We start from the raw sequence: 72,089 nt of genomic DNA on the forward strand, positions 1-72,089 counted from the left end.
TCTATTAAAGAAAAATAATGGAAACAATGTAATTACTAATAACAGTGATGTAAAAGCCAAAACATGAACATATGCCAAAAACAATTGGGAAAAAATGAACAGTAAATTCTGTCAGTAAAACTGTTCTGGTTTTCCACAATAAAGCAAACTATAAAGCAACTCCATAAAGCTGCTAATGTAATGTGAATCAAGGCCTCCAGAACCAAGGTCATGCAAAAAACCAGAACTTTCTTAAGCCAAGAAAACAAAGTGAGGAAACAATTCATGCTATACGGTATATACTATCTTATGCATTAAATAATTGTGGCCAAGATGAAGTAAGAAAGGATTTAAACCAGCATACCGGATTTGAATGGGACAGAGCACTCACAGTATGCAAAAAAAAGGCTGTTTAAGGGAAGGATAATTTAAAGGTTATTTCAACAAAAGCAAATTAACTGCACGGAGTTCAATATCAGCTTCAGCATTACAACCCACCCTAAATATTAATGCAGAGAGCAAACAGCTGGTATTTTTTCCACATCTACAGCATGTGATGCTGGATCACAGAGAGTTTAGAAGAATCATTTAAAATGAGTTACTAAGCCCACTCTGAAAGAAAAATATTTATTGTTGCTTATAGGCTTTCTTTTGGAAGGAGGGTGGTTCTGCTGACTTGCAAGAACAACCTTTAATGTGGTATTTTACATCCGAGTCCCCATAGCTATCAAAAATCCTTCATTTACCATAAAATACTGACTTTAACTGCAGCGATTTAAACACCTCTACACAAAAAATTGAAATTGCTATAACAGTGCTCCCAGAAGCCAGGACATGTGCTCTGGATAGGTGTGTATGCACAGTGCTGAGTGGGCCAAGAGAATAAATCACACACTACAGGCATCACTGCAAAACGCTGTGCCCTGCATAGTGTGCTGAATGACCAGGGGGATGTGCCAGCTCTGACAGCCGGGAATGAACATGGCAGTGCCAAAGTGACCTGCCTGCACTGCAAGGGGTCACCCAGCTGGATTCATGCCCATATCCAAATCTGGAGACAGCTCCCTCTGCAGCCTCCAAGACATTCTTAGGGGTGTTTTTCTGCCTTGTAATTCAGAGGCCAAAGCCAGGCAAGAAGAAGACAGACTCTGCTCATGGCTCATGGGAGATGGTGGCACTGGCACTTTCTCTGCACAGGTTCCCTTTACTCTGCCTTCCTAGAAGACTCCAAGTTCCTGCTTTTAACCGTATGAATTTACTGCCTGTGGGAAGCACTAGAGCAATACACTCCATACCTGAACTGCTCTTTCTGTAAGCTTGTGCAAGCTGCAGGTGGCACACTGTATCAGTGGAGAAAGCTTCCCACTGCTTTGATGAAAACTTTCCTACCTATTTGGGTACCACTCCTTACATTGCTTTAACCTCTCTAGAGCTTGCAAGAGAAGGGGCAAACACATTCTATCAGCTCTCTTAGTAACTTAGATCACTGCAGAATATGTTCGTATTTAAGATATGTATTATATGCTAAAATACCCAATGCCCAACATACTTATAGAAGCTGGCACTATTGTAACAGGCAGCCAAGGAGAAGTCTACTGAAAGTGTAGGCCACACCAGTTTATAACAATTTACATCCCTTTAGCATTTGCTTTAAATTGAACCCCCTTTTCATTGATTTAAACAGTTCAAGCAGAAGAGTTCATCACGTGTCTGTATTTTACATTGTTGCACAGAGCAGCTAAAATTATTTCAGTAAACAAAATAATTTCATTTTCCTGTATATCATCATTACATTAGTTTGAAAGCTCAATATGTTTTTCAAAGCAAAAGAAATGCCAGGAATGACACACAGAGGCTTAATCTTCCAAACCTGCGGCTGTCAAAGGAAACATAATTTTTTGGCTTTTACACAATTTATCCTGCTGCACACTTAAATTTCAACACCTGTTAACTACTTCTGTGTATGTGCTGAAATATTTGCATGAAGAAGCTAAATATGTGCAGAAAGAAACACATCATTAGCTTCCACATGCACATTACTGAAAATTGGAACAAAATGCCCCAAGGAAATGATCTCATGGATTTACAGTTCAAGTGGTCAAACAGCAATGGCTAAAGAGTATCGTTTAACCATTCAACAACATACTGTGCTTGCTGTTTGCTTTAAGCTTTTCTGTATGGACTCCGACATATGTATGGGTGTATGCTGCTTCTGGGCAGAATGTGAATTAGATCAGATAAATATATATCAGCTCAACAGGGTGCCCCAAAACACTCACCAACCAAGCCATCCATTGCTGCATTTGCCATCTTAAGCAAATTCAATTTCTTTCTTTGTGATAAAATAAGCCAGTTCAAAGTAGATAACATCTCACAATAAGGAGTCCCAAAGCTGTAATTTAACACAAACCTAGCAATTCTATTATACAACACATCCAGTTCATTAAAAAACAACAAGCCAGCTTGTGCATGATCTGTATCACCACAAATCAAATATCAGCAAACTCAGCTGCTGGGAAGTGTATGGTCCAGTTGAAAGAAAGAAAAAATATAAGCAAGGTAAATACCTCGGAAGATAACTAATTTAGATTAAATGTTCAGATAAAATTACATTTAAGAGCCATTAATACTGAGATTAAACCCATTCTCAACCAGTAGACTTAAAAAAGACTTTTACCCTATATAAATTATAGCATATTCATAGTAAATATATTTAAGGTATTATTCAAAATGTCCTTGAGTTTATTCAGCCAAATGGCTCATAGTATCAGAGGTCTGGTTAATAAGTATTCATTTATTTACTGGAAATCTGTATAAAAGACAATAGAAATCCATTTACAAGATCCATTTGAAATAATTTGGACTTGGTCCTTCATTTTATGAGCTCTTGGACACCTGGCAACTCTCATTATCTTTAATGAGAAGCTTCCAAACCTCTTTAAAATATGAACACTGGGCACAATAGGACCCCAGCTGAAGCACCTTATATATTTTAATATTCACACCACTACAATGCTGTGTTGCATTACACTTGCTTCACTTTGTTCAATGGAAAGAATCTGTCAGATTTAATGCTAATGAAATATTTTCTAAATTCCTCTGTGCTCAAGAAAAAGCAAGAGATGTGGCCGATACATACCATTCAAGTGGTCAGTTCGACTTTTAAAGCAACGATATGTAACTGTTTCTTAGAGGTTTGCCATTTTAATTGCTCTCTCTAATCTAATTTTCCATCTAATAGACCATTCAGAATGCTTTACAAATGTGTGTACATATTACTGCAGCAACTTGCTTATGGCCCTACTGCTCACCTACTGAATTACTCACAATGTGTTTACTGTCACAATACCTGCATGTTCGCAGGACAAGACCTGGGGAACAGAGTAGTGGCATGTTGTTAGGAGATTTTTGCCTCTTTTGTACAGTTGGCCCTAATGGCCATTCTATTATCTGCTAAAAAAAAAAAAAAAAAGCAATAGCTGGGTTATTTTTGTTTTCACATATATGAAACAGAGGTTCCAATTTGGTTCTCCAAATGCTACAAGGCTGTGTCTTTTCATGGGACCAGGACATCACAATGTGGAAAGCATGACTAGAACAAATCACAGCCACTGACAGAAAAGACCAAATCTACCAAGCAATGAATCTTGGCCTTAATTGCACCATCAAGCAAAAGGACAGTTCTTGCAATATCAGGGCTACATTACACCAGCATAATAGGGAAGCGAAGGGGACATTATAATCACCATAACAAATTGCTGACACACCAAACAGAGCAAATCTGTGCTTAATACAAGTTTACTTCAGCCCTTTAAGAAAATCTACTTTATATTGCCTTATCATGATCCTAGAATGGCTGAAGGGGAAACAGTGCTCCCATTGGGTAGACACACAGATCAGGATGTGTGTGAGAATCCAGGTACCTGGTGTGACTTTTGCTGTTGTGTGCCTCAAAGTTTGGAGAGCAAAGCAGGCCAGAGTTATGTGCCTTGCTCACAGTAGTGGTTATTGATACACAGCTGGAAGAAGAAAGCTGAGCACTGTTTTCTGTGCTTCTGGTGGTCACTATTCTTGGGATTTGCCTGTTTCTTATATTTGGAAGAGTCCTCACAGAGTCTTGCATGGGCATATGCGTACTCTGGATGCCTGAATACAATACTCATTTCTATACAAATAATGGCAGCACTAGCAAGAAAGGCATAAGGTTAATTAACATCTAAGTGATCTGGAGGTACTATGACTTTGGCAAAGACTGATAAATGTCTCTGCCATGACACTGCTTCCAGAGACATCCTGGCTTCAGGAGCAGCAACTCATTTTGCATGAGGAAGAGGATTTGCACCATGCATCTTCCTCCACACAGGTATCTGGCTCTCGCTCACTGCAGAAAGGATAATATAAAGCTATGAGGAAGTCTTAGTGGGTATCCCCTACATCCTGGCTCACAAATCCCGCCATAGACCATAACAGTTATCAAAGTCATGGGAGATTTATGTCAAGTGATTTCCAAGTAGCTAAAGATTAGCCACCCTGCTGCAGACATTATAAAATCAATGACTGCTCATCAGGCAATTTCCATAGTGACTTCCGTGGTGTTCTTAAAACTGAGATCACTAGGCAAGAGGTGACTTTAAAGATTTGTTCTCTTTTTATGAAAAATTCTGAAGATTGAGTTCAGAGTTACCTGCACACAAGAACTGACCCAGAAGAGAGGGAGCATTAAGAGCAAAAGTGTTTGATGAAGGTGAAAATTAAGACACATTTTTTTGAGATACTCTCTCTCAGTTCTGGAAGCCTTAGTGCACTGACTGTCCATATCCTGTTTCACAAGCGACCAGGGCACACAAAGAGATTTTTTTTAATCTATGTACAATTTCTGCTACCTGAGCTTGAACAAGTCCCTCTAGGTGTTAAAGGTCTAGTGACAGAATGTTATCTTGCCTATATAAAGCATAGAGAGAAATAATTTTAGTATAGACTAAAAATATCTAGAGAATGGAAATGTTGGGTATTTCCTCCTACATAAATTTTGGGAAAAAAAAAAAAGCAAACCCAAAACCATATACAAGAAATGAAAATTTTAAAATTTCATTTTGAGACCACCAAAAGGTCACCTTGTTTGAGTGTTTCCATATATTTTCAAGAGCCTTCAGAAACCCCAGCAGTGAACTAGAAATATGAAGCTTCCCAAAATACTCTGGGGTCAGGGAACATATTAAGTCCTGGGTCAGTCCCCAGTGCCCCAGTAGGAGAAATTTGCTTGACAGGTTTCCAACAATGTCAAGAAGCCAGGAAGCCTGTGTGCGGTGCCAGTCCAACAGGGAGGATGGATTAGGAGCAGTCTCTGTTATATTTTCAGTTGGGATGTTTTAATTCTATGGCAAATGAATTTTCTCTGGGAAAATGACTGTGACCACATTCCTGCTCTCATCTGAAATGCTTCCTTGAACAGGATGGACAGTGAGCAAAATCCTGGAGGCTTGGTTCACTCAGGCTGATAAGGACAGAAGGGATGGGCTTCCACGGATCAGAAAAAATAACAAAATACACTGAAATATGTCAACTACCAGGCACCGAGGAAACACAGACACCTTCCCCTTTCGGAGAGTGTGGGGTGCCAGCGTAGCTACTAAATTAGGTTTCAAAGATGTGAGCAGTGTTTAACAGCCACCGCCTGCTGCCTCATGTTATTTTGTGCACAAGGCTTCACATAATGTTGCACCCTGCAGAACTGCTGACTGGATTTTGGGATGTTTGGCTTGCAGCAAAGGGAACTTGTGGATTAATATCGTATTATCATAAATCCATACATAATTCAGCAATTGGTTTTGACCAGGGTCCCAAGCCTGATGCAGTACACAAGATCTTTCTTTGGCCAAAACAATTACAGACTTCCAAGTAAGCTTCCAGTTGCTGTAGGGGGGGAAGAGAAGTGTGACAAAAACCTGGTCTGTATAAAATGGACTTCTACTGCCAATTGACATTGCTTGTCTCCATAAATAGTGGTTAAGAGGAGCTGAACAAAGGTGCTGATCAATATGTCATAAATACAGTACATACAAACACTTTTCATATGTCGTTTAGTTAGAAAGTATTGCAAAGTGTAATTTCCAATTCACAGAGGACTTCTGTTTATCAGATCTTCAGGTCAGCAAGCAGTAATTTTGCAAGATTTCAGCATCATTGCATCTATCAGCTGTTGTAACAAACCCAGAGCAATCTTGAAACTCAGTTAATCTTTGTAACCACTTATTTCACAAGTTTAAGTTTTACGCTTACAGATCTTCTTATCAACTATATAGCATTCCAGCTTAACATGGTCCATATCTTGAACGCCACCACTTCAGCTGAATTTGACATAGGCATGTAATATAAGATGTGAATACCATGTACCATGGCAGTTACTATGCATACAGCAATTGGTAGTTTTAAGTTTGCTGCTAAAGAAATAAAGGGAGACAATTTTGTGCTGACATTCATTCTAGGTGTTACGTTGTGGTGATTTACAAAAACCCAGAACTGTGGATTTGCACAGATACCAGTTATACTGCTCCGTGATTACATTTCTTTTCTGGAAAACTATAAGTTACTGCTCCCTTAGGAAAGCTAAAAAATGATGTAACCAAGAAGTACATAGTTGTGTATTTGCCTCCCCTGAGAGAGGACACAGAAGCAAGGCAAGCCTTTGGATACAAAACATACCAAATGCCACTCTCAACAGAATTTGACAGCACTGTTCCTTCAGCAGAAATTATGCTGGAAATGAAATGAGAAATTACTACTTTTCCAGTTTCTCTACACTGAGAAGTGATACGCTTCTCAGATAAAGCAGCAGCCCTCATCTCTGACTCTATGTTACAACAGTCACCAATGAAATATAATTGCTGGCAAGAGAGAAATAAAAAATGAAGCAGTGGATTAAGCATGAGACAGGGAACCAAATGCAAGCAGTCTTTTCACATGAATTAGCTTGTTTTTCTGAGCTAACTTACCACAATTAATACTACATACATCAACAACTTAAAATATAAAGAGAAGGCAAATCTTTTTGGTAGGCTACTGCTACTGACTTTAATTGGAGCCAGGCATGTAGTATCAGTATCAGGCTCAGACACTCTAATCCAAGTAAACTTTAAGTTCCTCATATTCATTATGCTTTAAATACCTTTTATTTATTTTTTTTTCCCATAACTTCTGTTTCTCAATAAGGTTGGAGCATTAAAATGCCACACTCAGGTATTTTACAATGTCACTGTGAATTCCCAACATATGCTTAGTCCTGTTTCCTGACGAACTCTCTGCTTTCTCATTTTTAAGACACCAACAACTTACAAATTCTGGTAGATGGTATGGCTGAGGGCAGATCATGAGGGCAGATCAGGACAGCTTTTTCTCTCCTCACCTATGCAGGGCTGTATTTCCATCTGCACTATGCAGTCACATGAGGTTGACAGGAAAATTCCAGAAGTGGTTTAAAATGGTAAAAGCAAATGGTATGCCTCTCTGTACAGCCTTCCTCCATCAACCAAATTAGTGAATCTTGTACGCGCAGATTCTGATCACCTTAACTGTACTGCTGAAGATTTCCCATGCTGTACACCACATCTGTTTCCTCAGTTACAGAATGCTCTAAGAGTATGTGGAAAAGCATTTCTCACGTAGAGAAGCACTTTCTTTTTATCTTTCATTTTTTATACGTTTTGCTTTCAAAAGTAACTCTTCAGCTTCCATGTGATCTTTGCTATGACTTGATTCCCTGTGCAGCTGAAAAATAAGACTACAATCCTGTGTATACCTACATTTGTAACCGGATTTAGTACTAGATCCTAGCTTTTGTTATTCTTTGGAGCCCTAGGAGCAGGAGGTGACATTGCTCAGAACAAAACTATGGATTCTGAACTCACAGAAAGTGAAAGTCCTGTTCTTTAATTAAATTTTTAGACCCAATCTCTGAAAATTAAATGCCAACTGGAAACTGGCCAGAATACAAAGACTAGATAGCACTGTCCATCTCAAGCCACTTCTCTCAGCATCTCACACTACCCTGTATAATTAGCAAGTCAATTAAACTCTACCTTGTAGGTGGTTTGTGGATGGTTTAGGATAGGCCTGCTTGGAAGACAGTAGTTTGCAATTGACATTTTAATTCCAAAATATTTTTAGCCCATCTTTTACCTGAAAGTTTACATATTAAACCCAGTCAAAAATGCACATTGTCCTTTAAAAATGAAACAATATAAGTCACTCTCCTCCTTTTATCTATTCAGTGCAATGGTACTGCTAGAGAGAGATGTAATTAATGAAGACAGCCAAAGGTGTTCAGTCTTTCCTCTTCACAATATAATAACAATTATATTAATGTAGTGGTTTTGTTAAATGAAAATCGAGCCAACCTGGGCCTGTAAATGTTACTTCACAGGGAAAGAAATCCTTATTATCAGTCCCTAGCTGCTGCTGCAATTCTTTCAGAGAATTTTTATTGCTGCAATACATATTCTCTGCCTGCTACTAGATTTCCGTCTTGTTTATGGAATTTAAATGGTGAATTAGACTAAATTCTTCACCCTGCCTCTTTCCAGAAGCAGATCCTAGACAGATGACTTGATGGAAATAAAACCAAATAGAAATAAAAGCCCTAACAGTTTCATATTAAAATTCACTAAACAGCCACATTCATATCAGATACCAAATTCTCTGCTGACCTCTGCTGAAGCTGTTGTGGGAGCAAGAGCAAAGAAATGTGGTCAGGCAGCTGCAAGTATGACGTTACCCTGGGTCCCAAACTCAGAGCCTTTAAGCTGTAAGAATGAAGCACAAGCACTGTAGTTCTGCAAACTTCAGAGTACCTGGGTGAAGATAGTCCTCAGCTGTCTTGAAGGATGATCCCTGAAGTCTTAGTTACACCCAGGTAACTGTGGTCTGCATTCCCCCCAACCACCACCCTCAACAACTGGCCCCTGGCACTGAGGGACAGACATACAGTGGCCACTGCTGTCTGCTGTGAGGAGGACGAGGGAGCAAGTTGGCTGAACTGGCTGCCTTGGGAGCTGGAGGCAGGGGGGAGATAACGACTTTTCCAGCACCTGCTTGCTATCTGCAGTAATGAGTAGGGTTCCTGCTGAAATTATGATCTGGAGGGCAGGAAATCCCTACCCTTTACAACGCTTTGTCATAGGGAGGCAATATGGACTCTGAAGAGCTGATGCTGTCATATTGGCCTTGTTCTCAGGAAGGCAAAATCCAGTTTTGCTTCCATAGCTTTATAGACTCAAGTCCACACAGGCTTTTAAACTCACTGATGCAAAGTCTATCTTTTCCTCCCAGCATATCTCCCTTATTTGAGCAGCAGAAACTAAGCTCTTTCAGCAGCCTTGTGCCAGGCACCAAAACAGACTCAGCTTCCACCTTCTTCATAGTTTTAGGACTCCTTCAAAAGATGTGTTACAGCAACAAAAGGCAGCACAAACATATTAGGTTTTAAAGCTAGCAGAGATAAAAGTTCAAACCCCATCCAAATAATAGTATCACTGACTATCCTTAGGGTTTTCCAAACATAGTGTAACCTCACACAAACTCCAAGGCCTTGTATGAAACACAGGAAATAATACTTAGAGAAAAATCATCACTGGCTCACACAGTAAGACTACATATTATGAGTAAAAACAAGCACTGAAAGGAGCATGTTAACTACATACCAACATCTAAACCTGCAGTATCCAACAGGGGAGCATCTCTTTCTCTTTCCTTGCTCATCAGCTGACTCCCAGTGCAGGTGCACCTCCAGTGAGCCTTTCCTGTTCCTGGCCAGCTCTCATACTCCACACCCTAACAAAGCTTACATCTCACATGGTTTCAATGTATAGAGTAGCTAAAGGGCAGAACCTTAACTCTGTTTTCTCTCTTTCCAAGCAAGAAGTGCTTCTAATGAAAAAGCATTCTCAGTACAGGCCCAGTAGTAAATGGATGCACTGATTAAAATCCATGTCAAGGGGATTCAGTCCCTCTGGTCTGAAATGTCATTCCCCTCTTAAACAGTTTATTCCTACTTAAGCAAACAATTCTGAAATGCATGCAGTGACTCCTAGCGTGCCACAGGAAGAAAACAGGTAGACATTTTTATACAATGGAGCCTCCTTTCACATCCTACATCTCAGGAGGGATGGGGGCAGGGAGTTCCTGCCTTTCCCCAGGGCTTCTCTCCATCTGGAAGACCGCTTATGTAAATAAAGTCACGCTGTGGCCGTCCACTTGTTCAAATGGGAGCAGACAGCATCTTTCCCCACAGCATTTTGGACCTCAGGGCTTATGTTTAAAGCCAGAATGACTCTACTGAGTTCAGTGACGTTACACTAAGATTAAAATGGAAGAGTCAAAATCTTTGAATCCTCCAGCCTTTCTAGTGTTATTTTATTTATTCAGCTTGTCTTTCCAGAAAACATCAATTTAGATAATAGCTAGTGGGAGAAGCAATCCCCTTTAGGGATCAGCAGTGGTTGTTACATGATTTCTTAACAACTACTTTCTCAGCAGCAAACAAGTCTGCTACAGAACTAGTACTTCTGTAGCATGTGAGAATACAGCTTCCAGTACTAGTTAGAACTATTAGAGATGAGAAAAAAACCCAAAATATTCATAAAGCAAGACTAAATAATTTGTAACAAATGCGCAGTTTATTTGGCCTCTTTTTCTCTTGGTTAGATTGTGCTTTTTGGCCACAAAAGACCAGGAGACATAGTGCACTGATGGACCCCCAGTCTAAAAGATGGGCTGAGAAAAGCTCTTCATGTACAAATGTACTGCTGGTTACACTGGAATGCTTGGTATGATGAGGCTGTAGCGCTGTTTGTACCAAACATGGCTGCTGGCACACAAGTCCTAGCAATCCTTACACTTTTGCCTATCAATGGTACTGCCTTGCATGACACAACCCAGTGTCTGGATGCCAACATAGATTTTTACAATTAGAACAATTTCACAATTTCTTCCTTCTCTGAGATTTTTTTAGACTACTATTTTCTTGACAAGCCTCAATTAACATAACTTCACTACATTCCTTAAAAACAGCTAGGAAAGGAACATAGATTTTGAAATTAAAACCAAAAGAAATACTTTTATGTTATTTTCCAAGATTTAAATTTAAATGTAGAGGGCACATCTAGTGCCTTATATGACACCTGGATGCGTACAGAAACATGCTCAAATTTCAAGCAAATATGATTTGCAGTTCTAATAGTGAGGAAAAATGTCCAAACATTTTAGGGCCGCTGGAAATGATTAATAACATAAATCAGCACAATTAAATCTGATCGGACTCTTCAGCCTCCTGGTATTACATGTATACGTATACCCATGAATAAGAAGGTCAGAGTCAGATCTTGCAGCTTCTCACCACTTAGTGGTGATGAACTGCCCTGCCTATAGTACTACTGTGATGGCCGTGGTGTGGGGTGATTGAGGGCTATATATCTCCACTCACAGAGCAGATGATTCAGTGGGTGGTTTTCTATGAACTGTTCCACTCATGAAACAGAAAAACCAAAGTGAATTTAACCAGTCTTCTTTTATGATAGAATTTTCCACTTAAAAATCAGAAAAGGAATCAAACTAAACCTCTCTGAATAACATTTATTAGAAACTCTGACATTTCTCATTAGCTACTTTGTCATTAATTCACTTCATTTCTGTGGGCCTAAATTGAAGTGTCCTTTTTGACAGCAGTCAGGAAATCTAAGCAATGTGCCAGGAGCACATTTGTAGAGCAAGCTGCCCAGCCGCTTGAGGTCAGTTTTGTGGGTCTGTCTGGTTCTGCTGTTCACACAGACCCAACACTTCGACATAACTTCATTTGAAGACCAGCTCTGGCTGCTGCCCACGTTTCAGGCCACAATAGAAACATCTTAAGGAAATAATGCTTCTTGGGTTTGACTCAGCATTTTCAACAAGAACCTTCAGTTTGGGGGCTGACAAGTGCAGGTAATAAATTCATTTCCCACATTTATTAGTTCTGTTTGTTGTATGTGGTATTGATACCCTTCCTTTTTTAGGACTCTGTTTTAAATCACTGTCAAATACTTCTGAAGAGTCTTCATTGTACTTTATCTTCTGACTGCACAAGCAAAACAATTTCCTACTGATAGCTAATATAATATCAGCCAGCCTTCACTCCTCATACTGGTACTTCATATCACGATACTGGATGCAGCTGCACAGGACAGCAGGCAATGATATACTGTAACTGACAGCAAAGCAAGTGCATTTCTCAGCGCATCACAGTCATCCCTACACCAATGAATACAAAAAGCATCACTTGCAGATTATTCTCTGTCCTCCATAGGTTTTTGGCTCTGGCAGATCTTTAAGAGCAAAGGAAATTTACCCTTTACAGTTACTACTTGTCTATTTATCAATTTTCTTGTCCTAAAATCACAGTATCATTCTCAGTAGTGGAGTAGACCTACAGACTAGGACACATTGTGCTAGATGGTCTAACAAATTTTAATGTAGAGATGGCTTTTCTCCAAAAGAGCTTATAGTACAGAAGAAGGAAGCTATTTTCAACAGAAAATAAATCCAACATTGTTCAGAAAAGATGTTATATTCAATGAATGGGTTTTTCTCTTGCCCCTTTTTTTGGTTTTGTTTATGGGTTTTTTTGAGATTCACCATTTATGGACTGAGCTCTATGTATATAATCGCAGCTCTCTGAAAGTCTGTAGAGGAGACTGAGGCAGCTATATCTACATTATTCTAACTTAGCATGCACACTGTTCAATAGTGGCTGTAGCTCCTGAATCAATTGATTTTATCTCCCACTCTAAAGCATGCTTCTTACAGCTGACTGTACCAGACTTAACTCCAGTATCAAACAGTCTAAGGTAAGCACTAATATATACCAGTGGTAAAGGCATTACTCTGGTGCATCAGATCTCTCAAGCCTCATATGATTTTAGTTTACCCATCTGTAAAATGGAAATAATAGCACTTTTTTGTTTTAGTCAAATGCTGCTGAGATATTAGATGTGATGATAGGAGACAACCAATTACTCTGGTAAAAGACAGGACACATAATTACCTTGTTTAAGAATAAGGTATTTTGCCTCCAGGATATACATGAACGCAAACTACAAACTGGAAGTAATGCTTGGAATTTTCAAAATGTTAATTAGATTGCAAGAGAGAAATCATAAGAGTAAAAGCCAATACCAAGATTAACTACCCTACTCCTGCAGTTAACTCTTCTCTTCAGAAGGCAGGAAAATATGGGTAGTACTCAGCAGTAATCCAGAATTGCAGCTCACACACACCAACTTTCTAAAATGTTTTAAAAGGAAACCAAGAACTATTGGATAAAAAGAAAAATTCTGACAATAAGGAATTGATTTCATCTGGAAAATCAGTCAGCAAAGTAAAAAAGAAATAGAAAAATTAAACAATGCTTATAAAAGCTACAAGAAAAATTCAAAGCATATACAGCAGAGACATTATTCACGACTAAGACAAGATAGATGAATATGCCAACAGGGAGCATATGAAATTCCAGACACAAATGCAAACAATGCCCAGCCCTGAAGAAAAAGATCTGGGCACCCTGGTCAACAGATGGATCAAAGCCTGGAACAGACTGATCTGACCTCAGAGATGATCCCATTTTGAGCAGGAGTTTAAACTACAGACCTCCTATGGCCCCTTCCAACCTGAATTACTTGGAATTTCTTCTACGAACCACTCAAAGAAAATCTGGCTAGCAACTCATTATCTATTTATACAGTCTCCTTGGTCTAGCACAATACAATCCTACCAATAAACACTGGAAGATACTATTTAGGGAATGCTCAGAGGCTGCTGATAAGTTCAGGTCATCACATGGACTATATGCGCAATACACCTTCAAATACACATTAACTCATGCATATCACATCCATATCTACAGTATCAGAACTGTTTCAGCAGAGATCTGTGAGCAATGGCAACATAGGAGTTTATACTTATCATCAGGGACTTATGGATAAAATTGACTTTAGGAAACACTAATTTCTATCAACTAGTTCCACTGAATTGCATTTCTGGGGCATGCGCAGCCTCATAGGAAACTATACAGACAAACAGCAACAATTTCCCTGCTGCTACTCTGCTTGCAGAGGAAGTAGTTAGCATTTTAGTACTTTTCTTAGTGGGAAAGGTTGAGCTAATTTAAAGAGAGGGCAAGTTGTCACTATTCAACAGGCAGAACCTTTTTGCTGTTTGTTGTGAATATCCTGCCAACAGCACCAATTCGTTGTGAATGAGTGATTTAGGTCACTTAAAGTATCACTGTCAAAGGTATTAGCAAAAGTGGGTTTAATATGAATTTATAAAAATGTGACTGAACAAAGTTCAGTGACAAGGTACACTCTATTATTTACAAATGGTTGAAACATACAAAGGAAAATTGAGTTAGAATCGATTTAGAAAGATTCCCTCTGAGACCAAACACCCAGATGGGTAAGGGAGTTGAGTCATTAGGTTCCAAGTGGACCCCCTTGCTTTTTAAACTCCTGATGGAGCTTAGGTGCAGCTAGTTCCAGTCTTAGTCTCAGGCTTTGATAATGGTTTATGGCTGAAAGAATGAACTATTTGTAATTCATTAGTATTAATTTAGCATGCTACCAGCAATTTCCTGAAGATCTGTTGCGAGTAAGAGGTTTCTCTGCCTTAGGTAAGGAAGGATCTTTTGGTCTCAGGTAAGGACTCTCAAACCTTGAGAGGCATCCCAAGTCAAGGGGAGATTGACACCATGCAGCCACATTGCCTAGCAGGGAAAGCTCAAAAAAGGCTCACTTAGGCTGTCCTATTTATGGGGTAAAGTGGTTGGCTCATAGTCAAATTGCATATGATGGGAAAGGTATGCATGAGACTCCTTGTACCCATGACTTTCTTTGTTCCTTTATAAATAAATCTTGGAAAAATTGTGAGCTATCCATGTGTTGCCCACACGACTGAGTTCCAAGCTCATATGCATCAATGCTCACTGGTTCACTCTGCTCCTTTACAGGTTTCCTGGAGGAGCTCTTGGCCCCGCTACAGTTGAGGCCTTTAAGTCTTTTGGAGCCTGTACCAATCTACTGCTAGTTTCGTTAAAGGGGGTTGAGTGCATCCATCACACACTTGAATCTGTGCTTTCATTATCCTATTTTCAGTAAGAAAGGCCTATACCATCACAGAGGTCATCATTAAGCACCGAACTGTCGGAGACTCTATGTCGTCGCAATGCGGAGGGAACACAGCACAATCAATATGATTGATAAAAGTGATCCATTTATTCTGCTTAAGCCTAGGGTATATATAGAGCTAGATTGTTACACACACGCATTCTTGGGAAACTCCTGTGGTTACATCCCTTTTTCTAACATCCTTGTTCCTCCCTTCAGGATACTCGTTAACTACAAGGTCAGCTTATCCTTTTGCACAGCTGATGTTTTTTACCGAGCTGGGTTTCTTACTGACTTTTACAAAACTTGTCCCTGGCCAAGTTCAGCCATGGGAACATAACCCTTGCCTGCTAACCACGCTTCCACAATTCCCCCTTTTTCTTTTTCAAGCGTATTTGTTACAATTTTCATAAGGCTTTGCTGAATACATTGAATAATACAAGGCAAACAAATCAAGATAAGCAAAAGCAAGATACATACAGGCAAAAAATGACTTAAAATACTGCTTAGCCAGGATCCTAGTCCCAGTGATCTTAACCAGGAGGTGAGGTCCCATGAGTCACCTTCTTTTAATTTGTGCAAGTTGTCTTTGAGTTGTTGCAGCTCCTTGTATATAGAGCTACTATGGCCTGAGAGATTCATGCAACACGTATGGCTCTCTGGTAACAGGGGGGGCCATCCTTCACATCAAGGTCTGGCATGGCACGTGTCCCCACCGCTCCACGCCTGCTGGGTTGCAGCCAGCAGCGGAGCTAAAGGTTCTTCTTGGTGGCAAACACAGAGGCCAATCCAGTCTTGCCCTTGATTGTGGTAGCAGGCATTTGGTCAGCCTCAGTCCTTGCACCTTGTTGTCAATGCAGTTTCACCTGCTTCATTCAATAACAAGTTGTTATTATGGCAAGGCACACACACAGATTTACATTAGCAGAGTAACTATTACAGGGTGCAGCAGCATGTTGAAGATGCTGATGCCAGCAAGGGACTAGCCAAAGAAATTTCTTACCAGTGGAATTCTCCCCCCTCTTAATTTACCATTGTATTAGAATATTTCTATCTTTTGCCTTAGCATTTTCTAGCAGCTACTACAAATTTGCATACTCTGACATCTCTTTTACAAGTGACAAATGTATACAATACAAGGTGTAGTTTCTTATTAGTAACTGGCTAGTAAATACAGGTGGTTTTATACACAAAATCAAAGCCTCTAACAATAACTACTTTACAAACACACATATTCAAGCTGTTACTTTTCAGTTGCTCCCAAATGATGTTTAGCAATCATTGGTTTTTCTCTATCTCATTCTGCTTGGGGTATTCACGTTCAGCTCCTGCAGCTGAGGCATCAGGTTCCTCCATTCGTCTGTCCAGATCATGGCAAGGCTTGACAAACTTTGCAGGCATTCGCCATGGACCTGTAGGCAGGAGGACACAAATATACCCCCTCCTCCAGGTTATCAGTTCTTGAGAAGTAGATAGGTTCTGTATCTGCCACCCTGATGCTGCTTAGGTGACGGCTCGTAAGGCTTGTGGTTGCACTACCCCTCTCGCTTTTTCAGTTAGCAGTACTTGTTTCAACCGATCTATCTGTTCCTCCAAGTCTTGGACTCATCCCCAGGTTACTTTAAACATATTAAGCTTGGCTTTGCTTTATTTTGTTTTGTTTTGTTTTTTCTCTCCTCGGCTCTGGTGTCCATCCTGGTCCTTCCACCGGTGGAGCACCGGGAGCCGAATCGGAGGGCAGCTGTGTTTGAACATGGGGACTGAACTCTTATCAAATAACTCCCTTTTTTTTTTTTTTTTTTTGAAGTTGCTCACCCTGCTTTGCATGGCTACAAACGCCTGCCTGCCCGGCAGCAGCTACGGCTGCCTGCCTGCTTCAGCAGCAGCCATAAATATCTGCCACCAACCTCACTTTTGCATTAACCCTCTCTTGTCTGAAATGTTAAACTACTATCTATTAGAAACTTTTACATGAACCCAACAACAAAAAATACACAGAACACCGTCTGCCCTCAACACACACACACACACACACACACGTATGGGATCCCACAAGCACAGTCCACACAACTACAATATTTGAAGCACAAAATCCCAACAATCATTACTTCCACTACACAATCCCACATACAGAACGTGGCACAAGGACCCTGTGGAGACTAACAGGAAAACCAGCTCCAAGAAGCATCATTGCAGTGCGAGGTGGCAGGCTCAACCTTAGCAGGCATCCCCGCAGAGGCTCTGCCTCCCCCACATCGCATGAGGCTTGGGCTTTTATACTGACCAAAATGCACACTCATTCCGACACAGGTGGCCAGCCTATGTTGGAAGAAGTAGCCAGCAGTATTTATAAAGGTCTCCAAAGGTCGATAGAAACCTGGACATACTTATTTTTACCAGCTTCTAGTACATGAGTATCACAGAGAGAATGTATTAAATGAGTTGTATATAAGTCCACAGTCCATCACAGACCTTTCCACTGCAGGTCTTGATGCAGAACTTTTACTTTAACGTAAAAAAGGTTGCTCCCTTCACTTTAAGAAGGACTGAAAACATCCATAAAATGGATGTCCTAAGATCAAATTTCAATTCATTCAATCACTGACAAGGGGGGTGTCCTGGGGCAGTAATTTGTCACATCTAATACATTTATCTGCAAAACCAGTAACACTATTGGGGGGGCAGGGGGGCGGCGGGCTGCTGAACTAATTTTCTTTACAGTACACTGTTTCTTTTTAAAATGTCCCGTCCGTCCACAATTATAACATCTCATACCTTTAGTCCCCCCGCAATCACTCTAACCTTGTTGTAAAAGGGGTTTAAGAGCAGCAGAAAAGGCAGTAGCCATGTATCCAGCCTTTTCCTCTGCTGTGTTCACTTTAAATCATATCTGAAGGTGGGAAGTAAGCAACAATTGAGCTATCATATGGATATCATATGGTGCTAGGATATATGCAGAAAAAATATGTGCAATAATTGCCCGAGTATACGATGATTTTAACCCGTAGGATGTTACCGGTTGACGCACCTCCTTTACTATCTCTAAATCCAACACCTCCCACTTCTTTCCCCCCTGTGGAGTGTTAAACACTGGGAATGCCGAGGGACCCATAGCCAAAAATTCCCCCATAACAATTGCATCTTTGACCATCCCACGCCAACCTTTAGCAGAGTTATTACCGTAATCCCCTACCCCGTGCCCAACACCCCCCTCCCACTCCCCTTTCTTTACTACTGGATTGTAGGAGGGTGGGGCAGAGGGTTCGGAGGTTTCTTTTGTTTCCAATACCTTAATTTCTCCAGCAGCTGTTGCAGTTGACCGTCACTGAGGCTGGTTTGCATCTGCTGACGAGCCGAACTGTCTGAACCATCTGAGTCTGGGTTGGGATCAGGAAGGGAAGGGTACAAGTCCAGTTCTGCCAGAGACTCTGGGTCTGGTTCCAATTCTGATTCGGGGTCTTCTTCCTCTGGGTCGAAGGTGACCGCGTTTGCACTTTCTACTTGTACTTTTGGACGCGAGCGCTGTTTCGCTTTATCTTCCCCCTTATGCCGAGGAGGCTTCTGCGGTGCATAATCGAGAAGGGCAGTAAACTCTTTCCCTAAGTCTGTTTCTTTCCCTATACCTCACTTCTCTAAGAAGCACTTAAATAAATCATAGGCTGCCTGTCTTTCCATATCCATTTTTATATTCTTCACAAATTACACAGCTTTGGCTATTCTTCACAAATTACACAGCTTTACACAGCTTTACACAGTTTTACAGAGCTCTTTATATCCTTACACAGCTTTTTATATTCTTCACGAGTTACACAGCTGTGGCGCCAATGCCGCTTACCCCGCAGACAGCTAAATTAGCGGGCGGCGAAGGCAGAGGCTCCTCTACCGCTGAACCGGCTCCTCTCCTCCAGGTCCTCGAGGTGACTCGGTACTCTTGTCCAGCAAGATCAGTGCCTTTGACCCTCCAGACGCTGCTTTTCCAGTGCTTTCCTGCTCCGCTCGCGTTGACCCCAGCCTCTACTGGTACCTGGGTTTCTTTGTCTCGCCTGGGTCTAAGTCCCTGTTTGGGCGACAATTTGTCGGAGACTCTATGTCGTTGCAATGCGGAGGGAACACAGCACAATCAATATGATTGATAAAAGTGATCCGTTTATTCTGCTTAAGCCTAGGGTATATATAGAGCTAGATTGTTACACACACACATTCTTGGGAAACTCCTGTGGTTACATCCCTTTTTCTAACATCCTTGTTCCCCCCTTCAGGATACTCGTTAACTACAAGGTCAGCTTATCCTTTTGCACAGCTGGTGTTCTTTACCGAGCTGGGTTTCTTACTGACTTTTACAAAACTCGTCCCTCGCCAAGTTCAGCCATAGGAACGTAACCTTTGCCTGCTAACCACACTTCCACACCGAGCAACTATACCTTGTTCAGATATAGCACTAGATACACACAAATATCAAATGCTATTTGTATGATACCCTTCATTAGCAAAGGTTAGTTACACCTCTTGCACTTCTAAGGTTCTTGGTTCTTATCTGTAACTATGCACTAGCTTGCCCTGCTGCACATGGAAATTGCACTGATATATTTAGAACATTCTTAGACCTCTGAGAGCAGGTTTGATTTAAATTACACAGATATCACTGACTATCTCAGGAACCCTGAGATCAGAATTTGCTCTCTATCATTAATAATAAAAGGATTCAGAATGAATTTGTCATGGAATGTGAAGCAGGGCAAACTGTACTTCTTGGGATGTCATCTCTGAGTAACAGATTTACTCCAGCATATTATCTGAACAAAGGCCTCATATTGAAGGCAGTAGAAAGATGCTCAGGGGACAGTACTGGCAGATCCAAAATTACAGCACTACATACTGCATTACCTCCCCTACAGCTGTACATTTCCTGGAGCACAGCTACCAAACAAGAGGTTTGTAGAGGTTAGGCAGAAAGCTAAGTCGAGAGAGATCCTGAGATTTAGGGCTGGACTGAAGAAATGGAAGAAGCCCAAGGACTACAGTTGGATATCTCACTCATCAGCTTGATGGATCCTAAAACTAGGTAGCAGTGAGACCCCTAAATCATAGCCAGTTATCCATAGAGCAACTACCAGTAGACACTAGTACATACAAGCAGTTATAGCTAGTTGTAGTAAGGAAGCTGATGGTTGAATAAGTTGTATGTGATTGTAGTCTGAGTCAAGATGCTAGGGACAACACTTGTATCCTAGGAGGAAGAAGGCCTCTGGAGCTGGGATTGTTTGGAGGGCAAGGATCAAGCTCTCCCTCCCCTTTACTGGACGAGGCTCTGGAGGAGGAACTGGGGCACCAGGGAAGAATATCAAAAAGCTTCTCTAACTTTTGTGACCACCACCTGCCATGCCATCTGCCGCTGCAGCTAGTGCCACCTGGGCAAAGCACCGCTTGGATGGAGCACGAGGGACAGCAGCGATAAGAAGGGCAGAGATGACATCCCATCAGCCTGAAGCCACCGTGGCCTCTAGAAACTGCAGGCAGAACTTTTCCCACTCCAACCAGGTGAACCACAGCCATCAAACATGCTGCAGTCACCAGCACTTGAGTGACATCTGACAGCCCTGACATGTTATATCTCTGTGCATAATTGTATTTTTCATATGCTAGGTGAGGTGGCATGAGTTCAGATATTGACTTTGATTCTCTGGCTCTTAAAAAATATTTTCACATTTCATATAACTGTCTGCATTTCATGAATGCTTTTAATTCAATAAGAAATACCACAGATGATAAAAGTTCTCTGAACCGATTTGCATATCCTTGTTCACTTACATAAGACCTCACCAATTTCAATGCTAACTCTATGATAAAAATATATTTTAACCACAAACAAGTGTTAAACACCTGTATTTTCAAATAAGCTTAGATTACATTTCAACATTACTAAAATGAATACACTGTCCAATATCGTCTGACATGCATAGAACCAAATTCAGTCATCAGAAAGGGAAATTGATATGCCTTATGATATTGATCTGAACAAAATTTGTTTGATTTTGCAGAAGCACAGACTGGAATTATGCTACTTGCTAACTTCCTAACATTGTTTTTGAGGCTAGAAAACAGCTGTTTGTGTTGCAGCAGAAAAGACATACCTTAGATTTAACAGATTTAGCTGTGGCTAAATGCTGTTTCTGTGTATGAAGAAGGTGAAGGTGAGGTAGACAGTAAGTCTTACCACAAAATTGCTTTTAACTACCTCTGAACATCACTTCAAGATACTGGTTTGATTTACAGAACATGCAGCTTGGATGAACAGCAATAGTCTAGCTTGGTTACCATGTGTATTGTCAAGTTGAAGTGAAGTACCTTAAACGTGTACAGAAGGGAAGAGTCTCTATAAAGCCCAAGGAACTTGAGCTCCCAGGAGAAATATCCTCCAAGGCTCAAGTATAACTTGTTTCCAGGTAGCTCACTGAAAGTAACATGCTTTCTGCTCTATTACAATTTATGGACTAGTAAAGGAAGAAAATATTTTAGTTCTACATATGTCAACTGATCTGATTCATAAACAGGAACTATACACAATAAAATGCTGCAAAGGAAAAAATACAAATGGTCTAAGTGTTGAAGCAGAGCTGGTGAAAGGTCAAATTTTTAGATTAAGAAAAATTTTGGACGCTAACCTCAGTAAGAGTCAGACTCCTCTTGATAATATCAAAATATTCTTGATAAGAAGGATAAAAAAACTTACAAGAGTTAATGTGGCTTTTTGAACAGTTTTCACTCCTGGGAAAACAGGCCTAACACTTGCAGATTTGGCAGGTTACCACATGGGAAACCTGTTCATGAAACCTAAAACTTAAAAGGAACCAAGCCAAATGCCATATGGACAAACTGCCAGTTCAAATGCTTTTACAAGTCTTGGTGTCCCTTTGGAAGTCTGGGCTGAGTAAATTCTTCTGATCAAATACTGTGTCAGACATCTACAAGGTTAAGCCTTGGGAGCACTTCTCAAGTTAGAGAGGATGTCTTTGACCTTAATTTATTTATTTTTGTAGTGCGAGTTTAGTGATTACCAGAATTACATTGGACGTATTCAGCTATTAAATGTTTGCAATGCAGTAGCCTCAGGGGAAGCTAGGAAAAGGTAAGTAACATAGGCATGTGATAAAACGAAACATAGTCATCTACAAGAGCAGAAGCATGGTGACTTACGCAGCTTGATACCAAGAGGTGCTTCTGGGCAGCCTTCCAAAAGACAATATTAATTAGCAAGTATATCTAGGCCCCGATTTTACAGTCCTCCAGTAATCTTCAGACTCGCAAGAGACTGCAGCAGCCTTGGCAGCTATTACGTAAAACTCACATTTCACAAAGAAAGCTGTCCACCATGCTTCCCAGCTGAAAGGAATAGCAAAACACAAGAACTTTCTTTTCCTGTCTCATTTCATTAGTTTTGACTTTCAGTGATCACCCCTGTAAGACTTTAAACATGTGCTGAACAAGGACTGCATAGACTCTCCAGACAGCTCCAAGTGATACATATCTGGCAAAGAGTCCAGATTAGAAGGCATCACATGTATCAAAGCTTCTATATTAATAGTAATTTAGTAATAAACTGATAGTAATTTAATCTAACTGTCCATTTTCTGTCTTTTTTATCTTATTAAAAAGATCAAGTAGTGTATATATTGAAAATGCTATGTTCCATTGTGGTTCCTTTATAAACATGTTTCTCTTTCAGTGAGGTTACAGAGCACATAAAATTTTCATATAACTGAAATGAGCTGTGTAGGGTAAAAGTAAATGCCAGCAGGCATCTAAATATTGTAGCATCTGTTATATTTTACACTCTGTGATCACAAATCTTGTAAAGCTTCACTGCATTTTAGCGGTATTCTTCACAAACTATTGAAGATTGATGGCTAGTGTAATTGCCGTATCTGGTATGCTATCATTTTTAATATACTGCACTACTACAACTGCCCCTTTCTTTTGTACTATCAACCTATGTCTGTTTTCTGGTTTACGTTTCCATAAAGAGCATATTGTACCAGTACTACCATTACTACCAAGTAATATTTTTACACATTGTAGTGTTATCTTAATTTTCACTGCAATGCATTGTTACAGGTAAGTACAAACAACACGTGATAGTATACAGCAAGATAAATCATGACCTCTCCTTTTGTAAACAGCTAACTCTACATATTTCAAAGGTTGGGATGGTTGGGGTTTTTTTTTCTTTCTTGTTGGTTATTATCTGTACTTTCAAGATAAGACTAGGTCAACTAGGTAAGGCTGATGAAAATGGACTTCTGAACACATTTGCACACTACATTATCCAGAAAGAGCAGCAGTACCTGTACATATGTAAATTTCTAAGCAAATTGGAAGTTGCTAAAGTAAAAAAACACAAACTGGAGTTAGGAGGAGATCAAGAAACCTAACAAAATACAGTTACTTGCATAATGAATATCTAGTTAGAAGCACAAACAACTACCTCACCATCTTTCCATCCATCCTGTTGACTAATGATGTGCATCATTTGAAGAAGAAATTAGTTTTAAGGAGTAGCATTAGCACCTTGTTGATCAAATCAACAGAAAGCTCATCAAAGAGAAGCAGATAAAGTACAATTCCCTAGCTAGTCAACTGGAGCTCTCATTTGTTATACCCAGCCAGGTCCATTACTCCAAAGTGCATTTCAAGTATGTACAACTGCCTTTGCTTGAATTTCTAAATAAATATAAAATTTTTGCTAATGATAAGAACACTGTGTCAGTCAGAACTGTTGACTTCACAACTAAGAGAAAGCTTTTCATTTACAATAGGATGCAGTCTGCCATTGAGCTAGCAGTTCTGACTTAAAGGTATCAGAGTTTTAAACCAAGAAACATGACCTGCTCTTTGATTAGTTGTCTGCAGACACAAGGTATACAAACTTTGGTAAACACCTACTGTAATTTAAGCTAAAAGCTGGCAGTGGGAACCTGCATATGAATCTTTCTTCACACAAAAATCACAGCTGGCTACAGCCGAATTCTCCATGGGACTAATAATATCTTTGTGTGCAAGAAGATGCTCACAGAGCATTCCTGAGAGCAAAAATTTCTGTAGATCATTTAAACTCCCTCATTTTATTCTTAGAGGGCTTGTAAATGTGTATTAGCACTTATAGGTACAATATATTCAGAGGAAAGATGTCAGCCTTTGAGTAACAAGCCGAACTCTTACATCTTTAATAAATGACTCCGTGAACAGTATGGTATACAGTCACACATTTCTCATTAACTGAAAAAATGAGAATGCTTCAAAACAGCTAAAGAATTATTAAAACACTGAACATCTGCAGAGATATGGTTTAATGAACAAAGACTATTGAAGGCACTCACTGTCCTAATTTCCACTAAGTTGACAGACAATGCCCCAAAACTGCCTTTCATACCCAACATTAACGAATAAGCTAATCAGAGCAGAACAAACCATTTGTGTATGATTTTAAAATAAAGAATGGCAAGTATAGTTCTGCAACATATGTAGTGTTTTGGTTTTGTTTTTAAACAAGAGAATGTTTTGTTTTGCTAAAAATGCACACACTTATGCTGAATAGTCTGTTCAGTATAAAAATGCCCAGATTTGTCTAAAATTGCTGTACATTTTGTATGAGCTGCAATAAACTCTACAATCGTGAACTCTGGCCAAAATTCCTTTCAAAGCTCGTGAGACATAGCTTGCCAGAGCTCTGCCATTTGGCCACCTAGTTTATTTTCTATGATGAGCTTTAGTGTACCTAGCAGTCTAGCACCAATAGATGCCTTGCAAAAATGCCCTTTTAAAATGTTCCACAATACTAGTCAGTACATTTTCTGCAGTGGCTAAGCTTTACTCAATAAAAAATTCTGTGTCTGGTTAAAATGTCTACTGCATGAAACAGTAGAAATATTTTATTAGATAGGTGGCCATAATGGAATTGTAACTGAACTTTTACCCAGAACTGAATTTGTGTCCATGACACTTCATGCCTCCTGTGGTTTATAACTTGGAAAGTGATCTGAAAATACTTTTGAGGAGATATTTTGAAGTCTGTCTTCTGTGGTCATTTGTTTGAATATTGTATCCTTTCCATCTCTTTTAAAATGTCAGCTCCTTGGGGCAAAGGCTTCCACCTTATTGTTGTATGGTTCCCACGTGTATGTGTTGGGCACCAGTCAAAGCATGATTTGGGACTTCAGTGATAGAATGACTTACTACAAATCACACACTATGTTAATAGAAACAATTCTAAATTATAATAATTCTTGTAGTAATTATTTTTTTAGTAGGAGCCATCTATGAAAATATATGTAAAAGCCTGCATTTAACATTTAGTGGATTCACCATATTTTTTTATAGGCAATGAAATTACAGAAGACTGAAGATAATGAACTCAAAATTATATTGATAGCAACTGAAACATATCCAAATACATCAAAATAGAGCCTGTTAAAATAAAAAGTTAAAGCACTGGTTTTTGAACACAGAGCTTGATCATGGAGTTCACTTTATTTCTGAACCATTTCCAGGTAAGCAGTCTGTAGGATGTTTAAACCAGAGGCACCACATACCTATTCTCTCAGTGATCTGGGCTGTCCAGACAGATGACAGACAAGGTAGCATACAGGAAACATGAACAGTGATCAGTCACCTCACACAAAACCTGCTTTTTACCATAAGAAACACAGATCAAGCAGGCAGCTCTGCTCACAGAGGATAAAGCCACCATTAAGCACTGAATTAAATTACAATGGGTCACTGAATTACATGTTCGGAAATCTTGGTGGGAATCTTTTGTTTAGGTTTGGTTTTTGGTTTGGGGTTCTTTTTTTCCCTATAAGAATTCCCCAATCCAGTTCACTGTGGAGCTGCAAAAACAGCCATGCTGAACCAGGGGAAGGGCTGTATTTTTTGGCAGAACTACTTGTTTATGCCAGCTTAAGGTCCCTATGAAACTACTGCTCCAGAATAAAAAGCCATTTTTGCATTAGAAGGAAAGACAGTGAAGCGAATGGCTTCACCTCTGAAATGAATTTAAACAATGGTGTCCATCTGTGAATAGGGAGTTGAGAGGCCCAGAGGCACAAATGTGATGTCTTGTCTTATCAAGCTGTGGCACTTATGGGAGAAATTGAAAGTTTGTGTTTGCACTGCTGACTCAGTTATAAGGTATGCAGAAATGCTGATCTTTGTACTCTTTGTTTTATGCAGAGGGTATAGAAACACACTGATACTGCCGTGAAAAAGGAATCAATTGTGCAGATAAAAAGTTTATATTGTGCAACTTATGACCTGTCATTTGTCATTGTTTGAACAAACCCAAAGTCTCCTGATCAATGAGATGAAAAATGTCCCTGTGGCCACTGAATGATGGTAACCCCTCACCGTGGAGGAAGGGAGCACAAAGGAGGAACTGAACATTAACCTTGTCTTTCTGAACTGCTCCTGAGTCAATATGAGTCCAAATACCATAAAAGCATGAAGGTGGCATCTCAGTATGCCAGAGGACTGGACCTGAGACAGGAGACAGCCACCTAGGAAAACTTAGGGTCTCAGGTCAAAGATTTAAATTCTCTCTGGTCTTTCTCACCACTTCCTCTCCTATATCATAGAGTTAGTAATTTCATTAAGTTCCTTCAGAACAGAACAATGAGAATTAATGGAATTAGTGTTTGTAATGTGTTTTAACAACAAACAACTAAGTGCTCTTGCAGTTATTGATAAGCCTCAAAATCTGCACAGATGGAGATCTTGGTTCTCAAGAGCTAGAAGTGTTTTTAAAAAGACATAGGTCTTGTTAGAATATATTGGGGAAACTAAGCAGAGTGAGTAATGGTCTTACGTGCACTGCCATGTCAAGAAGACTTTATTTACATGAGCCAATCATTCTGATGACAGATACAGCAGCTGCCGTATCTAATGCGAGACTGATACAATTCTTCATGTGTGTACGAGGTGGGGGGAGGCGAGGAGTGAAAACAAAACCCAACAAACACATGGGGAGAAAAAGGAGGAGGTACCAGGAGCAGCACTATGTTAATAGTCCCATTGGGAATGGAGTGTGTCTGACCACTTGATGTCAGACTTGACCCGCATTTCAGTTAGCCTCCAGGGCAACAGAAACTTCAGCTGAATTTGATACAAACATTACTACACTTGAAAGATGTATTTTGAAAGACATTTCTTTGGAACACAAGTTGTGGAAGGTCAAATACAGGGAATAACATGAAAAGCAGTATTTAAATCTCTATCTACTCAATGGAGCTGAATAAACCTCCTCAGGGCAAGAAACTGCTCAAATCTTAATTATATTGAAATCCTAAGAGCAAAACATATCTTGAGTTTGTAGGGAGGCTTGCAAAGAGCACATCTCAGGCCTGCACCTTGCACAGCCCTCCAGAAACCAACCAGACAGAAATCTGGCACTCAGCAGCTCTCAGCCTCATGGAAATACAAAATACAGATCCACTTTCAGTTCCAAAACCCCTGACTGTCTTGATCAGTCAATATCAAAGCATTTTATTACTCTTTGCAATCTGCAGTTATGTTCTTACATTCCCTTCCACATGCAGTTGTGCAGGCAGTACTGATCCCAGGCTGCACCAACATTGCTCACCTTCCTTGTCTGAGCTAGTCACCTTCTGAGCTTCTTGCTTGAACATGCATGAGATTGTCAAGCAGTGACGTTCTTTCTGTTGTTGAAATATGGTTTAACAAAATGGAATAAAACTATCTATAAGCTTCTAATTTGGGCAACATAAGCCAATTTCTCATTACCAATAGGTACAAGCTGAGAAAGTTGGGGCTGTTCAGCCTGGAGAAGAGAAAGCTGCATGGAGACCTCATAGCAGCCTTCCAGTATCTAAAGGGGGCCTATAAGGATGCTGGGGAGGGACTCTTCATTCGGGACTGTAGTGACAGGACAAGAGGTAATGGGTTCAAACTTAAACAGGAGAAGTTTAGATTGGATATAAGGAGGAAATTCTTTCCTGTAAGGGTGGTGAGGCACTGGAATAGGTTGCCCAGGGAAGCTGTGAATCACAGAATCCCAAGGGTTGGAAGGGACCTCAAAAGATCATCTAGTACAACCCCCCTGCAAGAGCAGGGTAACCTAGAGTACATCACACAGGAACTTGTCCAGGCAGGCCTTGAGTATCTCCAACATAGGAGGCTCCACAACCCCCCTGGGCAACCTGTTCCAGTGCTCTGTCACTCTCACAGTAAAGAAGTTTCTCCTAATGTCCACATGGAACCTCCTATGCCCCAGTTTACACCCACTGCCCTTGTCCAGTGGGACATCACTAAAAAAACCTAGCTCCATCATCCTGACACTCACCCTTTATATATTTGTAAACATTGATGAGGTCACCACCCAGTCTCCTCTTCTCCAACCTAAAGAGACTCAGCTCCCTCAGCCTCTCCTCGTAAGGGAGATGTTCCACTCCCTTATTCATGTTTGTGGCTCTGCACTGGACTCTTTCAAGCAATTCCCCCCTGGCAGTGTTCAAGACCAGGTTGGATGAAGCCTTGGGTGAGATGGTTTAGTGTGTGGTGTCCCTGCCCATGGCAGGGGGGTTGGAGCTAGATGATCTTAAGGTCCTTTCCACGCCTAACTATTCTACGATTCAAGCACTTAAAAAAGCTCTACTTTATTTTCAATCAAAGCAAGTCATTAGACAGCCTTTAAACTGCTTAACAAAGTCACGTGCCTTGGTCTTACACTAGATAAAGAAATACACACAAATGCTCACCTGATGTATGGTGGTAAATATAGCTGAGGAAGTGGTGTGCCACCAGGCACTACAAATGGCAAAAGGCAAAAGTTACTCCCAGAAGACATGTACCCACAACCTAAAACCCCAGCTCAAGAGAAAATTAACCATCACAGCTTAACTTAATTGTGTGCTTTAAGCTGTACTGAATTCAATGAGACAGAAGCATTTGCTAAAAGTCACACTGGGGCTTAAATGACTGTCGAAAGAATGAACTTAAAAATATGCTGAAATAACTACCTGAATGTCTAGGTATTCACAGAGGCTTGGATATCAAGAAAATTAGAGTGGGTCATTCAAAGAACTAGAATAATAGCACAGAAAGCTCAAGCAAGAAGAAAATGGACAACTGAGTGCAAATTTAAGTTTATCCAGTTGGCTTCTAAAATAATTCATAAAGTCAGCAATCTAAGAGAACATTTATGCACTCAAGTTATGCATGAGCTTAGATTTCAGTTTAGCATTTCAGTTTAGCATTCAGTTTAGGGTTTAAACATTTAATTTTTATTGTGGTGTCAAGGTTTTAATGATCTAGACCAATAGGACCCTTAAGATCAGGATTCTAATTACTTTCTCAAACAAACAAAAAAGAACAGAAAACCAGTGTCTACTTACTTCCTGCCACTACACACGAATGTGTGATGATTCACGCATCCTGAAACAGTGATGTTATCTTTATCAGAGCATTCAAAGCACCAACATTCATTACCATAGACCCAGTGACTGAAATGACTCTTTTGAAATATGCAGTGCCATTTTCTACTTTGTATACAGATTTTCAGCAATCATAAAAGACAGACCTTCCTAGGATCCAATGAAGCAAAACAATAATCTATATTCCACGTGCAGAAGTAGAAAAAACACAATAGAAATATATACTATCAGCAGAGCATAACACAGCAAGCATTAAAAATAAAACAGGATGTGAATGATTGTTAGGTAACTAATAATAATCATCACAGGATGATTATCACTGTCTAAACAATTTGATATCAAACTAAAATGTATTAAAAATAAACATAGGAACAGGTGGCCGAGTCGTTAAAAACTGATGTGATTTTTTTTGTCATTAATTGCTACCTGTAATTTATTTTTATTCTTTTTTTTTCCCCCAAAGTATCCTTATGTCTTACTAGAAATAATGGTAGAAGGTAAATATATATATTTTACCAGCTTCCTCATGAAATTTAGCAAGACAGAAAGATTTCATATCTCCTAAAAAAAAGAGACATCTCATCGCTCTGGATTCAGATGACCACTGCAGAGAAATGGCCCACGTTACTGGAACAGAGTATCAATCAATCCTACTCCTGACTAGAATTCTACATTTTAAAGGGAGATTTAACACTCATCAAACACTTTTTAGCATCTTATCAAATGATGAGTGGAAGCAAAAGAAAGATTTTTTTTCCTAACTCCTCTGATGATCCAGGTTCTACTCTGAAGCCTGGAGATGAAAAGGATCCTTACTTGAACTGCAGGCCTCCCTAAGGTGCTTAGCCTGGTAACAGCCTTTGGAAATTTTTGATACCAACCAACTGGTGGTAACAGTGGCTACAGAAGACATGCAAATTCTTCTCATTCTCTCACAAGTTCTTTCCTTGTGTATCTGTAGTTTATCTGCTCTTGCATTAAAGTTCAGCACAATTATAGATTCTGATAGAGATTTCTTAATAATCAGCACCAAGGCCACTACACCTGGTAGAACTGAAGATGTCATTACAAATCTGTAACAAACTTCAAGCCCCCTCTTCCAGGCAAAAGGAAAAGATAACATGTTTCCTTAAGGGTTTTCCAGGCAAACCCTTCACAAAGGATTTAAGAACAGATATATTCATATATTTATATGTTTATATATTTATGTATGTATATTTTTCAAATTCAGCACACCTTCAGTTGTCTAACAAGAATTCTCACATATGCCTGAGACTTGTTGCAGGAACAAATTTGCTGCTTGCAAAAACTACAAGCCTCACTCATGATAGATTGCCTCAGGAAAGTTTGCCCAACAAAAGTAAAGGACAACCAATTGGTCAGATTTTTTTCATGGATTGGCCACAGGTTGATCTCTTTAAAAAATCCAACCTTCAAAATGCTGGTGTCCTTCATGTTTCAGTACTCTCGGGCCAAGGCTAAAAAAGCTTTTGATCTGTTATGCTACCCCTGAGTTCAAAGCTGAACTTTTCGTCTCAAATGTATATCCTCCCTTACTCTGCTCCTACTTAACTGCGGTGAAGCATAGAAAAAGACCCCATAAGTAGCTGACTTGTCTCTACTTCTAAACTAAAGCATGATGTACTTGATCTAACTGTTCCTTACCAGTGCAAGGCTTCTCTAAAAGCTGTTGGATAGCAGAACTAGTTCGTTTGGTTGCAGATGCTTGACTGTAGGTATAGATGATTTAATGTCTCCTCCTCTTGCATGATTCAGACTGATCATGCAGCTATCAGTACAGCACAGGAACTAATTAGTGATGGTTGGCTAGTTTCAAAGAGAGAGATTTGCTATTGGAAAGCTGAAGGTATATCCCTCCGCTGTGTGGGATGCCGAGCTATTTATTTTTATCACAACTGATACCTCATGTCAGTATTTTCATGCTGGATAACACAAGTTTCTCTCTTGAATGTCCAATGTGTAGATGTCAGATGCTGCATTTTGGCTACGAAAAGAAGAATTATACTTGATCTAACCCACTGCCAGATAGGTTTGGAGGAGTTTTCCATAGCAGTGGAAAATCTCAGTGTCTAAAGCCAATGAGCCGAAGTGCATGGAGCAACTGGATCAGGCAGGGCTGAAGTATATTCTCTCGTCAATCAGCTTATGACTTTTTGGTGCATGAGGCACTACTACTGCATTTCATAATTCCCTCTAGTTTTGAAATTCAGCCCTGTGCCTAAGTGGAAGCAGTATGGAACAGACCAGCAAGAGACCAGATGATAACTTGTTTCGCTTAGATTTGTTTCTCAGAATTTCTGACAACAAATGAAGTGCAGGTCTGCATGAAGGTGGCCCGAGGTCAGTGGGATGGGGAGGGTGGAGTTCTTTCAAGAATACTAATAAATGTTACTGACTGGGACAATGAATCATTTGTAGGTCGTGTGGAATCTATGAGGTTGAATTCGTAGCTCTTTAACACAGGTGGCTGAACAGATTAGAAGCAAGCTAACTCATGCCTTGAAAAGGTCAAAAATATCACAAAATTCAGTCCCTTCACAGCAAAACGTATACCACATATTCAGGCAATCCTTCCCATACTAAAAAGAGAGAAAGCTGTTGTATAGATGGGATGAATTCAATTTTGAGAGTTCTCAAATTTGGGGGAGTTCCTAACATTTTTAGAGTTTTGTGTATGCTTAAATTCTTTGTGGATTAAAACCAAAATCTGAAGCACCTTTGCTGCAAGTATGATTAGGCAGCATAAATCTAGTGTGAAAAAAAAGAGTCAGGGAGTCAGGCCCACTAGGTTCTGCTGCAGACTAGCTGAGGAGACAAATGGACCAGACTGAGCTGAGAAGGGAATGGCTGTTGTATGTTTCCTTCAGTGCAAGATCTGGGGAACTTCATATGAAAGCAGTTGGTGTCACACTGAAACAACCAAAGATGCTTCCTACAATTAAATAAAGCTGTGGACCTCCATATTAAAAGAATTATTAGGTAGATTCCTGGAGTGGGAGAGGATAGATGGACAAAATTAGTGTCTGCTGGCAGAGGAAGTTATCACTCATCACAAGCCTGCAGAATGTAGTACCACCTTACTGTCACCTAGTTGCTACATTCTTTCATTAGCATCAACTATCAGTGGTAGATAAGAAGAGAGAGTTGGATGAATACTTCCTGCTGTTGAAGACTGCTGTTCTCATAGTCATAAGTGGTTCAGTTATCAGTGATACACTACTTTCTACAGCTATCCCACAGGGACACAGTCCAACAGGTTCTGACCCTGGTGTCAGAGCCAGGAGCTGGTAACAGGGTCCATGAACAACCCCAAACAAGGCAAGCTATAAATCAGGTCCAGGGTCCATACAGGGACCAGTAAGGGTGAGAGAAGACAGGGCCAGAGATAGGACTGGAGACAAGACTACAGAAGTTCAATGTCCAAAGGGCCGAAGAAAGGCTGTAAATAGCTATAATGCACATCTGAGGCACTCATCCACGAGGCAAGCTGCCTACAGTGTGGGTCCAAGGACCATCCAGAAGGTAGGACTGGAAACAGACGCACTTGAACTATAGCAAAGGTAAGGACTGAGCTTAAATGGACCTCCTGGGTCCAGAGGCAGGGCCAGGGATGACACTGCAGGAGAGACAAGCTATTAAGGCCTACTAGTGCCTTCAGGGCCTTGGCAAGCATCCACACAAAATGGGTGGCAGTGGAAATTTCCTTTTATCTTGTCTGTGATGTTTGAGGAGTCCTGGCCAACCAAGAACAGCAAGCCTGTGTGAGCCACAGCACTGGGCGTATAACCAGTAACACTTCACATGTGCTTTCCACATATGCAACCATTCGGCTGGCTTTCTGGGCTGCGAGTGCACACTGATGGCTCATGTTCATTTTCTCATTGACCAACACCCCCAAGTCCTTCTCTGCAGGGCTGCTCTGAATCTCTTCCCTGCCCAACCTGTAGCTGTGCCTGGGATTGCTCTGACCCAGGTATAGGACCTTGCACTTGGCATGGTTAAACTTCATGAGGTTGTCATCAGCCCACCTCACAAGCATGTCAAGGTCCCTCTGGATGGCATTCCTTCCCTCCAGCGTATCAACCGAACCACACAGCTTGGTGGGGTTATATCTCCCTTTATCCAGTCACCGGGAACTTCACCTGACTGCCATCATTTTTCAAATATGATGGAAGTGGTTAACATCTATACCTTGGTACACAATTTTTTTCATGTAAAAGAACATTTAGATCTAGAACACAAGTGGAATATTAGTTACTTTTAATGGCATGAAATTTTTTATAACCTTTGACTCAGAACATCCTACTAAAAGCTTCCTTTCAAAAGCATGAAATGCCTAAAGATCTGTCTATATTATTTAAACCAGCAATTAGTACCAGATGTTACTTCACTTTATATTTAGACACCAAATTTCAATATCTTAAACAGAAAGAACACTCTTGAAGGACAGAAGGAATAATTTCCAAACATAATTACAGCATATTGTTTTGTTTCTCTCTCATTAATTTACCTGATTGCAAAGTAAAATTAAATGAAGTTATATTTAAATTTAAAATTGGACCTGTGAGTAATGTAACACTTATTATCTCAGTGCAAGGGAAAAAATAGTTTTAGTGTATATTTCACATTTCATTAAGCAGCCCATATCCTACAAAAAACTGCTAAAGGACATGGAGAATATAAAAATATCGTAATGTAAGACTACATTTCATATCACAGTTATTTCAGAAAAAAAAATGCAACAAAAAAACCCCAAACCAAAAAACCCACATAGATTTTTTTTTTATATATATATAAATCTGTGAACAAAGTGTACTTAGGAAAAAGCATTTAAGTAGTTGTCGCTAGGTATATTTGATTGATAATCACATTGAAAAGCTCACTCAACCCACCTAGCATCACAAAGGCATCAGTGCTGAGAACTGAAACTCCATGTCAAGATCCCACTCCCAAAGCGAAAGCAAGCAGCAGTAGCCTAGTCCATGTAAGCCTCAGGTACAGCAGGCAATGCCTGATTCACTGGTAGATCTTTGGGGTCACACACACACAGAGGATGTGCAACTTGCTCTTTGGAGCTAGCTCCAGACAGAATGCCTGGTAAGGAGGTAAAGGAGCTTCGCTAAAAGCGGGAGCTTAATTTGTCTGCTTGTTGGCAGCACTTGCATGGAAATATAACCACTTCAACAAACAAAAGCATCACAGTAAATGGTCCAAGTCTTGGCAGCATAAACAAAGAAGAGAAAATAGTAAGGCAGTCCTTCAGGGCTGAGTGGAAGCCAAATGCTGAAATACTGTATTTCACTAGCAAGCAGGCACTGCAAAACATTTTAGTCTCCACAGATACCAACAGTAGTAAAGGGGGCTTGGATTTGTTGGTTTGCTTTGAGGTTTTTTTATAGATATTTATGATGGTGCTTCCATGAATTAGAATATATGCGACAAATATATTTAGACACCTGTAGCTTAATTTGAAGTCACACCTTTGTGGATGTGATTAGAGTTCCCTCCTGGTAGTTGATCTGTTCCTGCTCTCCAGACATCACTGTCCAAATCCAGTCCACCAGACAAGAAAATAGACATAAAGTTTCAAAGACCCACCAAACATTTTTCTTCCATAAATAGAGATTGCAACTTTGCTTTTTTTTGATAGGATATCTTAATACCATTTTTGATCTTTAACAACCTGTCCCTGTTTTCAGAAAAAATTGTCTACTCCACTGCCAATAAAATAAATGGCAACAGGTTCCAAGTCTATGAGACTGCTGTGAAGGCTTATATGCACGCATTCCAGGTATTCCCCTGCAAATTCACTGTCACCCCAACTATCTGTGTGAAATACTGGCTGCATACAGCACAGCACAATGTTTTAATGTCTAGGGGCTGAACAGTAAATGCACATTTCACAATAATTCTAATACAAGGGCTAAAATCTGTTTCTTTAGCTGCTTCTAAACCCACAGGCTAAATAATAGTAATTCAAAGAAAACTTGACACCATCTTGAGAGGAAAAGCTGGGAAGCATTTAAGGAAGTCTGTTAGGACAATTCCTGCAGAACTTTATTCATATCTGTCCCATTGAAGTGAATAGCTTCCATCACATCAGCAAGAGTTAACAGAATTAGTGTGGGCTCTTCTCACACGAATTCACTACAGAGTAATATTTTTCATTTTCTTACAAATTTACTTTGATGGATGCAAACGAGGAGTGTGTAGAACTTTGATACCAGCTCATTAAATGAAGATCTAGAATATCTTCATGTTCTTCTGCCAGAACTCATCCTTTAGAAGATTTTCAATCTCTGTTACATACTTTATTCAAAACGTTCTTCTCTCATTTCTCCTAACATTTATGCATACTACTGGCATAGTATGTCATCACTTACGGTAGGATCTGTATGTTGCTGTGTTTATTCAGAAGTAAGTTTAGTCAGAAGGAAGGAGAGGCAACCATCCCATTTTCCCATTTGAAGGAATATAGGGAAATCTGACTGTTCTGGTTCCATGAGAAGCTCTGAGGTGGTATACATCTCTAACTCTACCACTCTCCTACACCTTTTCAGACCACCTTCCTCTGTTCACCAACAACTTCACTTAATCAGGAAAAAAATCTCAGAGCTGGGCCAGGGGAAGAGGTAGAGCAGCAGTATGGCTGGAGCTGCATTACTCTTCCCTATGGAAAGAGTGTCCATGGATACCGACTCCCTCCCCTTCTTGTTGCAGAGGATGCTCACGCTTACTGTAAATCAATAGAGAGGTAATCTGAGCAAACTGCAGGTCTAGAAACAAACAAAATCTAATACCACTAGTCAGCTGAAGGTATTTATACAAGCCTACCCGTGCAGTATTGTCTGAGGGACTAAACTGAAGAAATGATATCTACATGATCAGAAGTGCCGTATATATTTAAATCTATTCTGGTCTTCAAGTTCTGTATTCTGGACAATTTTCCCTATTCGGACTCAGATGAAAAGTTCCAACCTGATTTATTTTTAAAAGAGGAAATCCAGGTGCTCATACTGGGAACACTCATAGCTGTAATGAATTTAGAACCTGATTTTTTTTTTTAGATTTGATATATCATTGTCTCCTCTGAGAGACAGGCCAGCATTATTTTTATTTTTTCCATAACTAACTGAGAGCAAAACTCTGCTTCTGGGAAATTTCAATGTTAAGTGCTCAGCTCACAGAGATCTGTTTACATCTGTCTATTGTATGGGGGCTTCTTCATCAGTACGTAGCAAATTTAAGAACTTGGTTCATGATTTATTCCTTTAAAAAATAAGGTGAAAAATTTCAATAATCTCTTTTATGCACATTTATAGTCAGTTCCTCAAATATTTCTCATGTGAGCTGATAGAAAGTTATTTCCATTTCCATCATTTACATAAAGCTCTCTTTCCTTCTGTTTAAAAACAACAGCCCCAAGAGTAAACCCAGATCTCTTGGCTTAAGTTTGCACATAACCATAATAACTGTATTTTAGCACTGATGCAGGATCTTGCATACTTGCATAAGACTCCTCCCTTAATCTCCTTTTCCTTAGCTACAGAGGAGAAATATGTCCAAACTTTCTTCATAAATCATGTCTTGGTTACTAAATCATCTTGGATTGCCCCCTGCTGCACCTTTTCAATGTCTTCCTATAATGAAGTGTCTAAAACTGAGCTGTTTTCTAATGAGACTAGTAGCATGCCAGAATAATTTCTGCAGCTTTATACACCACAATGCCAGAGCTATATTTCAGAAACTTGTTTGCTCTTCTTCATTTTTTGTTATTGTTACCGGGAAATAGTGCTAATGGTTTACTCTATTATCTGCAGCCCCTTCAAGGTTCTTTTCTTAATATGAATTCCATGTTGTGTTCCTATTTAGACGGCAATCTTCATGCTTATTCTTTTAGTAATTGGCTGCATTACTTCACATTATGCTGCACTGAATTTTATGAACCACTTATCCACCCAAAGGCCAATATGCTTGTGCTATAAATATTACATTTCTACTCATTCCAAGCAAAGCTGCTATCACCTGTGTTTAAATCCTTAATCTATTCCACTCTCAAAACACCTCTGAGAAAGGAGAGCAGTTCCAGTTAAAAGGACTAACCGCTACTCAGTCTCTCATGAAAAAATAATACCACAGAGAATTAAAAAAAAAAAAAAAAACCAACAAAAACCAACCCACAATATCTGTGTAATTCCAACTTCTCTCTTGGAGTTATTTAACCATCAAGGGAGTTTCCTGATTTCATAGCCAACTACAATGTAAGTTACCACATTTCATAAAGTCTTGCCCTGCACCAGCATCTAACACTGTCTTCACTCAGTGCATCCTTTAAAGGGTTGTTCTTCTTGGGACTCCAGCTTCTTCAAAGAGATTTCCTAACACCCAGTCTTGGTCCCTTTTTCCTCTCCCTGGGAAATTATATCCATGACCAAAATTCAAATGATCTCTTTATATGGACTGTCATCTACATAGCACAGTTATCTGCCTGTCCAGTTTGTACTTGTCTATACCAGCCCAAAACAGTATCTTGGCCTTCCTCCCTGACATCTCCTTACAAATGTTTAGGTATTGTGTTACAATAAGGATGACTAAAATGTTGCTGTTAGCCTCCTAACTCCACCAGATGTGACCCTGCTACTCCTTGTCTTAACCTTTGTGATGTTTTTTGTCTGTCACTCAAACACTGAAAATGGGACCCTACGATGGATGTGTCCAGGTCTTGCTGATTCTTTCTATACAGGAACTGTGAAACTACCTTTTCTTTCTAAGAACATGCTAAGAATCGTACAGACTTACAGCTTTCCCAATTATCTCAATTTTTTGGGAGGGGAGGTCTTATAAGTGTAAGGTTTACCTCATTTGCATCTACACAATAAGTCTTCCTGCTTCTTGCAGTGACCCTGCTAACCCTCTCTTTTTTTTCCCTTCACAGGGCTCATTCTCGGTCACATTAAATGTAAATTACTCGTTCTCATTTTCATGCCCTTCATAGCCTACATCTCACTAGAAATTACAACTTTTGCCTTCACTATTAGCAGAGTTTCTAGATAGTCTGTTCCGTGCTGCCATCCCCACTGGGGATGGTTTTCCCCAGTCATCCACAGGGCTATCCTATTATTCTTCAAAACCACTCTTCTACTATTGTTTGGCTTGACATTGCTAATGGACAAATGTTAGGCAGCTGGTATGCTGATACTGTTTGCCGTCATGCTTATCAACTGTTTAGTAGTTTCTTTGCACTTCACCATCTGTCCATCTCCATCTGCTGTTTCCTGTCTTATACCTTGGATATAAGCTCTGGTAGCGGTGAACATCTTCTAAATTTTTTTCTTTTGTTAACAGAACAGCTAGCACATTGGGTTCTGGTCCATGACCACCATTTCCTAGGTACTGTGTAACAGATATTATTCAGTCAGCATGCCAGTGGACTATTTTCTCTGCATGGTGCAAGTAGGCAACTGATGGTGCTCATGGACATCATATCCTTTTGAATCTGTAAATAGCAATCATTCCCTTTTCCCATTTCTTCCCGTTTCTCTGCTAGTGTACAAGAAGATGAAGGGGAGAGAAGGCAAACGTAGTCAACTAATATTTATCAGTTGCCTTATCGCTTTCCTTCTGCTTTGTCAAGAATCTCTAGGAAAGTAAGCTCAGAAATTATTCTCCAGTTCCTCATGAAAAAAAAAAAAAGTGAAGATTAATTGAAACCAAGTGATGGAAATTACCTCAAAACTCATGCCTGGGAAAATATTTCAGGTATTCATGAAGGACGGGGGAGTTCTGGAAGAAATTAAATTATTAGTGATATAACAATGGTTAGAGCATCATAGCAAGAGACATACAGAGATAACAGGACAGGGAGAAGAGCAATGAAGAAGTATCGTATTCAGGATACATAACTGAAAGAAGCTGTGATATGCATGGCAAAGAAGATAGTGCCCTCATGTGCAGGTGAGAAAAGAGTCAAAAGACCACACAAAGGTATAAGAAGGCTAGGAATATGAAGGGAAGACTATGAGTCTGACTGCATGTAAAGAAACATTTTCCTTCCTCAACCTCTGAAATTCCTCCAGAACATCATTACCAGTTTTTTAATAAAAATCCCCATATTTTCTTAACCTCTATCTCATGTCAAAAATATAAAAAACCCACACTGCTTATAATGGTGAATACAGCTATTGTTGTGCTCATGCAGTGTAGAGATCCTAAGAAAGACCAAGCATCTGCTCTGAGGGACCAGGAAATCTGATCTCTTTATTTTCTCTACTTAGAGGAAGTTCAGAGACACTTCATCTGTAGGTAAGTAGCATTAAGCTAATAGTTCTTCAAAGAACTGGACAGTATTGATTGGCAGATATTTCAAAGCCATTCCTGTAAGTACTACACTCTGTTAGCAGTAGTTTCAGCCTAATGCACACTAGCACACTAGCGAAATTGTGAGGCCATGCAGCAGCAGCAGGATAGCTTCCTGTAAAGGTAGGACCAACTTTTCAGGAATCAGGGCCCAGCTTTTATTTCAGTCTGTTTCTTACAGGATCCTTTAGCAGAGGCAGTGTAGCAAATAAAAACCTTGAGAATTGTTTTGCTTTGTTGGATTCATTGTGAAAGTAGATGTCAGATCTCGTTCATAACTCAGTACAAAAACTTATCTTCATACAAAAAACAGGCTATGCTAAAAGCAGAACACAATGTTCTTAATCTCCTTTTCTTCCTCCAGTATTTCCTCTTCATTATCCTTTCATATGAAAAGAAAACTTACACAGTTTTACACAGTAGGCTGTTTGGGGCAGGCACTGCTCCTTTCTGTACTATCATACAGCACAATGGTATTTCCTCCAAACACTGGTTCCTAAGGATTTTCATTGTATCTTAAGCAGGAGACTTTGTTGACAGCATTCAGAAATATCTCCCCCATATGATAACTTGAGATATTTATATCTGAGACCAAAGCTTCTGAGACACAAGGACACTAGTACTGAAAGAACAGGACATGCGCAAACACACAAACTACAGAGTTGCTCTGTTTCTCTGCAGGGACGTTTCTTGTTTCTGCTCATATCCACAGAGCAGTGAGTATGGAAAGACACCTGAGGGGTGGGAAAAAGATCGTATTATCTCATTTTTTAAGCAATGTCCTAAGTTCCCTTTTCTCCATGTGAGGAACAACATGTACATGTAAAAAAAGTACACTGTGAGATGTGAGGGAGTTATCCCAGCATCACACTGCCGACTTACCTCCACTCTAAGTGCTGGACAAGTTCTGGTTTTCTGCTAGCTAGAGAAAAACTACCTGTTACATCAAGAATATTAGAACTTGCTACTTGTTTCAGCTCTTGATTAGGAAATTAGTGCTGCCCCCTCCCTTTTTCTTCACAAATTACAGCAATTGTACCTGTGAACAGGTGCTGTAAGAAACCAGCATCCATTAGTGTATTTTCTGCTTTCATGATTAGCTGATACAAAACTGAGATGTAATCAAGTAAGGATTCATTCGTTTGATTAGCCATTGAAATTATTCTGTGCCTAATCAGATGTCTGGCTAGTTTGTCAGCCTCCTTTATGGAGTCTTTAATGGATGGTCCAAATGCATTCACAACAGTGGATCTGATTTAAGTATATGTGTCGGTGTCCTCTGACTCATCTTTGAGAGTCAAAATAGATGAAAGAAGAGCTTTGATGTGAGCTTATTTCATTCCTAACCTAAAAAAAAAAAAAAAAAGGGCAAAAAAAAAAGCGCAGCAATTTTGAATTGTGAATTCTTGTACAACAGAACAAGACTAGAGACATTAACAGAGAGAATGATCCACTGGAACAAGTTCTCTGTGCAAGCTTAGCTATAAAAACAGATCTGCAACAAAACAGATCCAGGCTTAAAATCCCTATCCTAAGTCATTGCAGATAGGCTTCTCACTCATGGATACCAGTATTTTTGTATTGTCAAATCATATGTTACTTATTCTTGATTCCTTTTCTATGTAGTATGAAGGGTTTCCTTAAGATTGAACAATTGTAAAGAACAGGTATTTGTTTCAGGTCCTTACTAGAACTCATGATCTGACTATAAAAATAGAGAGGTAGCATATGCAGTTTGTTTTGGAAAAAGGTCGTTTCCCAGTTTGTAACTTCTCTGAGTCAGTGTGTGGTGGGTAGGTTCAAAATCAGTCAATAAGCTAGTCTGTGAAGCATATTTTCCTCTGGGGTTCTTAGAAGAGCAGAAGAAAATAAGTGAATATTGCTGCTTCAGGGATCCTTCCTCTGCAGCCTCCCTCCAGGAGAGTGGGCTACTGCAGAAGGATGCAGATCTTAGTCATCGTGGCATGTGGACTGCCTGATCTTGGGATCAAAAAGGTATTTAATTTTTGGGTCCAGGGTTAGCAGAATAAATGTGCCAAGAGGACGGTGGTGGGGTGACCCTGGGTGAATGCCAGGTGCCCACCAAAGCTGCTCTGTCATTGCCCTCCTCAGCTGGAGAGGGCAGAGAAAAAATAACAAAAGGCTGTGAGTTGAGGCAAAGACAGGGAGAGATCACTCACCAGTTACTGACATGGGCAAAACAGACTTGACTTGGGGAAATTAGTTTAACTTATTACCACTCAAAGCAGGATAATGCGAAGTAAAACATAAACCTTAAACCACCTTCCCCCCACCCCTCCCTTCTTCCTGGGCTCAACTTCACTCCTGATTTTCTCCACCTCCTCCCCCAAAGCAGTGCAGGGGGATGAAAAATGGGAGCTCCGGTCCGTTCATTACATTGTCTCTGCTGCTCCTTCCTCCTCAGGGGAGAACTCCTCAAGTCACAGCCTCCTTTGGGCGTTCCACTGCTCTGGTGTGGAGTCCTCCCCAAGCTGCAGGTGCGGATCTGCTTCACCATGGACCCCCCATGGGCTGCAGGGTACAGCCTGCCTCACCATGGGCTGCACCACAGGCTGCAGGGAAAAATCTGCTCTGGTGACTGGAGCAGCTCCTTCTGCGCTGACCTTGGTGTCTGCAGAGCTACTGCTCTCACACGTTCTCACTCTCTCCCACTGCAATTGCTGTTGTGCAGTTTTTTCTGCTTGTTAATGATGTTATCCCAGAGGCATTACCACTGTCACTGATGGGCTCAGCCTTGGTCAGCGATGGGTCTGCCTTTGAACCAGCTGGCATTGGTTCCTTCGGACACTGGGAAAGCTTCCAGCAGCCTTCACAGAAGCCACCCCTGTAGCTCCCTGCTACCAAAACCTTGCCATGCAAGCCTACAAGGACCTATCCTTCTACCGCTATTGAGACAACCCAAGTCTGTCTTACAGCAAAATCCATTTCCCCAACTTAAAGCCGTGATTTTTCTGCCCCAGGCAGCTGTCTATGCATGTGAAAAGCCAGACCTGCTCAAATCAATACTAAATTTTCCATCTGGCTAATTATTCAGGTTATTCTATGACTATTCCATGAAATAAATTTCTTGCTTACCTTGCACCCTACTCAAATGCTCTTCAGTTGTTACACTGCAACGCATGTTCAAAAGAAAACTGTTTCTGATGCAAGGTTACAGAATCAGTTTGCATCTGATTAAAATACTGAGGTCAAAAACTTGCCAAACAGGCACACGAAGTCAGCTCAAACCGCAATTTGTACTAAAAACCTATATTCAGATAAGGCAAGTCACTCTTACCCAATCCTCCAGCAAAATCCAGTGCCATGAGTGGTATTTTAGAAAGGTTTAATACAGCTCAGTTTAAATTAAGCGAGATTTAAGACTAAGGTATTTCTCAAAAAGGATCCATTATCCAGGATGGAAAAGATAAAAGTTAGGGTTAGTTTTTTTTACTTTTTTACTATTTTCAGCATAAAAATCAGTTTAGCCTTTTATCAGTATTGCAAGAACTTATCGCTGCCACATTCATTCCCACTCCACCCACTGTTCAAGGTTTCTGCCCTCTGTGGTTAGAACAGGCATATGCAAAGAGCAGGGGACTGGACCTACAGACAGATATGAGAGAATAGAAACCTGTCAGGAGCAGCTCAGCTGTCAGGGTTTCCTACCTTCATCACTTCCCTTTCTCTCCCAATTTTGTGAAATCATATGACCATCTCTAATTGAGAAGAATTTTGATTGGAGTCAAGAATGCTATCAATTTTCTCCTGTAATCAATTACTAATATAAGATAAAACAAAAGATCCTGGTTAGAATCCTAATTAACACCCTACAGTTATGTATTTGAATGCCTATTTAGCTTTTTCACTTCCGCAAGCTAAATAGCAACAAAATGGATGTAGTACTTCTGAAATGAATTAATTATCTGTTATTGACATCAAAAGTCTTATACATGACTTTAAAACCTGATTAAATTATAGCAGTGAATGATTTAGTAGTAACTGCAAACACCATTTAAAGAGTTCTACTGTATCTGACACTCAGTGTAGGTGAAGTACTACAGAAGAAGAAGAAGGAGGACTTCTGTGCTTTTCTAAAAGGAGCTGGAATTCCCTCTGTTGCTGTCAGCAACTGATCTACTGCTGCCCCAGTGAAGTGCAGGGTGAAGATTTTGGTGTAACTATGAGCATAATGGGATGAAAAGAAGTATACAATCACTACATCGGGTAAAATGAGCTAATGGGCTCACAAATGACATGTCCAGCCCAGAGGAACATCCTCTGGAAATCAAAGAGAATTCTCAACCTGAGAAGACCATAGGGGACAAAGTCCACTTGCATGACCATGATGAAAATCTGAGGAGAAAAGTGAGACATCCGAATGCAGTATCTGCTTTGGGAACTAGTTGGTGTGATTCATCTAAACTGGAATGCAGAAATACCAGAGCTTTACTGCATATGGGCCCCTTCAGTGACTCCTCTGTCCTCCTTTCAGATGTGCCAGTTATTCTGGAGTAGAAGGTTTACATGCAATCAAAACCAAGTCTTCCTCACTTCAACATCTTCCAGCTGTCGCTTGGGTACTGAGGACTATGAGGACTATCCAACTGCTCATGATCTACTTGACAATTACAGTGGTACTCTTATCATGTCCTGAAGGAGTGCAGAGACTTCAACCTGCTCCTATGCAGACTCTGACCCAGAGTCCATCAAGCCAGTAGGAGTCAAAGCAATGACTAGATGTAATAATTTTTGGAGTCACCCATAAGCTACTGATCACATGCAAAGCCATCCATCTGCTTCAGTCATTTATTTCAACAGCCTACCTTCTAATACTCCAAATCATATTACAGGATTTCTCTACCTGGAAGGAGTAAGAGGAGTATAGCTCTTCAAGTGGTATGTTGAAAACTCTAAATTATACTGAAATATTAAATGAATGAAGAGAGACTTCCAAAGAGAAAGGTGGTTGTCAAGATACTAGGAAAAAATATATTAAGAAAAAAACCAAAACAAACACCACCCCCCCCACAAAACAGCCAAAACTAAAAACCACACCACCAGAAAACCAACCAAACAAAAAAACCCCACAACCCCCAAAAGCCCCCTAAACCTGACATTAGGTCAGTGACATTTAAAAAGAAATCTACAGAAACTCAGCTTGGTTTTGCAGTCCAGGAGCTTGGAAATGACAGCTCACCAGATGTTCTGTAGCACAAACAAATGTACCCTCTGGACACAATATATATTATTGATCCTCAAATAAAAAGAGAGGAGATTGAAAACATAGATTAGAAAAAAGCTCTAAGAAAACCTCAATTTTAAGTTCTAAAATAAATCTAATTGCAGATGCATACTTGGGAAAAGTGCTTGGTATCTTCTGACACAGCACCTTCATAACTGCTGCAGTTCAACATGACATTGTAATTCACTGAGAATTCTCACAGGCTTCAGCTGATGGGGACACTAATTGGAAAATTCAATAAACAATGCAATCTATAAAGAAGTTACATATTAACATACAAAATAATGCCCTTAGGAAAAAAAAAACCAACAACCAAAAACAGCTCTTGTACAACAACAGTACAATGTAAGCCCTTTGAAAAACTTACTATCCTGCAAGGGAACTCAAGGGAATTCACATACAATGTTATGCACACGTTAATGGTTTGTGCTCTGAAACAAAATTAATTGAAGAGATTAGTCACCAACCCTCTTGGTGCCATCTCAGTAATAACTAAGAATCAACAGATAGCAAAAGGTTATGAAAACAAATTCTGAAATTATTATTACAAAATTTGGCCCAAATTATGTAATCCTAATCTAACTCATCTAATTGCAGCTGCTCACAGAATAGTGTGAGAATATATTTATGCATACTTTGCCTTCTGCTTAAAAATAAAAAACAAACCCACACTATTGGATAATCCATTTCTAACTGAATACTGCCCTCAGAAAATACACTTCTTAAATGTTAGGTGAGAAAGGATGAAAAATTTTAGTACAGGCATGTGAACTTCTGTGGTACTCAGTACTCCACTTTAACACTTTTGTAAACTGTATCCTACGTAACTGAGATAATGTGTATATTAAAAAAAGCAAAATCTATACATTTTAATCAAGCGTTAACGTGTTTCATTCAATTCTTGTCTTAACTGGATATGCATTGTCCCTTTAAAAATATCTCTGCATGTTGAAACCTGCACCAAGGATCCATTCTTAAAAACTATATTTTTTTTTCTAAAGCAAGTCTTCTGTGACAGTGGGCACCAAAGACTATAGTCTCCTGCTCAAAATTAATAGCATTCATTACTTTTCCTTGCCTCTCCATTAATGATTTCAGAGGTACTCCAACTGGAATGATATTTAAATTAAAAAATTAAAAGTCCTTATCACACATGATGTAAATTCATTATGACTTCTTAGTCACAGAACTGTTTATTTGAGAACCTTTTTAACAATATTGTTAAAATAGGCTATCAAATTGCAAATGTTAAAGCTATGAATAATTACTGTCAAGATGCACAGAGAATTGCCAATTATTATACATCTTACACCACAGAGATGTTGTGCAGTTTGCATTTAGCTCGGGAAGCACTCCCAGAACTGATGCTAACCTGAAAATTGTGAGATTTCAGACAACAGAGTAATAAATAACAAAACAGAAATTTTAAGTAATTGTATGCATAAAGTCCCACTTTTCAAACACAAATATGTCTAAAATGAATGTTTCATGTTCATAATTCAGAATCTAATTAGAAATCAGCTGACCTGAAAAAGTACCAAAAATGTAGTGATTTAGTGGGAGCTGATATTTTCCAGTATCATCAAATACCTGGCTGCTCTGTTTAGGCGCTTACCATTAGCATTTCACACTGGCCAGATCTGAAAACCCACATACATATTCTTATTTGGCATCTCTTGCTCAACTTCATTATGTTTTTATGGAACAAGATAATGTTTGCTTTTTTTTTTTTTTCTTTTTAAAAGCCTCTTTCTTTTATAGGTTCTTGGTTTGAAGGCATTTCCCGCTTCAAGAAATTTTCTTGTATTTTCTATACTGACAGCACACTGCTAAGGCTCTAGAAATCAGCTGTGTTATTAAATGATTATTTATGTATGAGGTCATGGTAATTACCATTCCTAATGCCTTGCATACCCTAATACCTTCATCTGGTAATCTTCAGCATGTCTTCTTCCAGCAAGAGTTAAGAAGCTTATGCTTGAGAATTTCAAACGACTTGGAGAATAAGACACAATCCTGTTGCATTTCCAGTCTCACTTTTAACTGGTGTGCCTTTTCAGCTTCAGTTCTTACACGTTATCATTCTTTCATCATCCAGTCTTTACAGTAAGTCCACTGGGTTCCATCAATTCTCAGACAGTCTTTCCATACTGAGTAATACACTTGTTTAAATTCCAAAAAGACTCTAGCAATCTATCATTTCCATACTCCCAGCCCTATTTGTTTATTCGTCTCAGCAAGCTCATCTGAAAAGCACAAGCATCCTCTTCTGAAGCCAGATACACTTTCTTGCAGCTTGTAAGAGCTATAAGAGTACCCAGGAGGCATATTGAATAGATTAATGTGCTTTGAATATATATACAGATTGCTGCTCCCCTTTTTGAGTAACAAGAGAATTGCTACTACTTCACTCATTTTTCCTCATTATATGTACATTTGATTTCTCTAACTTATTGGCAGGATGTTAAGTAACACCTTTCATACGTACAATTTCAACTGACATTTCTCATAGTCTCATATCACTTATTTTCTTTTCTGTAATTCCAGAACCTTTTTATTGGTCTCTTACTTTCCTAGAATAGTTCTTTTTAGCTTATTATAAATACCCACGGGTTTCAGTCTATCTGCTTCACCCCAAAACCAAACCCAAACCCTTCTGCAGGTTTTCAACTCATTCCAGTAACTTGCCATTCTAAACCAGGAATTTTCAGCATCCACCAACCTCCTCAACCCTGAAAATCACACCAAGAGATGCAGGTCAAGCACAGAAGCACAGTTCCCAGTCCAGCATCAAAGAAAAAGACAGCAAAGTTTAAGGAAACCTTTCGACCCTGAAGTTATATCAAGTCTTGAAGGCACCTAAGCATCAGGGCAGGAATGTAAGAATCAGGAAGCTTTGTACGTGCTTCCTGCAATGTTACAGACACAAATATAAACCCTCCAACACACTCCCTCCTCCCCAGCACAGCTCTGTGGGCAGTGTGAATACAGGCAAGTAAAGAGCAAGCATCTTTAATCATTTTGAGCCATGCAGACAGCTCTTTTACAACAGAGAGGTAGCTCTTGATTGCAACATTTGTTTTGCAGTGGTTGTGTAGCCATGGCCTCATGCTGCATTTGCACCCAGCTACAAGCAAGCAGCCTGGTAATCTGGTAATTGCAGCCTGCCAGGAAAAGCCCCTGTGCAGCCCAAGTAGCAATGTCTATGCAGGCACAGCCAGCGGAGAAGCTCCTGCTGCTGGTGAATGCTGCATCTCCAGCAGAAGGCTCTGCTGACACAGCCAGCGGAGAAAGAGGCTTTCTCTCAAGTGAATGGCAGTGTGTGCCTTCCATGATAACTTAGCACCAGCTCTGTGCCCTCCATCATTACCCACCAGGACAAGCCTGCCCTGAATCTCATGTTGGTACATGGGTCTACATTCTAGCAAACTCATACATGACAGAGTTTGTAAGTTTCAGGCTTTTTGGACCAGCTTCATGCAAAGTGGCAAAAGAGAGGTGGCATCTGATCTAGCCTGAAACCTGCCAGTGGAGACTGGTCAATATATCCTTTAAGAAATTTGTACCAGCAGAGCAAGTTCACACTGGATCAGTAATTCACATGATGAGAGAGTCAGTCTGGATCCAAGGAAACAGTCAGAAGCTCCACTGATTGTCCCATCAGACTGTAGTTTCAGAGGTAACAGCAGTGTTTTGGGGAAACAAGGTTGCTCATCACATACTTGCATGCTAATAAGGAAGCAGCTCCATCACCTCGTGAGGGCTTTTGTTTTTTGTTTTGTTTTTTTGACACAGGAGATTTTAGATGAATCAGCTTCCTCTGCATCACTGCTGGCACAAAGAAAGAGGTAAGGAATATACAGGTGGGAGGGCATGTCCCAAAACCAATGAATGTAAGCTGATCTGGACCTGCACCCTTACCCTTTCTTAGTAGCAGAGCCATATTAAAAAGTTCCTAATCTTCCCCAGTCCATGCATTCCTTCACCTTTCATTATCTTGTTGCAACTGTGTAGTTCCTGATCTCAGGAAAGGAAATTAGAGAGGGAAGGCATTCTATGAATGTCCCAAGACAGTTTTGCCTATAAGAAACCATTTTCCCCAAAAGGCTTTTCAAATACAAATTAATAATTTTCCTAATAAATACAAGACCTTGATAGCTACATGACTCACCTCTAATTCTAACTTCCAATCTAAAGGTGGAGAATTAGCATGACTGAAATGTTTTCACTGCTCAGACTCATGGTCAGTAAGAGTTGTATTCAAATATTTTCTTTATTGCCTTGATGACTAGTTTTTTCTATCAGCACTTCCCATTATGTTTCAGTCCCTCACATTCTCCCACAGCAGAAACGCTGGCCTCATCCAACTATCTTTTCAATCATTGCTAGCATTTTAGTCTTTGAATTTTTCTAGAAGCCTGACTCTAGTCCCATTAATTCCCAGTATTGAAAACTCATTCACTTCAGTGGGATTAAACACAATTGCAATCCCTTTATATTTGCAGTGTCATAAGACAAGCATGTTGTGTGATCAAACACAATTTTCAAATGAAAACAAACAAACCTACCCAACAAGGTATTCATTTTTTGGTCAGCCTAATCACCGTCATTTTCCCAGGTTCACGCACAAAGCCCGAAGAGTCTCTTCAGCTGTTCTGAAAGACAAGGTGGCAGCTTTCATCATAAGAGTGCTTCACCACCAAACCTATACTCATGCACCTTGCCTTTTCAGGGCCCTTGGCAGCTTACATGAAGTATGAACTGTGCTCCTTCCGGTCTCTCCTTTTCAGTCTGGTCTCATCACCACATTTTCACATTGCTTTTTATGGTGACTATGTATGACACTTTGTGGAGATTACTGACAATCTCAAACACACCACATGGAATGGGATCATCAGCCACATCACAGGCCTCTGCACAAAGAAGTTAAGACTATGTTTTCTCAAAGTCTTGCACATCCACTCTAACGCATCCAGACACATTCTAAATCATTCTAAATTGAAGCAGTTTGTGTCCCAGCACTTCAGATGGCAGATAGAATTCATCTGTCTGCCTGCTCTTGACCACAGCATCCTCAGGCACACATCCAGTGTACTAACTAGTGTAAAAACACAGGCTAAGCCTCAGCCCCCAAATCATGCCATTTTCTCTCGACTGTTTTCTTTCCACAGAAGTAGAATTCCTGTGATCCACTGTACCCTGCCCAAAACAGACTCCTATGTGTACTCCTATGAGGTCCAACGCCTTCTTCCCAAGGTAAAAAGAATGTATCAGCTGACTGGTAAGAGTTTATCTCCTCAAAGCTCAAAGTGCCAATGAAACCAAATCATTCAATAGCTAAAATGATCTGCTGTTATAAAAGCTAATGATGGCTCTGAGAGCTTTAGACAATTCCTCCTTCCAGATCTGGGTTACCATCTTCTTGCTGGAGGCGACAGTGGGGTCATGTTGCAGAATCAGTAATCTGAATAGGCTAGTTTAACAACTTGTCCACAGCAGGCCTGGTACTCTCCCTCTTCCTCTTCCCTTTGTTTCTCTCTGTGCTATCCAGCTACCAAACCCATGCTGCTTTGGTAAAAACACTGGTAGTTTTCTTTCTGGCTAATGTTGGATCTGTTCACAAAGGCTGGTGGAAGGAAAAGGATGAAACCAAGAGGGCAGAAGAAGAGCTTCCTAGTACAGCTTCCTTTCTGAAATCAGCAAGCTTTTAGAACTGCAATATCATTCAGCACATCATGTTCATGCTCCTGAGCTGCTCCAGTGCCAAGTCTGGATGCAAGTCAAAACTGTCAGCAAAACACAGCTCAGAAAAAAACAAAACATCACCCTCTGGGCACTGAAGCTGATTTTTTTACTGCCAGCAAGAAATGTAGCATTCAGCAGACGGGCAGAATGAACAACTGGAGGAAAATCTAGCAACATATTTTGAAATATCATGAGTAGATGAGTTAGAGCTCATCTCATCATGCTGTCGTGACACTTGCAGCATTCTTCTGTTCTTACTTCAAGAAGAGCTGAACAATTTGCACAACTAGATCTGTCAGCTGAAAACAACCATGTCAATCAAATCTGCATAAAAAACACCAAAGAAACCAAACCAACACATTTCTATGGGGACAGCATCAAAAGCTTCTGTTGGATTCATTTCAGTGTGTCAGCATTCTACTATGCCAACTGCACTATGAACACCCAGGTCTCTGGGTGGGTAAGCAGAGGGCTGATCTCATGATTGTTGGCCCTAGTAGCCTATGGTATTCTGCTCTGAAAGGTTTCTGTTTCCACAGCAGACGTGTGTGTAGTTTACAGCCTCGTCTTATGCCAATCCAGAACTGGTCTTTTAAAACATTGGGCTAAACACTAATTAAACTGCAACCTCTTCATGAGGTGTACCTGCCAAGCTGCCTCTATATGGGGCAGGAGCTCACCTGTCCCAGTGTGATGCTGTAATTCCACATATAATTCATGTAACCACTCAGTAAATACCCCTAGTATTAAGAGACTGCATATTACTTGCAAACTGGGATTTAGTTTCTGTGTTACGTAGTTCATACATAAGAAGTTTCACTAGGGTGCTTCAGAAACTTATCTGTGAATTTAAAAGCAAGGCACCCAGTTTAAGTTTGAAAGAAATTAGGTAAATTTTGTCCGGTTTGGAAATCCTTTTCAAAGGTTTCCCCATACCTCTCTAGCTCTGAAGAAAGCTTAAAATAGAAAATAAGGAAAGATGCAAAGATCTCCTCTTCAGAGTCATGGTCAAAGTTATTTTTAGATTAAACAGTCACACTTTTAAATAGTCAATTTCAATGTTCAAAATGGCTAAATATTCATTTTAAATAAAAGGGCATTATAGGTATTTATAATCCCTATAGGTATTTATAATCCTTGCCATTAACATGTAATCCTACACAATATGTAATTTTGTAACTCTGTGGCTTTATGTTCATATTTATGCAAATGAGCTCTTCAGTGTACTGCAGCTGTTTCCTCAACCACATAAAGTGTTTGCTTGTTGCAGGAAAAACATACGTAATTACATTAAGTTGGCTGCCAAGAAATAATAGTCCTAAAAGTAAAACCTATTGATTAGACAACTGGTACTTCAAGTCTGTATGTCACAGCACAGCTGCTGTCACTAGAAACTGTGGGATATTTCCCTTGTAAACTTTCCAGATTTTCAGAGATTCATGCCATGTTTCTTTCCCTCTATATAGCAGGACAGCTTAATGCTGTAAAATCAGCACCCTTCATTTCTCCCTATACTGGCAACTGCTTTTAAAAAGGCGAATCTTACAACTATCTCTCATGTAGATATGTGCCTTTCAGGTTCATAGCACACATGCAAGTGCACACACACTTTGCAGTGTCAACTCAGTTTTCAGTGGAGACAGTTACACAGTGGAGAATCTGAGTGTTCAATTTTGGAGTCTGGAAATCACTGTAGAACTTTAATGGTGGGGGATGGAGATATTTCAGACATAAAATGTTTGGCTGCTCCTCTGGGCACAAGAAGGTGTTTCATCTTCTCTGTTTGCATCTGCCTCCAAAAATTTCAGAGACCAGCTGCCCTTGCTAACAATTCTATCTGCTTGTTACTGGAAACCATACAACACGGTGATAGCCTATGGATCATTTAAATAGGGTGTCTTACACTACGAGTGATGACTTGCTTGAAGCTTTACTAGATTATTTGAATCTTAGAATCATAGAATCATAGAATAGTTAGGGTTAGAAAGGACCTTAAGATCACCAAGTTCCAACCCCCCTGCCAGGGGCAGGGACACCTCACACTAAACCATCTCACCCAAGGCCTTGTCCAACCTGGCCTTGAACACTGCCAGGGACTGAACATTCACAGCGTCCCTGGGCAACCTATTCCACTGCCTCACCACCCTAACAGGAAATAATTTCCTCCTTATATCCAATCTAAACTTCCCCTGTTTAAGTTTTAACCCATTACCCCTTGTCCTGTCACTACAGTCCCTAATGAAGAGTCCATCCCCAGCATCCTTATAGGCCCCTTCAGATACTGGAAGGCTGCTATGAGGTCTCCACGCAGCCTTCTCTTCTCCAGGCTGAACAGCCCCAACTTTCTCAGCCTATCTTCATACAGGAGGTGCTCCAGTCCCCTGACCATCCTCGTGGCCCTCCTCTGGACTTGTTCAAACAATTCCATGTCCTTATGTTGAGGACACCAGAACCTCACACAATACTCCAGGTGAGGTCTCACGAGAGCAGAGCAGAGGGGCAGGATCACCTCCTTCTACCTGCTGGTCACACTCTTTTTGATGCAGCCCAGGATATGGTTGGCTTTCTGGGCTGCGAGCACACACTGAAGCTGGCTCATGTTCATTTTCTCATTGACCAACACCCCCAAGTCCTTCTCTGTAGGGCTGCTCTGAATCTCTTCTTTGCCCAGCCTGGAGCTGTGTCTGGGATTGCTCCGACTCAGGGGTAGGACCCTGCACTTGGCATAGTTAAACTTCATGAGGTTGGCATCAGCCCACCTCACAAGCGTGTCAAGGTCCCTCTGGTTGGCATTCCTTCCCTCCAGCGTATCAACCGAACCACACAGCTTGGTGTCATCAGCAAACTTGCTGAGGGCACACTCAATCCCACTGTCCATGTCACCAACAAAGATGTTGAACAAGACTGGTCCCAACACCAATCCCGGAGGGACACCACTCGTAACTGGTCTCCAGCCGGACATTGAGCCATTGACCACAGCTCTTTGCGTGCAGACATCCAGCCAGTTCTTTATCCACTGAGTGCTCCATCCATCAAATTGATGTCTCTCCAATTTAGAGACAAGGATGTCGTGTGGGACAGTGTCAAACACTTTACACAAATCCAGGCAGATGACATCAACTGCTCTACCCCTGTCCATCAGTTCTGTAGCCCCATCATAGAAGGCCATCAAATTGATCAGGCAGGATTTCCCCTTAATGAAGCCATGCTGGCTGTCACCAAGCACCTTGTTGATTTTCATGTGCCTTAGCATGCCTTCCAGGAGAATCTGCTCCAAGATTTTGCCAGTCACATCTTCTTTAATATCAACTGGTTAAAAGAAAGCACAGCCAGATAACAACTTGCACTGACCACCTTGCTTCACTATAACCATTCTGGGGTGGAGTAACAAGCCAAACACTAGGAGATTTGCAGGCAAACTGAGACTGTGAAGTTGATGTTTTTGGCAGGGACAAGCAGAGGCTGCAAGTCAAAGACAAGGAACTACAGCCCTAGGTGATCTGGAAAGCTCTGAGAGATGCTGTTCCACATCAACAGAGCTCTCTTCTCTCACATAAGCTGTCCAGGCAAGCTTGTAAAGATCACCAGAATCAGAAAAGAAAAACTGATTACTGCTACCACCATGCATGCCTTTTGTGTATGTATGTTTCAGACTGACACACACCACAGATTCTAGTATTTCATACAAATCAATGTTTTATCTGCTGTGCCATTTTATGATCTCTGAATTAAGGAAAATACAAGGCTTACTGCAGCAAACAACTCTGAGCTGCGAACTGTTTGCCTTCACATGCAACCCTGTGAACTCTCTAGCCTCCTGCTGGTCTCTGCTTTGGTGCTACCATAAAGGCTGAGGGTGTAAAACCCTTTACCCTGTATCCCAAAATGATTGTCAAAAAGTCACAAAACACTTTAAAAAGTCAATACATAAAGCCATATATGACTTTCTAGCTAATTATGGAATACCTAACTGCCACTGTGAGATTTAAATTCTAACAGTAACTAGAAAAATGGTTGATAACTTCATTCTCCTGTCAATTCTCAAGATAAAAGAAAATCACATTAAACATATCTTTTAAAACAGCAGCTCTTAACTGTGGACATGTCATTGCAAAGTTTTAGCAGCTGCAGTGATCTGCTGTCATGCTGAATCTGGCTTGTTACAGGGTAGAATTTGTTTACTTTTAGCAGATGAAATAAAACGGTTTGTCAACAACAGCATGTAGTTAATAAAAATGCAATATATAAGAAAGCCCCTTTGTAAATCCTAGCTCTCAGTTTCTTCTCCAACAAAACCTCAGAAATGTAGACCAGTGAAGATTTTCTATTTTTCTATTTTCTATTACTACATCTCAAAATCTGTTCTCCCTGACCCTCTCAAAAAATGAAGATTCCTCCTCTTTTTCTCATAGCGTTGGACTTCTGCCTTCATCATAACCCACAAAACTCTCACACGGAATCATTAATCTAGTAATGGGAAGTTGGATGTACTGGAGAACAGCTGAGATACAGTGAAATGAGGCACGTTTGTACCAGTTGAATATATTGCCTTTTCACACTCATAGCCCTTGCCAGCTTAAAAATGAAGGACTGAACTTGAATTGGTGGTTCATTTTAGAACAGCTGAGCCACCAGCTCTGTTCCCATATTATATTAGTGTTTTCCTCTTTGGCCTCTTTTGACAAAGCTTTGTCACCCAGTCATGAGAATGGGCTGATGGTGTCTGGCTTGAACATGTACAGCAGTGTGCAACCCATGGAACAAATGCAACCAGTTCAGATCTGCCGAGTAGCTTGTGCTGCCTGACAACAAAGGGATAGCTTTAGCAATTGGCAAGTCAAAGCCTGCAAACCTCCCCTGAGATACCCACAGGCATACTGAGATGAAACACATCAAGCTGAGACTTGTTGTCTTTGGAGGCATGATCTGGTCAAAAAGGGTGCTCTGACCTGCAGCCTGCCCTGTTTCAGACCAAGCAGGTGTGGAGCTGTAGCAAGGTGTGTGTTGCCAGGGGTGCTGGGCAAAGCTTTCATGTCACGTCGTCAGAACATACTCATCTTTAATTAATTCAATTTCCTGCTTCTAGAGCTAAGTAGCTATAAACATAGCCTCCCAGGAGATGTCATTTCTACTGAAAAACTAATCAGAAATCACAAGAAAGTGTAGTTTAGAAATACAAAGAAAAGTTAACTGTAGAGGCACTACTTGCTTCTTTTAAACAGAAGCCTATACAGAAGTTTAAAAGAAACAAGTTTGTCAAGCAAATTTGATAGGGTGCAAAGGATGAGCTGAATTGATGCTAAGTATTTCCCAACCCCAGAGAAGCATGCCACAGTGCACTGTAAATGAACTCCCACTCAACCACTGTAGAGGAGACAACAGAACACTCATTTAAAACACTGCATGACATCTTCAGGCAAAACCAGTCTCTGTGAGCACTCTCTGAACCTAGAACAGATGAGTTACAGAAGGTCTTGCAAAAGAACAAGAGTGTTATGGGTTGAAGCCACACAGTGCAGGTGAGGCCTAAGGCAGTGGCAGTAACATAGGAAAGAATGGTAATACCAAGGAGGCCACGAGAAATTGTTCATTATCAGTGGTTAGTGCCTATTTCAACGTAAATAGACTGAGGAGAAATTGATAATTAATCTTCTCACACTAATTATGCCAAACAGTGACTACAGTAATTGCTACCATCCAAGTAAAGCTCCAGATTACTCCTTTGTTAGAGCACGGACTGGATGTGTCCCATCAGATTTAGTAAAAGACTGCATGGCTAACATAAAAGGGAGATCCATTTTCTTTAGAGTAATCAAGATAAAAAAACAGTTATTTTGTGCTGAGAGCTGATTTCTTAGGTGTGCAAGGGAAACAAGCTTTCAGCTCCTTCTAAGATCAAGGCAAGCAGGCAAGCACAGAATCTGTACCTGAAACAAAAGCTCAAACAGGGCAAAAGAATCAGAGCAAAGGGAAATCTGTCATAATCATCAGCTTTACCACAAAGACCCTCTCTTGTTGTCTCTTTAGTCCTATTCCAGTTCCTAATGTGTGAATTTCACTGACTTGGGCCTTATGTCTTGTCTTTGTTTTTTCTTCACTTTTACTGCATGACTCAGATTTGAGACACCATGCTTTGAAATCTATTCCAGATAAAAGTTAAGTGCATGCCAAATTATTTCCCCATGCATATTCTGTCCCAAAATCAGCCCCAAAACAGCTTAACAATTTGCATTGTTACTGTGCTTGGAAGTTTTTCACTTCTGACTTCAGATGCCTTCTGCTACTAATAGAATTGTCCCTTCAAAAAATAAAGGTACTTATTTAAGTAGAAGAGAGATCACCAATAGAGAAAGAAATTTTAATCCTACACACACCCACACAACTAAGAAAGAGGAAGCAAGAGCCTAAATATATCAATTTTACTTTGGAGGACTTACTAAAAACCATAGACTAAAGAAGCTTATTTTCTCGGAGATGATTTTATGGTACAGCAATATCTGACATCAATGTAAGACCAACAAAATTTCCTTAATATGCGATGAAGTGCCTAGGGTACTGCACTAATTACACATTTGGCAGGATGTGAACTCTGCATTTGTGAGTAGCCTGTTAGTGTGCAAAATGTAAGTAGCACAGATCAATCAGCAAGCTCAAATACCACGTGAAAAAAAAAAGGAACTTATATGACTATAGCATCAATGGCCAAGTGATCTGATCCCTCTGCATGTGGTAGAATAAAATCTGCAGAAGTCAAATCCCTTCCCTAAAATCTCATCTTTCTTGAAGCCATGAATACTAACCAATGTTAATGCAAATGTTGACAGGCACCCAATCATTATTTAAATAAAGAAACATTTCTCTAAGAATTACCTTTCCCAGGTCTCCCAGAAGAGTTTGCACTGTCTATCGTTAGACTGTACACTCCTTGGGCCAGGAAGTGTCATTTTTACTGCCTCTTACAGTGCTAAGCACATTATTGAAGCTTAGCATCCATAACTATGAAAAGGAAAGCAAAGAAAAATCCCATACGTTAACTTTGATGTGGGTTGAAGATCCCAGTCCTGTTTTGACATCAGGAAACTGGACTCATAAAGGATTTGTGAAGGCTGTTATAAAAAATGGTAAAGATATTTAAGGCTCACCTACAAAGGGACAAATGAGAATGTTAACATGTTTTACTTCAGTTTATTTAACTGCACGAAACCTTTCCATGTACACTTATAGCTATAGTGGCTTTAATTTGATTAGGAGAGGGTCTTTCTACATAAGGAAGTTAGCATACAGTAAGGTGGTTTAGAAATTTCTGAGTGTCTGGCTGCTCTACACTCACTTCCCATGCAGTGATGATAGCTGAGTCCATTTATTTTTATATATATATGCATATACAAATCATGCCTACACAGGGAGTCAGCATGAGAAGGAGAAAACAGCATGTTGTCGATTCATACGCTGCTGAACAGCCCTCCAAAGTGTCAGATGACAGTGATACAAGTCAGAACTTCAAGGTATGTGCACCTTTGTCATCAAACTTTAATCCAGGCATTCCCTGTTGCTTCTGTGCCCTCAGTTACTTCAGATAGCTTTTCCTCCCTGTAGCATGGGGAATGCACAAGTTGGCATAGGCTTTTTAATCTCTAGCTTCTTTGGGGTGACAGTACTTTATCATGTAATAACAGAATTAAAATGCTGTCATGTTGGGTGCATATATAAGTGACATAGTGAAAAAGTCTGTCTCATCTCCTGCTGTTGAATATTTATACTGCAGTAGTGACCAGATTCCCCAATGAAGTTTGGGGTTCCATTGTGTTTGTAATTTTGTGCATGTCTGTAACAAGTCAACCCAATCACATGCCTAGAATATTTCTCTCATCTGGAGATGACAAAACCCCAGGGAACATCTACCTCATATGATCCAAAATCCACGACAGCACAATCTAACGAGTCTGGTTACTTCTCATATAAATAGGTTTTAAGAAGAGCTAGGATTTTAATTTCAACTTTAATTCTTCCTAGAATGCCTAAATAGCACTCCTTCCTGTCTATATACATATTTAGTGCAGCTGGGAACATTTTTACTATTATAAATGCTAGGACTTAAAAGACAGCAAACCATCATCTGGAAGATATTGGTACCAACTTATAACTGGTAATATATGAATGCTGGCACTGATCAGGACTTAACATTGACCTTCCTGAATGGGACATGATGAACTAGGTCCACTCAGATTTTGAAAGCATTATGTTGAAACAGAAACCACAAAAATACACACTACCAAATGCATGCTCAGACACTTCAGCCCTTTGGACAGAGGAAACACAAATGATCTTTTCCCCTGCAGCTACATTCATGGTAGTCCTATTAAAAAGCAGAGATCAAACACTTGTATCACATTATATTACATATTCAAACATTCTATTAGAAGGAGAGCGATTGGATGTACTCTGCCAATTCAGTTCAGTTCTCAAGCAATATTCTCCTTCCTTGCTATTAAGCATCTCAGCCTCCCAATCTGTAATAACTGGAATTGGAATCCTCTGTCTTTTACAACAGCATTTCCCTCTGATTCAATCATTCTATTCATATTTTTTGCTGAACTGATTTTTCTCCCCTTTCACTTTTAAATCCCCTATTGACTTGAATTAGTCTTGCAGAGAGTTTGCATGACTGGGAACTCACTGAGTTTCGAAGCAAGCTCTGCTAGCTCATGAAAGGCTTTCTCACACATCTACTTTCAAAAAAAGGTTAAATGCCTAGTGACAGAAGCAGCCAAGTATCACTGAAAAAACCTGCAGTCCACCGCATACACAAGAGAATGAAAGTGATGGTTACAGCAAATCTGTACCTGAGATGCTGTTTGAATTCAAGTTAAAACTCATTTGGGGGAAACTGTAAAATATTGCATAGGAAAAGTAAGGACAGAATGGCTACGAATTAATGCACTGAATAGTTTCATGTGTGCAATACTTAGGCCCTGGAATAAGCTCTCTTACTTCATGCTCTACAGTAGGCAAAATACAAATTATGCACTGTGTCCATCAAAATCTGCAACTGGCTACAGACCTCATGCCTTAAATAGCAACTTGAAGCCATTTAACAGAATTTGATCCTTGGTTTACACTTTTCTCCCTGTCTTAAAACTGGAGAATATTTACACAATAGCTATTTCTATCAAAAAGGAGTCTTCAGTGTGATACAGACTCATATTGTACACCGAATATAACCTCTCTGAATAAAAACTTATTTCAGTTATGAGACTGTGAACAGTGGGCATTTCAGGTTCCTGCAATTTGTGAAATACTTTTTTTTTTTCTCAGCTTAATTGCCCTTTCTTAGTTGTATTAGATTGAGGAAAGAGCTTGCAATTTCATGACATATACTGAACATTGGCTATATAATAATAAAGCAAACTAGGAATATAAATTAAAAAATATATTGTTATAAGCAGATACAAGCTCATATACAGAAGAAAAGAAATATATCCCTGCAGTAAAAAGTGTGGAAACAAACATCTGCTGGTGCCCAGAAAAATATGAAACAGCTCTTCACTTTTTTTCTTAGTCATGCTGTTGAGTAAAATCCTTATTTCAAGTACAGTGGTTGTACTTACCATTCCTACTTCTATTTTGTAGATAAGCACATTCCATTAAATGGGGATCAAGAAACAGCATGAAACTACAGTACTTAACGACATAACACAGCTGCAACAGAAATTCCTACTGATGTCTGCATTTCATGTAGCTTTATAATTTCCGGTAGTGTTTCACAAAGTGCGGTCTACCGATTGTTGTCGGTCAGCTAAGTCACATTAGGGGATCTATAGAGCTACTGAACATACTCGGCAGCAACATGGTATACTGGGAGATGTCCCTTCCCATGGCAGAGGGTCTGGAACTGAATGAGCTTAAGGTCCTTTCCAACCCAAACCACTCTATGATTCTATTTTCAGAAAAGAACATGACAGAAGTGCATGTATCTCTTAGAAACTCAGAGGCCTATTGTTGATCCATAATTACACACTGAACAATCAACCCCTCCTCTCAGTTATAGGGGAATATTAACAGAAAGCAGCGTTCTCCTTTTAAAGACCAAGGACTCATGTTTCAAATGAAAATAGAAAGGTTATAAATGGCCACAAGCTAAACTTTCAGCCAGGGGAAGATACTCTTATCTAATTACAAGAAACATTCCTGCAATTAAACCATTTGGCTGCACTATTAATACTACAAAAGCAGCATTTTCTAGCTAAAGAGTCAAAAGCCATCATATGCAAACAGAGCAGTCATTTGGCAAGGGAAACAGCATGAGTTTAAAAGCACACAAGGCACTGCTTCACAGCAGAAATATTATTAACAGGTTTTTATCACATGTATTTTGCTAAATTTTCCTCTCCTTTGCACAGATTTCCTGTTTGAGGTTTTTTTTTTAATATATCGCTAAGAGCTTTGTAAGTTTATGGTGCAAAAAATATTGTGTAACTATTGTGCTTAGACAGAAACAAATGAAAACACATTTTTCCTTAGGTGCTTAGACATGGAAAAGGTAAAGGAGAAAATAGTTTCAGCTGGAGTGACTTTTGCATTAAAAAAATAATATTTATGAAGATAAATTCCAGACTACAACAAAAAGTACAGAATCTTTTTGCCTATTTTGACAATTCTCATTACAATACCAGAGCTGTTGATAGCAGTCTTATGAAAACAGGTATTACAAAGCCTAAGTACATTACATCTGATTTTCCTTCTTTATGCTAGTACTTTGACCTTTGAAAATTAGTGTAGGTTCCTGAAATGATTATATAGCTGTCTGTAAGTTTATTATAGGTATCTACTGAAAATATCTGCAAATTTTCAAGAAATAATTTTCACCTTTAATTGCAGTAGAAAAACTATTATCTTATTACTATTCTTACCATGAAACTGCAAAGTTTGTGTGGGCAAATTATCCCTCTTGCTGCTAGATAAAAAACCCGTGGATATGAAGTTGCTGAAATATTGCAGTATGGGCATTTAAAAGTTAAGTAAAAATGTTATTAACAGATTCAGGAGGAGCAATAATGAACACATTGGTTTTAAAGACATTTGGTGATTTCACTCACGCAATTTAAAACTATCACATTGTTTTAAATGTCCTTGGGATTTCCATGCCATCAGATGTGAATTTAAGAAAATGAAATGCTGTTTTCCATCAACATGTGCATTAAATACATATCATAAATTCCTTTAAGAATTTTATGTCAGCCAATATGGATTCTGTAGGTTACCCACTGTTTTCGATACTGTACCAAGTTAAATGAAACTTCCAAGGAGTTAACGGAGAGGGTCCAGCAGAGGGCCACAAAGATGATCGGGGTCTTGAGCATCTCTCTTATGAGGAGAGATTGTGGGAGCTGGGCCTGTTTAGTCTAGAGAACAGAAGAAATGCATACAATACCTCAAAAGCAGGTGTCAAGAGGATGGTGCCAGCCTCTTTTCAGTGGTGCCCAGCAACAGGAAATGGAGCAATGGCCATACATAAAAATACAAGAAGTTCCACCTCAACATGAGGAAGAACATCTTTATGTTGAGGGTGGCAGAGCACTGGAACAGGCTGCCCAGGGAGGTTGTGGAGTCTCCCTCTCTGGAGACATTCAAATGCCTGGATGTCTGGACATGTTCGTGTGTAACTTGCTCTAGGTGGCCCTGCCTTGGCAGGAGGGTTGGACTAGATGATCTCCGGATGTCCCTTCCAATCCTAATGATTCTGTGATTCTGTGATCTCATAAAGAGAACAAGATATGCACACATTGTTTTCAAGGACTCGACAAAGAACCGTTAGCTGCATAGTGTCACTGTGTCTTCACAAATAAGGGAGTAAGGGAAACTACAAGCAGAGGACAATAGAAATAAGAAGAGGAAAAAGGCATGTTAAAGAAAGATTCAAGAAGGGGTAAGAGTTCTTAGATAGCAATACCATGGCTTTCAACTCACTGACAAACTATCCCTCAGAAGTACACATGAATACTCCTGGAGAATGGTGGGAATTTGTTATTCTTGAGAACTGCTACTGCCTGTTGGTCAGGCAGCTTGCTACCATTCTTCCTTGTAGAGGATGGCCTTCACAAAGATCATAACCTTTCTCTGAAAGTCCATCCAAAACTTACAGTAAGTCTTCAGATGTTACAATTCTTCTTAATCAGTTCTGCTTATATGAAAAAGGCCCATATTAAGCCTGAGACCATGAAGACCTTGGGTCTCAGATTTTTAACCATGATCACAATTTAATGCAGACTGCAGACTACAGACTACTACCACTACTACACCACCAGGTAAAAATCAAATACTTAATCTACTTAAAAGTATTACAGAAGTTTATACTCAAGGACACAGTTTAAGGACACACTTGACTTAGTACATCTGAACTGTAACTTATTTGCAATTCCAAATCACTAAAGTCCCTTAGGAGCAGTTTGGTACAACAAGTACACGAGGCTTGATCACTGTAATGCGATACAAGAAAGGAATACTTGCTGTTGTAGTAATCATGTCTGGAGGACATGCCTTTCTAAAATGTACAGATCACGTTATGAGAATTTTGCTTGCCACTTGTGTTTCAAAGTGAAAACGGAGGTAGTGGAACACTGAGAAAAAGTCAGGAATGAACCTTGGCTATTTTTCAGTTTTAGATCCCCATAAGCATTCAGATATCATTCACTTTCATATGTTAAATTGGAAAGGAGAAGATTTGAAGTTGCAAAGGCCTATTTATCTTCCTCCTAATCTAGCATGCTTGTTCCCTTTGCAATGAAACTTTTACTGTTATCTGCTCCTGTCTATTATCACATCATCCAACTTCTCTCCACGTGTTTCTGACCTTCACCTGCACTTGCTGCTTCTCTCATTCCAAGCTCCTCCAGGGGATGCCAGCTTCGAACGGAATCATATAGCTACTTTTTTTCAAACTCTTTTTCAAAAATCCACACCTTCTGCAACCCATGGAAGGTATGAGGTGACTAACAACAGGTCTACTATAGGACATCCGGGAAATGTTTTAGTAAAAATAGCAATAGCAAAATTTATTCTTTTTTACTCTTCATTGATTAATTTCTTAGGGCATGTCTGCATTGTACAATACTGCAGGACACAGAGACACCTGAGCTGCTACTGAATGAGCCAGCTGTGGAACAGAGCTAAGTAGCCTAAGCACAGTGCCATGCCAGCAGTGTTACTTTGCTTTTAAGAAGGAAGTTAGCATGCCCTCACAATAGCACACTCTGACCTGTCACTACGCCAGCTTGCTCAATGGTAGCCTGATGATTTCTGGATTTACCAGAGTGTAAATTTCATTAATAATTGTGCAAATGCAAGTCCATTAAAGTTAGCAAAACTCATATGATGACTTATTTGTAGATAGTTTTTTCTTACGGCCTTATGTGCATGCAAACAAACACTTTCGAGGAAAAAAACCTCAGTTCTGAACTTCTGTCCATTAAATACACACACTTATATAAAAAAATAAATTCTTTGTTTGTGTGTGAAGAAAAAAAAAATAATTAAATTGTGAATGAAATCAAGGGATTGGTCATCCAGAAGTGGGTGACTTCAGGTGTGTGCATATAAACCAGCCATCGAGGCCTTGGGCGATATGGTTTAGTGTGAGGTGTCCCTGCCCATGGCAGGAGGGGTTGAAACTAGATTTTAAGGTCCTTTCCAACCCTAATTATGCTATGATTCTATGATTTGGAAGACATTTAAAGGAATTTCTTGATATTTCTTGAAACAACTTCTACATTGAAGAAATTATTCTCTTTTTATGCTCTTTCAACATTATATACATTTGAATAACTATTAATTTGATTTCAATCTACGTTTAAAAATAGCAAAAAAGCATTTCTGTACATTGCAAGATTATACTGCTCTGTGAAAATTTTGCTACACGCTAATAAGGGAAGTCCACTTTATGGCTTTGTATACATGTTACAGGCAGACTCAAGGAAGCCATTCAAGGAACAGAGGCCTCAGCCAGTAAGTCTTGCTGACCACAGTCTACAATTAAGATAATGATCTTCAAAAACGTCATGTTAGAAACTAGCAAAATAGAAGTAATAAACTTATGAAGGCAGCCATTAAAAGTTTCCAAAAGGCAAAAGTATGTGAATTAAAGTGTCTAGGCCCATCTTAGAGGCTGTTTAAGCATATTATAAGTGATCAATATAATCCACCTATAATCCAGACAGGAAACAAGCGAACTAAACTAAAACAGTATCACCACCAGTAAGCTCTCTATAAAGGTTGTCAAGAAGTATGAGTTCTTCAAAATACAGAAATCCCCATTATGATCAAGTCAGTCATACAGGACAAACTATAGACAGTGAAAGGTGAAGTGGGAGCTCAGAAATCTATGAATTTGAAGTCAAAATGGCAAGATTTATAACATAACAGATTTTGAAAGTGTATCTTCCCTTCCTTCAAAGAAAGAAACAAAAAGACCCTGAACTAACAGTGCAGCTAAGAAAGATACAGTCATTATGGGTAATAGGGGATTTGAGATGTGTTCTATCAAATATAGTTGTGGTTGGGATGCTTTATCACACAACTTCTCTCTTCCTGTCACAACAAAACCTCTGACTTCATACATAGCCTGATATCTTAATTTAAACCAAGAGTGAATCTAGGCACTGAAAGCAAGGCAGTAGCAGCTGGTCTGACACAGTTCCCTCAGCACTGCCAGGGAGGCCAACAACATGCAAAGCACAGGGCAGTCAGGATACGGCATTATGTCCTTTCATTCAATAAGGGCACCCTGCTAGGTAGGAAGGATTGTTATTATTGATAAACTGCTATTGGGCAGGTCACATAAAGATTACCTGCATGTAATAATAATCTATGGGAGAGACTTCTATTTCTATCCTAGGGTACCCTAGAATAGTACAGCTGGGGTTCTTTTCCAGCCATTCAGGCACAGTCTCCCACTGGCAGAACACAAAACCTCCCAAACTCAGCTACCCCATTTCTCGCAGCTAATCCAGTGAGCTCTGAAACACCATGTCCCACCTAGTGAGGCAGAACGGAGACCTCATAGTGCACTTCCAGGCACTAACTCACTCCATGGGAAGCCACTGGTGCATGTGATCAGGCACAGCACCAACAAACTGCTTTAGGAATAACAATCTGGGTGGAACCAACTTCCAGCCCTGTCCCAGTCGCTGTCACAGACTCCTTTGTGTGGACAGCTCTGAATTATCACTATCTGATTTTGAAATGTAATAGGCTTATTTCTAATGCAGTGGGGTGAAAATAAAAAAAAAAAAAAAGAAAAGAATTTTGATTAACTATACATCTGAATGTTTTTCAGACTAGCCAGTTCCATAAACTACATTTTTATGACAATCTCATCCTTGACATTTTGGCTTCTATTTTTCCCAGGTGGGTTGCTTAACAACCAGTTTCCAACAGGTTCCGAAGCGACTAGTCTGATCACCCTGTCACAAGTTCTCGCTCACAGCTATCTCTACACCCACCTTCCATCTCAGACTGGGGGACATATCTTACTGGCTGAACAGCAAGAAAGCATTAACGGTAATTACAGAAATGTTTTTCCTCTGCTCTAATTGCACTGACATCAGCATTCTATTAACCTTTAAACCACTGATATTTTTCCAGGAGAGAACTGTAATGAATAGCGGTTAAGGAAAACACTTCATGACTTCAGTGAGAAGAAAATGAGCAATAAACAAAGCAGAGAGAGCATATCTGGTGCCAGTATAAATGCCTTCTAACAACGCTCTCATACTGATGTATATCACTGACTCTTACAGGCTAGATCCTCAGCTTGTGTATCTTACAATAGCTTCCTGCTTCTGGTAACCCAGGAGCCATAAGGCACAGCTTTTATATTTGGTCTTTGGATCTCTTAAGAAAAAACACCTGGAACTTGAAGTGCTAAAGGTGGTGTGGTAGGTACCTAAAGCTGGAAATAGTGAGGAGTCTTGCATATGGTCCTGGGCAGACAGAAATAAGCATTGTTCTGAATTCATCTTAATAATGAATGAAATGAATAATATCATGACAAAAATGATACTAATAAATCCTGAAATAATTGAAAATAATGAAAATAATCAATGAAACACTGACGAACATGAAAGAGAAATGGTTTTCTTTCTTTTGCGATAGTCTGATTTCATCTGTTATAAAGTTGATACTTCTTTTTATAACATCGATGGGATTCCTTTATTTTTCTGCAACTGACCTCAGAATGGAAATGTTTCTCAGAGAAGCTAAGGAAAGAACAGGTTGGCAGAAATAGTACTTTATGGAACAAGTCAAATGAAGTAGCTGATATTTTTTGTGTATTCTGGAAACGATGTTTAATGATTTAGGGATTTTTAGTGAGAGGAAAGTTTTTTGTCCCTCTAGGTTTTCCAAGCACTTCATTCCTTTAAAGGAAGACTGTGGAAACATTTCTCAGGAGGATATGAATATTCAGGAAAAAATAGAGAATCATTTTGCTGATATGTTTTTTTTTTACTCAATTGTTTCTTGCAGAGGTGCCTGTTCCCCAAATATACCAAAGCAGTGAAACATATACTGGCAAGCACTTCTACAACGATGTAACAATAAATTCTGTTTACAGTAGCATATGCAGAAGCTTGGCATAACAAGGACATGGGAGAACCAGTAATGGAATAAAACAACCTTACTACCTCATGCACAACTAGAAAGAACCCTATGTGGCTGATTCCTCACGGAAACAAAATTGTTCTCTGCTTCCAATGGCAAGCACCACTTTCATAGACACAGTTCTTAAGTCAGTCTAGAATTCTGCTGTGTGTCCTTTGTAAATGCGCTTAGGACTATTGCTTATGGTTAAGCCTTCTCTGGTTTTTGTCTTGATTTCTGGCTAGCAAATTTATGTGTGTGTATTAGGGACTACTACTGCAGAATAAGATCTGAGTAAAAGACTTTCCACTCAGAGAATTTCTTTTTTTAACAAAAGTCAATCCTCGTTTCCTTTTTTTCAGTGTCTTTCCTAAGAACCGTTCTAATTCATGTAAACATTAAAAAAGTAAACAAAAAGGGGGGGGCAGGTGAAGTGAGTTCTATGACAAAGGAGTCTCAACTGAGACCGAATCCTCCGTCTGAAGCAGGCAGAGAAGGGACTTAAGCCAGCTTTCTTCTCTTGCTGTGTGATGGATCCACCATGCCATGGACAATACTGGATTGATTCTACCTCTTTGAGTTTGAAATTTTAAGCAGGATTTCAGGATTTCATTGACCAAGAACAACTGAAACCGCTCTTCTCAAAGGAGAAATTTCAGCATTTCCTCAAAACAGTTTTGTTAGCCAAAAAAAACACCATGACCAGCAGACTTGTACCATTTTCTAAAACAGCCAAGAGGCTTCAGGACTATGAGATTAATTTTCAGAACTTTATACCCTTAATCTTACTTCATTTCCTTAAGGGTGAGAACAGTTAGCATGGATTTACCACAGGTCAGATGAAGATTATAGAAAGCCAAAGGCATAGTGGAGCATGTAACAGTATAACCCTGGTGGCATTAGGAACATAGCACTTTCTGAGCCTTGGCAGGGGTGACTGACTTCAATACAGGAGCTCTTAACTCAGCACACGCATTTATTGAAAATGCATCTATGAAGAATTCAGTTCTTATGAAGCACGTAAAAGGAACTGAAATTGCTTAGTACATACCTTTAGCAAATCTTATTCATCTTAATATATTGGCACTGCTACAATTAATAGCCTGTTTGACTTTTCCTTACAGTTCCTATTACAGCAACTTTATAATTCAGGCAGAAAAATCTCACTCTGGGCTGAAACTTGTTATTTAATCTCTTAACTCATTTCAGCAGCTTGGCTCCTTCCTCCAAACAGTAACAGAAGCTGCTATGTGGGGTTCCTCAACCTAAAATGCTGGTAAGGGGGCAGCACACTCAGCTTGCTGTCTGGTGTAAAGTTTGTAAGAGTACCTTTTTAAAAGAAATATCGAGGTCTGCCCAAGGGCAGATGGAGTCAGAGTTCAGGAAGCAGCTCTTCTAACTAAAACTTTAAAAACAATCAGAGAATGTACCTAGCAATTTACTGACTTATTTGCCTATCCCCAGTAGAAGGAATTTGAATCTTCCTGTCTCCTTGGAAAAGTATCCTATTGGCAGATAGGTTTTTGAGAGGGAATGGTCTTATACTGGAGGCAGAAAGAACAGCATAGCATATGCATCCAGAAGGAGATGGAAGACAGAGGAGCAAGAACAGACCAACAACTGGGAATGAACAGCCACCTAAATGACCTAAGATATAACCAAGGGCCATATTCAGAAAACTGTTCATGGGCAGGTCAAAGAAATGAGCCAGAAAGAGATCTGAAGCAGAACTATATTTGGCTGAGACTTCTACCATGGTAAAAGAAGTGATTGCATTTAGATTCTTTCCAGATTGGTCATTACTGCTCGTTATAACTCAAGCCATGACTCTGCAAACACTAATACCAGATCTGTATGGAATCAAATCACTTTACCATAGAAACCTGATCCACACCAGCCATGGAGGTAAACTGCACTTGTGTTGAATTATACAGACCAATGATAAAGTTTATGATGGTCTTCTACTGTGACATGAAGACAGACTCAACTAGCAAATGCACTTTATGCATGACAGTTTGCAGCTGGAACACAGACACTTTTCTGATTAGGAATTCAAAATTCTAATTTACTACATCATCAAATCATCATCCCAAAGGGAAGGTGTTGTGTTACATACCCTCACAACTCCACTACACATTTCCTTTCCTTTAAGACATTTCAGGCTTCCTACCCTCTCACTGTAATAACAATTTCTTTGAAAAAAAAATATTTTTTATAGTTTGCTGAATTCTATGTGTCCATTCCTTGAATTCACTTCTAATTTTTGACAATTCAAAAGAAGCAAAATTAATATACACATGTTTTCAATTATCTCTAAAACACTGCCAAAGTATCACCTTCTACTATTATGCAATAAAACTGCATTAAACAGCAAAAGGTGACTTCATGCATCACTTGTATTATCTGTGCAAACCCACAGAATAGTGACTTTAAAAGTAAGTTACTGAAAAATCAGGAATAGTAGGGAAGGGTTATGATGGGATTATGAATCAGTGCTTTTAAACAAATCTATTTAGACTTATTAGTCTGAATGGGCTCTAGTGCTTTGGGGTAGGATAGATGCATGCAGCTGAACTGGAATCAGGCAATGATATAATACTCAGTATCTGTGGAAAAAAAGATGATGCTCAACATCTACTAGAGTAGGAGGAAAAACAGGGTGGTAGAAAAGATATATACTAGAACAGGCGCCTATAGATTGGAACTGGAAGTTACGTAAGTGTTCTTAGTTTGTCATTTCATATCTTGTGAATTCCTAATTTTGCTCTGCTGACATCTTTATGTAGCTCTGTGTGGGGATGTCAGCTGTGGAACAGTGGTCTCCACTGGTTAGAGTGGAACTGGAAGTAAAGGTCTCTGGTTTATATTTCCAGCCTTGCCACTGACGGTACCACTCACCATGAAAGTCACTTTACTTCTCTGTTCTTCAGCTTCCCCATTTACAAAACATGAATATTGTTACTCGCTTACTTCACAGAAGGTCTTAGTGATTCTGTTAAGTACTTAACTGAAAAATAGTATATATGAACCTTCCTTAAGGAAAAGAAAAAACAACCTGCAGTTAGCACAGTTCCTGACAAAAGGAATCACAATAAGAAGAAAACGATTTGTAAAGTGGTCATTTTTAAGAACTTTACCAAACTGTAAAGACTATCACCTGCAAGAGCATGCTAGAATAGAGTTTGTATGAAAGTACAACCCTACAGATAATCACAGTTGAACACTGAATAGGCAGCCACCATAGAAATTAGGTTTATGCCGAATCACTGACTGTGAAAACACTGTGCTCTTTTTCAGTTTTATGCACATCACATCAAAGCATGATGAGATTCTACCAGCTCCTATCCATGGACACAGCTTTCTCATAAACAGAACAAACTCCCAGGTTAAATCCACATGTTTTAAGTCAGAGGCTGGCAGAGTTTTACATTAGCCTTAAGATGAACCTACTGTGTAGGGCCTTACTCTCTCTTCTCACAAAAGATGCACTGTACTTTTTCCTAATGAGATCAATGGAGCCTGGATTCCAGTGTCATTCAGTATGGGCTATTGTCTTCTACCTGCGTTTCCCATTAAAGTATGGATGCTTCCTCACTTTGCTTTACATTGACATTTTGATTTTGAAAAGAGAAGTAGCATAAAAGAATGTATAAAATTCAACTACTGAGGTACTCCAACATTTTGTTTGGATTAAGATTGGTTTGGTAGTATGTACTTGGATTAAAGTTGGATGGTGTATTTCTGGCATTTGAATAAAGAGAAAAAAAACAAAACAACTAAACTAGAAAGATTTATAAATTCTCAGATAAAATGATATATTATTCATTTGAAGGCATCTCTTTACAGCTCAGAAGCTGTCCTTTACTGTGACAGATTGGAAAACTCCAGTACAATTTGTCTTTTCAAGCTGTCCCTGAAAGAAGATTCTGGGGGAAGTTTTCAACTGCAGAAACATGTGCTGTCTGCTTAGATTTTAGTTTATACCCAACCTACTGAACTGAGAACATTTTATATCCTGTCAATTTGAACTTCTGTTATGATTGTTTTAATGCTTTTATGTTTTAATGTTTAATGTTCTACTTTTATAATTGTGTCACTTGTGAGAGTTTGTTAGAATAAAGATTGGGGTTCCTGGGGTTTGTAAGTATGTGAGGTGTGAAAGTAAGACAGGAATTCACAAAGAGCTTTGCTTTCATCAACATTCAAAAACAGAGGACCTGCAAACACTCTGGTACTGCTAGACAGGTTTGTAAACTGAGGCTTTGTCTGGTCTCTCATGTCGAAAGCAGAATCAGTTCTTTATTCCAGAGAAGTGAATTCTGCCTACTACGCACTATCAAGGCACATTTTCTCATTCTTTTAGTACATGTTCCTTCATTCCCTTGATCATATACTTATTTATTTGCCAAAATACTGAACAGAACCAAAGCTAGTTGGATTTGAAGTCAATTTTTTTCTGAAAACAATGACAGGTAATGA

The sequence above is a fragment of the Neopsephotus bourkii genome, unplaced genomic scaffold (genome assembly GCF_033783945.1).
Source record: "Neopsephotus bourkii isolate Nb327-2 ecotype Australia unplaced genomic scaffold, CSIRO-AGI_Nbou_v1 NB_730, whole genome shotgun sequence".
NCBI classification, from domain to species: domain Eukaryota; kingdom Metazoa; phylum Chordata; class Aves; order Psittaciformes; family Psittacidae; genus Neopsephotus; species Neopsephotus bourkii.